At 38.6% G+C, this 72,089-nt stretch overlaps 5 protein-coding genes across 5 annotated transcripts; all 5 read left to right on the forward strand.

Annotated features, from left to right (window-relative positions):
- The first annotated feature begins 6,394 nt into the window (after positions 1 to 6,394).
- LOC144370732 (olfactory receptor 7E178-like) lies at positions 6,395 to 17,281 on the forward strand. The gene is made up of 2 exons (XM_078031746.1): positions 6,395 to 6,516; positions 16,324 to 17,281. The coding sequence occupies exons 1-2, from the start codon at positions 6,395 to 6,397 to the stop codon at positions 17,279 to 17,281; spliced, it is 1,080 nt and encodes a 359-aa protein (XP_077887872.1).
- A 1,412-nt stretch (positions 17,282 to 18,693) lies between these two features.
- LOC144370735 (olfactory receptor 7E178-like) lies at positions 18,694 to 27,985 on the forward strand. The gene is made up of 2 exons (XM_078031755.1): positions 18,694 to 18,755; positions 27,040 to 27,985. The coding sequence occupies exons 1-2, from the start codon at positions 18,694 to 18,696 to the stop codon at positions 27,983 to 27,985; spliced, it is 1,008 nt and encodes a 335-aa protein (XP_077887881.1).
- Positions 27,986 to 35,743: 7,758 nt separating this feature from the next.
- LOC101956543 (olfactory receptor 7E24) lies at positions 35,744 to 36,697 on the forward strand. Its single transcript, XM_013366098.4, has one exon. The coding sequence runs from the start codon at positions 35,810 to 35,812 to the stop codon at positions 36,695 to 36,697; it is 888 nt and encodes a 295-aa protein (XP_013221552.2). The 5' UTR covers positions 35,744 to 35,809.
- Positions 36,698 to 49,040: 12,343 nt separating this feature from the next.
- On the forward strand, positions 49,041 to 53,275 carry LOC101956942 (olfactory receptor 7E178). The gene is made up of 2 exons (XM_013366495.3): positions 49,041 to 49,069; positions 52,333 to 53,275. The coding sequence occupies exons 1-2, from the start codon at positions 49,041 to 49,043 to the stop codon at positions 53,273 to 53,275; spliced, it is 972 nt and encodes a 323-aa protein (XP_013221949.3).
- A 14,581-nt stretch (positions 53,276 to 67,856) lies between these two features.
- On the forward strand, positions 67,857 to 68,804 carry LOC110597442 (olfactory receptor 7E24-like). Its single transcript, XM_040291004.2, has one exon. It carries the CDS (start codon positions 67,917 to 67,919, stop codon positions 68,802 to 68,804), a length of 888 nt encoding a protein of 295 aa, XP_040146938.2. The 5' UTR covers positions 67,857 to 67,916.
- The last annotated feature ends 3,285 nt before the right edge of the window (positions 68,805 to 72,089 follow it).

The following is a 72,089-nucleotide window of genomic DNA, read 5'->3' on the forward strand; positions in this document are numbered from 1 at the left end:
TTTACTGATTTTAGAAGTTTTCAGGTGGACCTTTTTGGGTCTTCTAGGTATAGAATCATATCATCAGCAAATAGTGTCCATTTGAGTTCTTCTTTTACTATGTGTATCCCTTTAATTTTTTTCATCTGTCTAATTGCTCTGGCCAGTTTTTCAAGAACTATGTTAAATAGAAGTGGTGAAAGAGGGCATCTCTATGTTGTTCCAGTTTTTAGAAGGAATGCCTTCAATTTTTCTCCATTTAGAATGATGTTGGCCTGGGGCTTAGCATAGATAGCCTTTATAATATGTTCCTGTTATCCCTAATTTTTCTAGTGTTTTAAAAATGAAGGGGTGGTATCTTTTGTTAAATTTCTGCATCTATTAGGATGATCATGTGATTCTTATCATTAAGTCTATTGATGTGATAAATTACATTTATTGGTTTCAATATGTTGAACCATTCTTGCATCCCTGGGATGAATATCACTTGAATATGGTGCATGATCTTTTATATGTTTTTGTATTCAATTTGCCAGAAATTTATTGAGAATTTTTGCATCTATGTTCATTAAGAATAATGGTCTGAAGTTTTCTTTTTTTGCTGTGTCTTTGCCTGGTTTTGGAATCAGGGTGATATTGCCTCAAATCAAATGCATTTCTGTGACAAATCAAATGCATTTCAGTGACAAATCCTCAGAAAGGGAAAACCATCCCGGTGACAATAGCCTCAAAACAAAAGAAAACTTGGGAATCAACTTAACAAAAGAGATGAAAGGTCTATATAATGAAAATTACAGAACCTTAAAGAAAAAAATAAAAAAATACCTTAGAAGATGGAAAGATCTACCTTGTTCTTGGATAGACACAATTAATATTATCAAAATGACCATACTACAAAAAGTACTATACAGATTTAACAGAATTACAATCAAAATCCTAATGACATTCCTCATAGAAATAGAAAAGCAGACATGAATTTTATCTAGAAGAATAAGAGACCCAGAATAGCTAAAGCAATCATAGCAGTGAAGCAGGTGACATCACTCTACCAGACCTTAAACTATACTACAGAGCAACAGTAACAAAAAAAGCATGGTATTGGCACCAAAACATATTAGTAGTCCAATGGTACAGAACAGAGGACACAGAGACTAACTAACAAAATTACAATTATCTTATATTAGACAAGGTGCCAAAAAAATATGCATTGGAGAAAAAGATAGCCTCTTCAACAAATGGTGCTGGAAAAACTGGAAATCCATATGCAACAAAGTGAAATTTAACCCCTATCTCTCACCATGCACAAAACTTAACTCAAAATGGATCAGAGACCCTGCATCTAATAGAAAAAGTAGGACTAATCTACATCCTGTGGGGTTAGGCCCCAACTTCCTTAATAAGACTCCTTTGGTGCAAGAAAATTAAAATCAAGAATCAATAAATGGGATGGATTCAAACTAAAAAGTTTCTTCTCAGCAAAAGAAACAATCTGTGAGGTGAATAGAGAGCCTACCCTTCACACATCAGATAGAGCACTAATCTGTAGTGTATATAAAGAACTCAAAAGATAAGCACCAAAAAAATAAAAACCTAATCAATAAATGGGCCAAGGCCTGTAGAGACACTTCTCAGAAGATGATATACAATCAATCAACAAATATATTAAAAAAGTTCATCATTGCTAGCAATTAAAGAATTGCAAATCAAAACCACTCTAAGATTTTATCTCTTTCTAGTCAGAATGGCAGCTATTATGAATACAAGCAACAATAACTGTTGGCAAGGATGCAGGAAAAATAGGTACACTCATACACTGCTGATGGGACTGCAGATTGGTGTAGCCAATATGGATAGCAGTATGGAGATTCTTGGAGAATTAGGAATGGAACCACCATTTGACTCATCTATACCCAAATGACTTACAAACAGCATACTCTAGGGACTTAGCCACAACAGTGTTTATAGAAGCTCAGTTCACAATAGCTAAACTGTGGGACCAACCTGGATGCCCTTCAATAGATGAATGGATAAAAAAATTTTATACACACACACACACACACACACACACACAATGAAATAATACTCAGCAATAAATAGAATAAAATCATAGCATTTTCAGGCAAATGGATAGAGTTAGAGAAAATAATGCTAAGTAAAGTTAGCCAATCCCCCCAAACCAAATGCAGAATGTTTTCTCAGACATAAGGAGGCTGATTCATAGTGGGGCAGGGAGGAGGAGCATGGGAGGAATAGACTAACTCTACATAGGGCAGAGGGGTAGGAGGGGAAGGGAGGAGGCAAGGGGTTAGAAATGATGGTGGAATGTGATGAACATTATTATCCAAAGTACAGGTATGGAGACATGAATGGTGTGAATATACTTTGTATACAACCAGAGATACGAAAAATTGTGCTTTATATGTGTAGTAATATGTATTATAATGCATTCTGTTATCATATATAAAAGAAAAAATTAATAAAAATATAAAAATAACTAGAGGTTTTTTTTTCTTTCAGGACTTCTTAGATAAGTGTAGTTTTATAGATGGTGTAGGACTCCAAGAAAAATGGGAAATATTGTACATATGGATGAAAAATGTCTTCATGCTTTCTTGTAAGATGTGAGTAACTTTTTACTCCATGGTATACAAATATAGATGTGCCAATAACTGCTATCATTTTTGTTATGTTTTGAGATATAGATGAATGTTATTCATTTTATGTGCTTAACCTGGTTAAGATATTGTTGTATAAACATAAAAATACACCTATCTGTAAAAAATGCAGTTGTTTGTCAGATATCCAGGGTTAAGGCACACTGGAATCCAAATAATTTATTGGAATTTCTTCCTTCTTGGAATACAGGATAATGATATATCTCCTTAAGGATTCTTGCCATGTTCACACATTTGCTAGAAAATCCTAAGGGACTACAAGCAAAAATCATTAAAAATGAACATGTTGAAAGGCTTACAGTAAAGTACCAAGTTCTGGCCCACACAACTAAAAAATTCAGAAGCTAATATTAAAATTCAGATTTTCTGTCTGCAAAGCCATTTGTTGAATCTCTTAGTATGAGAACAAAAGTTTAAAATTATCAATCTGTTTCAATACACTAAACACACTGTCTTGATCAAGATATTTAACTACATTCTCAAGCATGCTCTTAGTTAAGTATTTGTTCCTCACCCATAGACACTTGAAGAAGTTAAACCGAGTGAGTTTTGTATCATACTCAAAATCACACTATTAATATAAAGATACATTGAAATTCATGGAATGCTCAGTTTTCAAAATGGACTTATAAGCTGATGAGATGAATATCTTTCATTAGGAAACACTTTGCCTGGTCTTCAACAAAATTATCTACATTAAGGGCAAAGGCTTGGTCCATAAGCACTGTGGCATTTAACCTGCTCTTGAGTGTTAGAGAGGAGCTGGAGAAAAGTCTAGAAGATGGAGAAATATGGCAGCCAAGGCTCTCCAGGAATCAGTTCCTCACAGACACCAATTTGAACAGCTACTTACTCACCAAGGTACTGTCACTAAAGATGGGGATATCAGGTGAGGACACAGGACCATTTGGGGCATAGTACCACTCTTAGCTCCCAATGGTATTCAATATTGAGCTGATTTTGGGATGGGTAATGATATTTAATTACTACACTTTTCTATTCCCTGTATTTGCTCATTCAATCATGGATTGCCACAGCATTCTTAGCTTAACTTCCTCACATATTTCCTGTACTCTTTTCCCATCATTAGATTTGTGTTTTCAGCTCTTGAACATTTTAATGTAGATGTTTCCTGGTTGCAATTTTTCTCATGTGTAATGTAAGATTTACGTGAACAGTGATCAGTTGCAATCTTATTTATTCTGTCCATGGAGTTTCCTCAGTGAAAACCCTCTGTGCTATGGAAGTGAGATTTATTTATCCTTTATTTATATGAAGAATTTGTAGTATATACATAATTGGATTGCATATGGAGGAAGAGATATAGTTACCAGGTACCTGCTTACCCATGAGTGGATAAATTATAGAGTTTCTGTGAGAAAGATCAAATGGTAGATACAGAGTACAAACAGGGATGGAAGAATCAGTGTTGAGACATTTGTCATGATTAGGCCATAGCAAAGTGTTTTCCTGTTGATGACATGTCATCATGGGTGGTAGGGTAACATACCAAGGTTACTTCCAATGCAGAAAGAATTTACAGGGTATGGAAAATATTTTGTTTTGATTTCATTCTGCCTCCTAATATGATTATTCTGAAGAAAAAGAGAACTCATAACTACTGGCATTCTTCTTTGAATATTTGATTAAGAAAGTTATGTCTTCATTACCTTATACTTTGTTTTTATATAAAAGATCAACATCTATTTTTCATTCTGTAACTAAAATTTTTTGGGAAATAATTCCCTCAAATTACTTTATAATAAAAATAAAACCTTACACATGTCTTTTCTCAGAAGTTTATAGAGTACAAAGTCAAGCAGTTTGGTGAGGTATGGACATATTAGATATACATTTTAAAAAAATACCTTCAAGATTTTTTGTTAGTTAGTGTAGAATTTAGCAGAATCTTGATGAGCTGCAAGTACCCAGATATTTGGTCACACATTATTCTGGGTATGTGGGTTTGAAAGGGTTTAATGTTTATTAGTTGAGATTAACATTTGAATTGATAGATTGATTAAAGCAGATTGCCCTTTTGTATGTTTTCTGTTGTGGGTTAAGAACTGTAATGCAAAAAAAAAAAGAGTTCATGAATAATGGCATAATTTGGCGTGAACATACTTTATATACAGAGTTATGAAAAATTGTATTGTTTATGGGTAATAATGAGTGTAATGCATGCCACTATTGTCATGTATTTAAAAATTAAAAATAAATAAATAAACAACAAAATACCGAAGGTTGAAAAATTTGTGACAAAAAACATCTATTTGACTTACAATTTGGGAGTCTGAAATTAAAAAAAAAAAAACATGGTGCCAGCTGTAATGAGGGTCTCATGACAAATGGGTTTATTATAGTGTTAATACATGTGAGAGGAAGAAAACACAGGAAAAGGGAGGAAGAGAAGGAAGAATGAATTTTGTATTTTTAAGAAAAGTATGTAATACCATCTCTGAAACCTCACTCACGTGGACACCAGGAAACAAGTACAAACATTTAAAATCAGCTTTATTTCTTTATCACATTTTTTTAAAATCTCAATTTCACAAAATTCACAACAAACCTTTGCCCCTATGTTACAATTTATAATTCAGTGTCCTGTCAAAATACTAACAAATCTAAATATTTTAATGGAGAGAGAGGGAAAAGGGCCTAGTGACATATACTGGATTTTCAAGGTAGTAAAATTAGTGACCATGGTGTAACTAGTGTGACCACGGAACAAGGTGGAAAGTGGAGAAGTGATTCCAAGAGTCCCCAGTCAGCCTGAGATTACAACTACAGAAGGGTGGGACTGGAGGGAGAGTCACTCCCTTAAACCAGTGCATGACAAGCTCCGGGGGTTGATGGGCATGTGTTGAAGAAAGAGATTCCAGGAAAACCACCTTGCCTGGTGCTCCAGTAGGTATATTTCTAACTTACCTTTTGAGCTTGATCCCTTTAGGAGCCAGCCTATGAACCTTCTATGAAGGTTCTTCTGAACATTTAGTGAGAATCCACAGACGTGAGACCTGATCAAAAACATTTTTAACTTCTCAGGTGATTACAATGAAAGCCAAACTGGAAATCCAGTGATCTGGCCCTGAGATGTAACATGCCTCAATACATATCTTAGATGCAATTATACACACACACACACACACACACACACACACACACACACACACACACACACATATATATATATATATTTATATATGGTGTTCATGGGCCTTTTATTCTATTCATTTATTTATATGTGGTACTAAGAATCAAAACCAATGCCTCATAAAACTCACAAATGCCAGGCAAATATTCTACCACTGACCCACAGCCCCAGCCACTTAGGTACAATTTTTAAAGAAAATTCACAAGAACTTTAAAGAACTCCAATTGTAACTGTGTGAAAATAGAGTTTAGCATTTCACCTGGAGTCCAGGGTATTGCTGAGAAGGATCAGGGGTTGCCAATTTTGATGTTAACAATGAAAAGGGATCCAAGGAAAATTGTGAAATTGAATTAAAGACACCCCAATAAAACAGTATTCAGACATGAAATATGAAGTGAGCACCAACTAAGAAAACACAAAAATAGTGATTCCACATTGAAGCATCTGAAGTCCTAGATGACTGAGTTTCTAATCAATTCTAAGAAAAGGATGGAACACATAATAAGATTAGAGAGTCCTGCTTTGCAGCCTCCACAGGGCACTTTTGATGTCCCTGTTCCTCAGGCTGTAGATGAAGGGGTTCAGCATGGGAGTGACCACAGTGTACATCACTGAGGCCACCACCACATCTTTCTTGGGGGAGGATGACACAGCTGAACGAATGTACTCCGCAAGTCCTGTTCTACAAAATAGGCAAACAACTGAGAGGTGAGACCCACAGGTTGAGAAGGCTTTGTACTTCCTACCTGAGGACGGGATCCTCAGGATAGAGGATAAAATTTTGTAGTAAGAGAAAAGGATCCCTGAGACCTCAAAAAATCCAAAGAGGTTATTCTATTAATGCAAGAAAAATTAAATAGTTGAGATGGTTCACAGAAGAAATTAGCAATTTCCACATCCCTGAAGCAGGTGAATTGTAAAGCAATCAAATTGTGCAGCTGGAAGTCCAAAAGACTAACCAGAAAAGGCAGAAAAACTAAGAAGCCACAGAGGCGAGGGTTCATGATGACTGCATATTGCAGGGGGTGACAGATGGCCACATATAGGTCATAGGCCATCACAGTTAGAAGCATGTCATCCATACATCCAAAAATGGTAAATAGAGACATCTGTGTCAGGCAACCCACATAGGAGATGGCTCTGCTGTGAGTCTGGATGTTCATGAGCATCTCTGGGACCGTGGTGGAGATGACACCGATGTCAGCCAAGGACAGGTTGGAGAGGAAGAAGTACATGGGGGTGTGGAGGTGGGGGTCAGAGCTGACAGCCAGGATGATGAGCAGGTTCCCAAGCACTGTGACCAGGTACATGGACAGGAACAGTCCAAACAGGGTGGGCTGCAGGTCTGGATCCTCTGAGAGTCTTATGAGATGAAATTCTGAGACACGTGTTAGATTTTGTTCTTCTATGTTCCTGTACGTCTTTGGGAAAAGAAAAATGATTGAAGAGGAAATAAAGTTACTCAGAATTCTATGTATTTTGAATTTGCCTTTGAAATCCACAATTTGTTAGCAACAGTTGTAATGAAGCCAGTCTTCTTAGAAATCTTTGATTATTGGTTTCTGTGTTGTTCACCTCCTTTGGCCCAGACCTGCTTTAGCAATGCTCAACTGAACAGTTTTCAAAGACAAACAATATTTGAGATAAAATATACATATCTCAGTAAAATAAAACCTACTCTTTTAATAAAAGGGGATAACAAAATTCATCTCCATAAAAATTATTATTTTTTAAAGACAGAGAGAGAGAATTTTTAATATTTATTTTTTAGCTTTCAGTGGAGACAACATCTTTATTTTTACTTTTATGTGGTGCTGTCCCATGCATGCCAGGTGAGCGTGCTACTGTTTGAGCTACATTCCCAGCCCAAAATTATTTTTAATAAAGAAAATTAAGAAGCATTCTGACAGTCCTCAAAAGAAGAAATACAAATGGCCAAAATATATATGAAAACACATTCAATATCCCTACCAATCAGGGAAATGCAAAAAAAAAAAAAGCTATATTGAAATTTCACCTCATTCCATTTAGAATGGCAGTTATCAACAATATATAAAATAATAAATGCTGGCAAGAATGTGAGGGATAATGTTTCCTTATGTATTGTTTGAATTGCAAATTAGTATAACCACAGTGAAAAGTGGTGGAGAGGTTCCTCAAAAGAGTAGGAATGAGGCTGAGGATACAACTTAGTGGTAGATTGCTTGCTAGCATGCACAAAGCCCAGGGTTCAATATCCAGCACCTCAAAAAAAAGTCTAAGAATGGAATCATCATATGACCTGCTCTCCCACTCCTTGGTATTCATCCAAAATATATCACATCAACATACTACAATGATAGGGCCACATCCATGTTTATAGCACTGCTATTCATGGTAGCCAATATATGGAATCGTCTGTCCATCACCAAACGAATGGGTTAAGAACATGTGGTACAGGATGGGCTTGATGGAGCAGATCTGTTAACTCAACATCTTGGGAGACTGAGGCAGGAAGATCAGAAGAGCAAAGCCAGCATCAGCAACTTATTGGGGCCCTAAGCCATGTAGTGTGACCCTGTCTCAAAATAAAAAATAAAACTGGCCCTGATTAAGCACCGTGAGCTCAATCCCTGGTACCATTAGTACCAGAAGGCAATGAAAAGAAAAAACAAGAAAAGAAAATGGGGTATATATATCCAATAAAGTTTTCCTCTGCCATAAAACAGAATGAAGTTATGGCATTTGATGGCAAATGGATGGAAGTAGAGTACATAATGCTAAGTGAAATAAACCAGCCTCAGGAAGTCAAGGGTATATCAAGTGAAAAAACTAGAGCAAAATAAGGGGGTGGGGGAGAGAGATCCCATGAAAACAGTAGGGAGATCAATGAAGTAGAAGAGGGGACTGATAGGGAAGGAGGGGAGGTGGGAAAAGGGAGGAATTGAAGAGTAAATTTGACCAATTATGCTATATATCATGCAAATATACCAAAATGAATTACAGCTTTATGTATATCTAAAAAACAGAATGTATATAAAAAAGTAATTAGCCAAATTGCTCCGTGTTCCTCCAGTCTCTAAGGACTTCCTCATGCTAATGGAGGAAGAAGACAAAGAGAAGATGAGGGCCCACAATTGTTTCCAGTATATTCATCTACTCTGTAGGAAATCTGTGTGGACTGTTCACTTCTTTCATTTCTGTTGGTCTGCAAGTCTTTAAAAGACACTCATTCACATTTTAAAAGCAAATTATGTGAGAAACATAGTAAAACATAACACTTAATAAATCACTTTATACAACAAACTATTTAATAGTAAGACATTTTTTTAAGAGAGAGTGAGAGAGGAGAGAGAGAGAGAGAGAGAGAGAGAGAGAGAGAGAGAGAGAGAGAGAGAGAGTTTTTAATATTTATTTTTTAGTTCTCGACACAACATCTTTGTTGGTATGTGGTGCTAAGGATCGAACCCCGGCCGCACGCATGCCAGGTGAGTGTGCTACCGCTTGAGCCACATCCCCAGCCCCAGTAAGACATTTTTTGCAACCATGAAAACTCAGGTATATTAATTGAAAATTGAAGAGTATAAATGTATATCACTATGATTGATATTTGTGTGCACCCAGCTTTATAACTATGGTGATCTGAAACACCATCGCAGACAACCTAAATCTTTTTTGATCAAAAACCAAACTGGGTTACCACTGCATATCTAGTCATCTAAAAATCAAAGATCTCAAGAAATTTCATCTTCAACAAATAGAGATCATAGTATATATATCACTCTATTTACTAAGTTCTAATATTTTTACATTCATGACACAGTGTTAATGTTATGATAACACACTTTTGTGGAATCAACTTTGCAAAATGGTCCATCCACCATTTATTTTCATTATTTTTATTGGTTATTCTTTCAATGCCTTATCAAGTTTATTTACTCTAAAGTAAATAAAAACAAAGTATAAATTTACCCAATTAAAACTAAGTGCTCCCTCATCTTCTGATTTGGGATGTGTCTAGCCAAAATATGAACAGTTCCAAATCCACTGTGCTCTCGCCAATGGATCTGTCAGACATCTCCCTTCATTGGTAAGGGTAAATTTCAATGGTCTTGTCTTCACTTCTGCTTTCCAATACCTGAAAACTTGCCAAAACTTCAAAAATGGGAGGTTTTATTATTTGTTGAATAATTTGACCAAAGTTTACAACCAACTTTGAATGAAATACAAACACAAATTAGAAACATTTCCACAGCATGACTAACAATAGGAAACAGAGAAAGGGAACACTACTGTCACACTATCACACTGAAGTGGTTTTGGTTTAGCAAACTGAAAGTATCAAAAAATTTTATAGTCCATGTCCTCTTTGATACACAAAAGTACCTATTTGGCCACTGACAGTTTCTACTCTGGTCAGTAGAAAGCACATACACATCACAACTAAATCCAAGTGATTTCTGTTCACAGGCCTCTTGACCTGGTAAAGCATTATTAGCACACCCAGCACTGCCCTTCAATGGGAGTCCACGTGATTCCCGTTATTTCGCTATTATGTGAATAATAGGTTCATGACAAAACACCTACCATTTTAAACACATTAAATACACACTTCAGTGACATTATCTTCACATTGTGGTGAAACTGTCACCATCACCTGCCTTCAGAATTTCTTCTTCCCAAATCATAAGTGTGTACCTATTTTAAAAACCCTCTATGCGCTGCACCCTCAAGTCCTTCCAGCCACCATGCTCCTATGAAAAGTGATGAGGAATTCAAGTCTGAATCACCACAGTAATGTGGCCAAGAGAGAAGGATTTACAGGTAAAGATGTTTGTTTTTGCTGTGTTTCCCAACCAATATTCCAAAATGGATTAATATTCAAATGTATGACTCAAAAACTTATCACCCAAAAGGAAATAACCCAATTAATAAATGGACAAAGGAGTGAAAGAGACATTTCTCAAAAGAAGAAATTCAAATGACCAAGAGATATATGAAAAAAATATTCAATGTCTCTAACAATTAGGAAAACACAAATCAAAATACTCTGGTATTTCATCTCACTCCAGTCAGAATGGCAATTATCAAGAATATGAATACTACTAATAATAAATGCTGGCTAGTAAGGATGTGGGGGAAAGTTATACTTTTTTGGTAAGACTGCAAAATAGTGGACCTATTATGGAAACACTTAGGCAGTTTTGACCTTTAGTATATGATGACAATAATTACCTATATATACTATAGGTAATTACCTATATATTATATATACCTATATATACCTCCATAGCCAAATATACATCTATATGTACTATATACCTATGTATACTATATACAATATATACACTATATACAATATAATGCTATATACTATATACAATATATATACTATATACTATATACAATAGGTTTTTAAGTTTTTAAAATAGTTTAAATTTAATAGAATAGATTATCAATTTATTAATATATTTGTATGTGGATGTTTCAAAATATCCATATAATTTGGTCTCAGGTGAAAAAAATTGAATATATGCAAGTGAAACTCTTGTTGATCTTTTATTAACCAAGGTTGAGAACCACTGCCTCTGATACCTCCAGACATTTAAAATGGTGAACTAATATTATCTATTGTTACAGTTAATAAAACTACCAGTTTGAAAAATAAACAATTAAAACATAAACATTTAATAGCATATGCTTCTTGCATAATATTTTGTCATGATTTGAGTTATCCACAAATTTAAGTCCTTGATATTGCTAACTGCCTCCCCCTCCCCTTACCTCTCCCCTCTACACAGAATACACACACACACACACACACACACACACACACACACACTGATGCAGAATGTCATGAGGGAGAACATTTCCTCCCCCCTTCCTTCTTTCCTTCTCTGCCCTGGTGTTCTGCACAGGACCACCCACCATATACTAAAACATCTCTAACAGTGAGTCAAAATAAATATTCCTTCCTTTGAAACTTTTAAATTGTTCTCTTTAGGTAATTTGTCAGAGGAACACAAAGATCACATACGCAGAGCTAATCATATATGCATACATATATCTATATTCAGAATTTTTCTGTAGCCTGATATCTTTAATTCCTCATCAGGATTCATAGTAGGATGGAGCTACCCAGGATCAGGGAAAGGAGGAATGGGAAGATTTTGAATTAAGTGCAATCTTTCAATTCAGGAGGATGAAAAATTTCTTGTGGGCAGGTGTATGAATGATTGCACCACAATGTGAATGTAAGAACATCATTGAAAATGGTGAAAAGCATGCTTTGGTACATTTTTCCATAACTAGCAATGGAAACGAAATGAAAATGGTTATTTCAAAAAGTAAATCAAGATATAAAAAAATAAACCAGACCCAGCAAGACCTGAACTGCATATTCTCTCTCATATTTAGAAATTGAAAAAATCATCAGCCTGAATGTAGAATAGTGATTACTAGGAAATGGGAAGGGTGCCCAGGCACAAGGAGAACAGAACTCTGGTTGGATGGGGATCAATGTGTGCTGGATACATGGAGGGAAATACCACGCTGAACCCTAATAATGTGTAGGTTAATAGTGTTAATAAAAATGACATGATGGATAAGCAAATTTTGCATACAAGTTTCCAGCTAAGTAGAAGAAGAGAAAATACTCTTTAGAGGACATTCATTTCCTCCACTTGTTATTCCTCTGCTAATGTTGTAAACTCCTTAGAGATTTGAAGAATGCGAGCCAGCCTGGCTAATTATGAGCTCTGTTCACAGAGGCTCCAAGGTCACATAATAGTCAGCCCTGGTCCTTGGCCTCCAGCTCTCCAGCTTGATGGCTCAGCACAGCGGACACATACATGCTTCTCCTCCCTCTGGGACTCTCTGAATTGGGAATTTTCTACCTCACAATATATTCATCTGAATCCTGAGAACGGAGACCGTTCTCAACTAAAGATCGGGCAAAGGGGAAGCGTCAGATCTTCGCCCCTTGGTCATGACCCAGCAGAGCCTCAGTGCTGCCCAGTAAGTGCTGAGGGAGATGATGAATGGAAGTGGGGAAGCATAGATTCCTCATAGGGACAAGCATGCAGTGGGTGTAGCCAGAGGAGAGGACATTAAGGTGACAGTTCAGCTCTGAGGATGTGCAGTCTCTGTTCTTAGCAGTGGTGAGGTCTCAGAGACCTTATTTAATGCTCTCCACAATGGTTCTACTTCCCCTAGACCACTCACTTGCTATAGGAGACAACAGGTCCCTCCCATTCTTCTATAAGCACTCCAAAGGATGAGGAAGGGGATGATAGGAACAAGTAGGAGAAAGACACCCACCATAACATTATGAAGCTTTCCTGAGAGCTTTCTAAACCCCAGGCATTAGTTCTGTGTTCTGTGTGGCTTGTTTATAAGCGATCTGCCTAGCATTTCCTTTGTTATAAGTGCCTATTATGATGATTTTACATAAAAAGAAAGAGATAGCATTTTTAGCAACTTGCATGAGGTTTTTAGGTAGGAAAGAGTGAGGTCTGTTTTCATCAGCCTGTCTGGTGACAGACACAGGACATCTTGCTATGCAAACCCTGGCAGGGTGTCCCCTTGACAACACAAACATCCTTTTGCTAGATCACAGGGCAAAGCTGTGGGTGACACCAGCCAGACACAGTGGGAAGGACAGCCGCAGACCATGGGCAAAGGTGGAAGGAAGAGTAGGGAAGTGATAATCCAGTCTAAACCTGACACTTGGCCTGGTCCACGAGATCCTTTCAGCTGTCCACATCCTTTTGAGAACTTTTCCTCAACCCACTCAACCTCAAAGAGACATAAAGTCAGGACTGGATTCCATTCTTACTCAGAAGGGTAGAAACAGCTAGGGAAAAAAAAAGGCTTCCCATATTTATGTGATTGCAATCTTGATATGTCTGCTTTGATTTTCTGATAGCTGGAAATCAATGAAAAATTCAGTGCATCAGACCTGGAGACTAAAATTTAAAATTTCCCTCATGGACACGCGTGTTTATTTCTGAAACACAGTGCAGGTTGTTACTATCCCAACCTCAGCATTGACACCGATGTGATCTCTGGGGGAGACAACTGAAATGGCCATGGATGACATAGATGCTCCTTCTGTCATCGGTAGAGAGTGAGAACATGAATGAGAGAAATTCAGATCTTATTTTCACTAACAATGATAAGGTTGATATTTATACCAATGAATTAAAATATCATTTGATCAGAAGTAACTTTTCTCCTATTACAATAACAGGACTTTTTATTTTTCTCCCACTATAAATACATATTGTGTATTTGAAGAGGATGACTAATTCATTTCTAATTGCCCAGTGTTTATATCTTGGAGGCCCAGAAGAGGCATCAGAAGCAAATATCTCTTTAAATATTGAAGATAAATTTTGGGTCCACAAATCCTGGCCACAATCAGTGTGGCTTCATTACACTTGTTTTCCTGTTTGTAATTTGAGCCCTTTCAGGAATATCTCATAGAGCTACAGTCAAGGTGGCATAACTCTTGTTTGCATTTATGTCATAGACATATGGGCCCTCTAATCCTCTAAGCACATCTATATAAACAGTTATTCAAAATAACTTAAAAGACACGGGAAAGGCAGCAGGTGAATCTTATAGTTTGGAATGAGACAAATTATAGAGTTTCATGTTGTTCCAGACTTTAGTGGTCTTTAGCAAATATTCGTATTGCTCAACAACTCACTGTTCCATAACATCGAATTCTGTACTTTTTAAAAAAGTAACTGCAATGATTTTTAAAAAGTAACTCCAATTATTTTATTCTGCATCAAACTTCACTCATAAGGTAAAAAGAAGTCTTTCTAGTAAAACCTTTGTTAGGTAGATAATTTTTACCCCCATTTTACAGAGGAGGCATTTTTACCGTATTTTCTGAACTTTTCTCCTTTGTATTTTCCACCATGGAATCACAGTGTGAGCTGACAGTAATAATGTACCCAGGTTATCTTCATGCAGCTGAAGTTAAAGAGCTGGAGTCCATTTCAGCAAGATTAACATGAAACCTATTAACTAGGCACAGGGAGGTTCAACTTGCAATTTACATTTACCTCGTAGGGCTCTAGGCTTGATGCTGAAGTCTTCAAATGAAAATTAAAGGATTTTGGCCAGTCACAAGAATGGGATCCTAATTGGAATAAGTTATACTCCATGTATATATTTCAAAATACACTCTACTGCCGGGCACAGTGGCCCATGCCTGTAATCCCAGCAGCTTGAGGGGCTGAGACAGGAGGACTGTGAGTTCAAAGCCAGCCTCAGCAATTTAGCAAGAACTCAAGCAACTCAGTGAGACCCTGTCTACAAATAAAATACAAACTAGGGTTGGGGATGTGGCTTAGTGGTCAAGTACCCCTGAGTTCATTCCCCTGTACCCAACCCCCTCAAAAAATACCCACTACTGTCATGTATATCTAAAAAGAACAAATAAACAAAAGAATTATGATTAGAACAACAACCAAGCAGAACTAGCAGGCCAGAGTACGGACTTGAAGGGGAAAAAAGAACTCATGGAGATGGCTTCCAACAAAATATGTTACTGAGATAGCATGTCATTGGACAAAAAAATCTGCTAAATAATTTTAAACATTTTTAAAGAATTTCCTAATATCACTTTGGATGACAGATGTAGTGTGCACTAGCACCACAATTGTTGTTAGTGATGTCATATATTTTGCATATTTAATAAAACCATACGCTTCAAAATTTGAAGTTCTTCAGAAGGCTAGCAGTTACATAATAATAGTTTTTGTGTGTGGAACGGTGTATGCATCCCACGGACTCATGCATGTGAGAAAGGAGATCAGCCATTGAGCTACATTCCCAGATTTTTAAAAATTTTATTTTAAAACAGGAGTTTATTAAGTTTACCCAGATTGTCCTCAACCTTGAAATCCGACTGACTCAGCTTCCTGAGTACCTGGGATTACAGGTGTGACCAAATGCTCCTGCTTGTTAGATAATTTTTAAAAGACAAACAAAGTTGAGTGGGGTCTATATTCACAAAGGGATAAAATCATGAAACTCGAGAACTGTGAAAAACTTCATTTTAATGTGTTACATAGGATTTTTTTTTACTATAAACTGTCAAATTTAATTTAGTGTTCAAATAAGGTCTAGCACAGTGCTTATAAATATTCTAAAGAAGGAAGGCTATGCCGTTGTCTTAGAATAAAATTAGGTATATTTGACAGCTTCTTAATTTCCTCTAATGCATTGAATTTTTTTAAATGGGAAGGATGTTCCTTAATCTCTCCTGTCCTTGAAGAGAGTGCAGTTGTCTGCGGTGATCATGGACTTGGTAGGTGTAAAGTTCTTGTTCTAAGATTGCTCATTTAAGTGTCACCAAAGGATGGTTTTTTTGAAGACAATTATGCAAGAATTCTGGTATTGGTTTTGTCACACTGAGAAAAAGTGCTGAAGGTATATTGAATTTGGGTGTGAACATCTTACTTGTGCTGAGTACCTGGTTTTTATTTATCTTATTCTAAGCCTTCTATTCCCAAAAAGGTGTGTAAACACTATTGCACTACAGAATCAAACACGTGTCTCTGAATTCCATCTCATGGGCCTCTCAGAGGATCCAGACCTGCAGCCCATCCTCTTTGGACTGTTCCTGTGCATGTACCTGGTCACAGTGCTTGGGAACCTGCTCATCATCCTGGCCGTCAGCTCTGACCCCCACCTCCACACCCCCATGTACTTCTTCCTCTCCAACCTGTCCTTGGCTGACATCGGTTTCTCCTCCACCACCATCCCAAAGATGCTCATGAACATCCAGACTCACAGAAGAGCCATCTCCTATGCGGGCTGCCTGACTCAGATGTCTCTTTTTGCCCTTTTTGTCTGTATGGATGACATGCTTCTGACCGTGATGGCCTATGACCGGTTTGTGGCCATCTGTCACCCCCTGCAGTATTCAGTCATCATGAGCCCTCGCCTCTGTGGCTTCCTAGTTTTGGTGTCTTTTTTATGCAGCATTTTGGACTCCCAGATGCACAACTCGATTGTGTTACAAATTACCAACTTTAAGGCTGTGGAAATTTTGAATTTCTTCTGTCACCCTTCTCAATTTATTAATCTTGCCTGTTCTGATACCTTCACCAATATCATAGTTATTTATATTTTTGGTGCCATCTTTGGTATTCTTCCCATCTCAGGGATTCTTTTCTCTTACTCTAAGATTGTTTCCTCCATTCTGAGGATCCCATCCTCGGGGGGGAAGCACAAAGCCTTTTCCACCTGTGGGTCTCACCTGGCAGTGGTCTGTCTGTTCTATGGAACAGGCCTTGGAGTGTACTTTGGTTCAGCTGTGTCACATTCTCCCAGAAGCAGTGCAGTGGCTTCAGTGATGTTCACTGTGGTCAGCCCCATGCTGAACCCCTTCATCTACAGCCTGAGGAACAGGGACATGAGAAGAGCCCTGAGGAGGCTGTACAGCAGAACTGCCTATTCCCAGGAACTGTAGCATCCACTTGAAATGCACAGTGGAGAAGTCCGCCAAACGAAAGTGTCAGAGCTGCCATCCACCCTGTTATTTTGCAGTTTCTGTACTTTAATTCTTCATCATGGAAGAGTGGAATTGGAAACGGATTAGATGGAGAAATAAAGACATTTTTGAATGTGCACAAAATTTTAGTCTCAGAAGAGGGGAAGGTAGGGAAATGCATGATGATAATGATTCCAAAGCAAAACAAATATATAGTGTCACAGCGTGGTGCACTAAAAAATGGTTAAAGGGGTAATTTTCTTCATTCATTTTTTTTACCATGATAAGGAATGAAAATAAAATGCAAATGGTATTTTAAAAATTAAAGACATGAAGTAAGTAAGTATTTGTAACACAATTCAGAATATATATATATATATATATACACACACATGCATATATATATGTACACTCATGATGGGGTTTCATTCACTCATATAGAATAATGAAATTATGCGATTTGCAGGAAAATAGGTGGAACTAGACAGTAACATTTTAAACAAAATAATTCAGACACGGAAAGATGCATATTGTAGGTTCTCTTTCATATGTGAAAACAATAGGGCAAAAGATTAGGAAAGAATTTCATGAATGTAGAAGGAAAAGCATTAGCATAGATGAACGGAAGCAGGAAGAGCAAATAATCAAGGATAAAGGGAGATGCTGAGAACAGCATGGACCAATATGTTGTTGGCATTAAGATATGAAACTATGTAATTAATATGAACCAGTAAACAAAGGAAGAATGAAACAAAAGAGCACACTTGATTCTTGCTTAGTACTAGAAGAGCCAAACTCTCTGTGGACATTTATTTCCCTTCTTTCTCCTCCACTATTATTAGGATGTTTCTAGAGACTGAGATCACAGGGAACTTGGTGGCTTATTATGAGCTCTGTGCATGGAGCTTCCAAGGGCTGATAATGGCCAATCCTCAGCCTGGTGGTTCAGGTCCACTGGACCGTGCATCTGTCTCCTTCTCCCATGATTGGCTGCACTAGGAGTCTCCTAACACTCACTGTATTCACCTGTCTTAAGGACAGAGCCTGAGCTGACTTTAGGCACTGGGAGAAGGGATTGGTGTTTATTCTTAGTCCTTGGCCATGATTTGGCAGAGGCTCAGTGGGATTCAGAAAGTGCTGAGGGAGAGCATGCATTGGAGATGGACTATCCAAACTTTTGTTTCCCTTCATCAGGAGAAAATATCATTTGGCAGATTTAAACCATGTGGAATGTGAACATTTTGCAATTTGTTGTGGAAATGTGATTGAGAAGTTTGTTTCCCTCTCACACTGGATCTGCTGCCCTCAAATCTCATCCATAATAGGGGAATTTTTTTCCTTCTACCTTGTTCTGTGAGCACTTCAAAAGGTTTGTGCTGGTGATGATAAGGATGAGGAAGGCGGACATCAACCATGACATCGTGATGCCTTATTCATGGCTTCTCAATGCCAGGTGTGGTGTTGCTGGTGCTGTATTTGCCTAGTTACAATGATTGTACATAAAAAAGAGGGGAGGGGTAAATTAAGTAAGCTAGACAGGAAGAAAAGACTGAAAACATGCTTGAAATGTGGTTCTTGAATGCAGACTCCTGGTACGTCCTCCCCATGAAAACCCAGACAGCCATCTCTTCCCTGCCCCACCCCCACAAGGGACCCCTTGCTCACTGAGGTTTTGAGGATCCTGAGAGGTCACAGGACAGAGTGCTGGCTAGTATTTGTGGCCTCTGCTGTGGGAAGGATGCCTACTGATGACATGCAAAGATGACTTAAGGGGTAGAGGCACAATAATCCAATACACATCTTTCCTCTTGCCCCAATCCAAGAAAGTTGTGTGTTCTCTTCACCCATCTCTATTCTTGTAAGTGGAGCATTGAAACTGTAAAGGAGATGCAAGTCACATGAGGATTCCATTCCTGCTCAGGATCTGCATATGGTCAAATCCTGTGCCTGAGACCTCCCTGTGTCTGAGATCTCAGGACCTCTTCTCAAATCCATCTAAAGGATGACAAGCAAAATATATTGGATGCATTGAATCCAGAGAATGACAATTTAATATGAGCCCTGCTGGCTGCACTTATTCCTCTAAGACACATGGAAAGCTCTTAGTATCTCTAAGATTCAGCGCTATCGTGTGTTTGATTTGTAACTGACACAGCTGCATTGTGAACACATGGAACAGATAGTAGGTATACATGTATATTGTGTTAGGAATATAAAAATAAGGGCACAATAACAAATATTACTAGTTATGATAGGACTAATGAGTATATTATTGGACTTAAATATCCTGTGACCTCAAGTTATGGCTCCCCTAGTTCCCTAGTACCACATTTCATTTTGGCCCTTATGAAGTAAATACTAAATATTTAGAAAGGAATGAGGAGCCTGTCGTTTCAGACTGCCCAGAGCTTATATTTTGTTAGAAGAGACATCCAAGATGAAAATCTATGAAAATGCTGTGAGACTCTTCCATGGTTCAAGGAAACAGAGCATGAGGTACAGGTACCCCATCCATCACCATCCATGCCTGTGTCTTCTTCCTTTCCATCTGAAAGGACCAGAAACAAGGTAAAACAGTACTTTCTTGCATCTCTATCATGTTTAGAAGGAACCTATTATTTTTCAAAATTACATATAACATTCAGTTATATGTAATTACAGAAGAAATTTCATAAGTATGAAAGAAAAGATGAGGCAGGTACTTGGGTCCTGAAACACTGAATTTAGAGTTGAGTGTATCACAAGGAATTCCCCTTTCCCATCTAACTATAATGCAGCAATTACAAAAAGGCAAATAATAAGAAGGAACAGCAGGCTGGGGCTGTAGCTCAGAGGTAGAGCACTTGCCTCGCATGCGTGATGCCCTGGGTTCGTTCCTCAGCACCACATAAAAAAATAAACAAAATAAAAATAAAGATGTTGTGTCCATCTACAACTAAAAAAAAGTTAGAAAAAAATAAAAAAGGAAGACCATTAATGGAGAGGAAGAGGGAGTGGGAGAAGTAAGAGGTAGGAGAATGGAATTATTGAGGATTGAAATGTAGCAAATTATGACGTATAGATATTTATGAATATATCAAAATGAACTCAACTGTTATGTAGGACCACAGCACACTAACAAGAATATTAAAAAGGAAAGTCAAGATCCAAGTATTCTCCTTCACATGCCATAGCTAGAAAGAAATGCAGAACAAAACGGGGATTTCATGGAGCTTACAAGGAGAAGAGTGCTGTAGAGAAAGGAGATTAAAAGGGATGGAGAAAGGATGGAAAGGAAAATTACTGGGGACTGACTGAAGTGGGGCAAATTATAATATATGATAAACCTGCTATAGCTTGTTATGTACTTAAAACTGCATGAAATATTTCAAAGGCATACTTCACATTCTAGTAGTTATACTCACTCACTGATGTAGTGTATTAATAATGCCAACTATGTGGTTGACAATGTCATATATCAGGTGCATTTAAATCATTTTGTTTTCAAACAGTGATGTCTACAAATGCCAGGAAAAGGACTTACTTATTAAATGATGCTTAAGAGGCACAAACAAAATGTGAATGATCACTTACAGCCACAAACAAGGTAATTAGAAAACTCAATAATATAAAAAACATATAAAAGAAACAAAAAATTCTCACTTCAGATTTGTGGCAACAACAATGATTTCTGATCATGAACTATCAATAGATTGCATGTTTAGGTAACGCAGTCCTCATCCTTATAGGTTCCTGATGAATATTCCAACCAGGGAAAATGAACTGTTTTCTTAGTAAAATGAGGGTATTTTGCTGCTTTAGTTGCCTTTAAAAGGGTAATGAAATTATTTTATGTGTTCTCTTATTTTCAAAAGGCTGCTTTTCCATAGGATCATGGAATAGTTGCTTCTAATACTTTTAGCTTTCTAACATTGTTTAGATGATGTCTCTAGACTAGAAATTATTCAAGAAAGAATGCTAAGAACTTTGTGTTTATCACAATGAGAAACAATACTGAAGGTGTTTTGCAGGTTGGAAGAGACATCCACAGTAAACCTGTAGACAGAAAAACCATGACTCCTTGCTCATATTATTTTTAAAAAATTTTCTTAATTTGTTTTAATTAGTTATACATGACTGTAGAATGCATTTATGCACTATGATATATCATACATAGATGAGATATAATTTCTCACTTTACTGAGTTTACATGTTGCAGAATAATATTGGTCATGAAGCCACATATATTCATACAGTAATAATGTCTGTTTCATTCTACTATCTTTCCTATCCCCACATCCCCTCTCCTTCCCTCCCATCACTTCCCTCTACCTAATCAAAAGTGACGCTATTTTCCCTAGTGCACCAGCCCTATTGTGAATTAGCATCCACATATTAGAGGAAACATTTGGCCTTTGGTTTTGTTGGATTGGCTTATTGTGCTTAGCATGATATTCTTCAACTCCAACTGTTTACTGGCAAATGTCATAGTTGTACTCTTCTTTAAAGCTGAGTAATATTCCAGGCTTTAGTTGCTCCTAATGTTTCAGATTCAAACAGTCATCTCCATGACATGCAGGGTTTAGGAATGTGGGGTGATCAAATAGATAGAAGTCTCAAATTGGAAATTCAAATACTTCTGGAAATGCTATTGGCCATAGCTTCAGAGCAAGGTGAATGTAATCCATACCTATTGATAGTGCACTTAAAATAGTAAAAAATGGTAATTAATGTTGGACAGATCTCATGATAATAAATACAAATATAATAAATGAAAAAAAAAGAGAGAGATAAGTGTCACAGAAGAATGGGTAGAGAATAGTGATGGGAGGGGAGGAGAGGGGATGGTGGATAGGGAGGGCAGCAGAATACAACTGACACTAGGATTGCTGTATGTGTACACATGGATGTATAACCAATGTGATCCTGCAATTTGTACACGTGGAAAAATGAGAATTTATACCCTATTTGAATCAAATGTATGATATGTCAAGATGATTGTATTGTCTTGAGCAACTAATAAAAAAAATTAAAAAAATAAATGAAAATATAATTGAATCTTAGAAAAGGAACAAACCCAGTGCAAAGTAGACAGAGAATCCTCCAGAGTAAAGAAGGAGCCCAAAACTTTGCTGGGCCTTCACTTTCTCTTCTTTTTTCCTCTGTTAATATTAAAAAGTCCCTAGAGGTTTGGATGACCTACACCAATTAGGTTAATTGGGACTTGTGCGTGTTGAACCTCCAAGGTCACATATTAAATAATGAGCCTGTTCCTGGAGCCTTCAGCTTGAGGTCTTCTGCCCAGTGGGCCCCAGGCCTCTGTGTCCTCCTCCCTTGGATGTCTGCATGGGGACGCTCATATCCGACACTGTGTTTACACCCAGGCTGAGGACAGAGCCAGAGCTTTCAGTGGGCAGGAGGCAGAGGAGCTGCCCTGGATGGGCACACCTTGGTCATGACCCAGCAGAGGAGCAGCTTGAACCAGTAAGTGTGGAGGGAGAGGGCGGTGGAGCAAGGCCTCTCAGAAACACTGTCTCCTCCCTGTCAGGACCGACATGAGGAAGTGGGTAGCAAAGTGGGGGACACTGATATGTAGAAATTCAGCTCCGATGTGTGTGAAGTTTGTGTCCTGGTTTGTCCTCAGAGGCCCAGGCAACTCAGCCAAAGTTTCATTTTGCAATTGAAGCTAATATCATTTTGAGTCTGTTGTTCCAACTTATCCTGTCCTGGGATCAGGAAAGTTAATATTCTGCCACATACATTGTCTTCTGGTGTGTGTGTGTGTGTGTGTGTGTGTGTGTGTGTGTGTGTGTGTATTTACCACTAAGTAATAAACAGAACAGGGCACTCTCATTCTGATTAGTGTGTGATGAGGGTATAAAATAATGATGAAATGCACTTAGGATTAGTAATGATAAAGTTAAACTTATATTTATCCATAACCATTTAGCTAAAATATCCTTTTATTTTAAGTTGCTGTTTTCCTATTTCTGTAACATAACTTGTTATTTTGACCTTATATAAGATCAAGGCACTGGGGATAATGCTCAGTTGGTCCAGTGTTTGGCTTGTATGCACAAGGCCCTGGGTTCAATTCCCAGCACCACACACACACACAAATGATCAAGCTGTGTGTTTAGAGAGGAATGCTTAATCTCCTTTCATTCCGGAATCCCCAGAGTTTAAACCTTGTTTGGCACAAAGGAGGCTTCAAATTTTTAAAATATTTCTGTTATTCATTGGATGGACTCCTTTTGGGGCACAGAGCTTGTCTATAATCAGTGTGCCCTGAACACACATGGTACCTCCTCTCTGCACTTGTTTCCCTTTCAGGAATGTCAAAACAAACAGTACCCAAGAGATGACAGCTCTTGCTTGTGTTTGTTTGTTTGAATATCCACATTATTCAGTTATTCAGAAACAATGACAGAGATACCCAAAAAGAAAGAGGAATAAAGAAAAGTGGGAAAGTAACCGTTTTTTTTTCACATATTACAGACTCAGCTTATTTGTACTAAATAATACACCCACAATTTCTATAGTTTTACATAGCAAGCTAATAGATTAAGAAACTTGAACATAAAATGTTGTAAGCAGCACCAAAGATCAATCTGAAATTAAGATAAAACCATTCCCAACAGTCTCATAAGACAAAGAGGAACTAGGTTCTGTATTGACATGATTTTTGTTTTAGATTATCTGTTTCCCACCTCAAACTGAAGCCCGCAAATCTTTCATGGATCATGAAAATGTAGTAGAGTATCATAGACTGCAAACAGAATTCCTTTTAATTGATTTTAAACGTATATGTTCAACATTAAAATTATACATATTAGTGGGATAACATGATGCTTTGAAACGTGTACACACTGCATAATTTTTAAATCAGGTTAAACATCTCTCTGCTGAAAAATATTTCTTTTTTTAAATTTTTAAATTTTTATTTTTTTAAAGAGAGAGGGAAAGGGAGAGAGAGAAAAAAATTTTAATATTTATTTTTTAGTTTTTGGCAGACACAACATCTTTGTTTGTATGTGGTGCTGAGGATGGAAACCGGGCCGCATGCATGCCAGGCGAGAGTGCTACCGCTTGAGCCACATCCCCAGCCCTCATTTCTTCATAGTAACAATTTTTCAAATTATCTTTTAAAAATGTTTAGTACAATATTGTCACCTCTAATCACCTTACTACTGCATTCATTTAAAATAATGAAATAGAATAGGAACTATTAGGGCAGAGTACACAGTGCATGTATATAAGTGCATACATCTGCACAAAATGTGTTTAGAATGTGTTTCTTACATTTTACCAGGGACCAAGAAAATAGTGTTGTAAGGCCATGGGGCCACTGTACATTAACAATTTTCCCTTACAATAGTAGGAAAAGAATTCAAATAATAAAAATTTGTTTTTTTCTCCATTATTTGGATATCAATCTCTTCATCTGCAAGATTAAATCTAAGAAGGAACTATTAAGACATAAACTGCAAATTATAGTCATACTATCTCAGACTCAAGAATCCACTGAATCAAACAGAATCTATAAATAGCTATTCAAATAATTTATTCTTACTTCATTCTTTTGTTAAATACTGACTGAGCACCAAGCCCTGCCCTAGGTGCCTGGGACACAGGAGTAAAACAGCCCAAGATCTCTGCCCTAGTGAAGCTTGGACTAAAAGAGACAGAAGAGAAGTCCAATATTGTGTGTGTGGGGGGCACTCTGAATGACCACGCCTTCCAGTCCTGAAGCAGGAGGCTCTGACCAATCACTGCATTTTATGGTGACTTGGGCATTGTCCCAGCTGGGATAGCAAGGCCTGTTCAGGTGTAGGTGTCACCTGCAGGAGTTGGGCTGCACTCCCCTGTTCCTTTGACATCCTACCCCTTACCTCCTCATTTGAATGGCTTCTTCCCAATAAAAGTGTTCAGCCCCTGCTCCTTTCTCTCTGACCACGGACCACTAAGGTCAGAGGAGCCGTCACAGCACCCAAAGTAAAAGGTGTGTCTGTGTGGTCATTTCAATATTATTCCCTATTCGAGATGATGATTCCTAAGTCAATAATCACATCAGGATTAGAACCAAATACATGTCATCTGTATATCTTTTACTTTACATGTTCATAGTCATTGACTGTATTTGATGATAGTTGACTTTTATTGAGACACCAAACATAGCTAATCCTAAAATGAAGCATGCATCAATTATTGGAATTAAAGTACCTCAATGCACGTATTACATGGAAGTTTTCATTTCTGTGATATGGAAAGAAAAAGGATTCCAAAATTTTTTTTTCACAGTAAACACTATTTAAATGCTGTTCCTCCCTGAACATATGATATGCATCATCTAAATAATTTGATGTAGCTTCATGGACTTCACAGAGATACTTCAATCCACAGGACTATGTGAATTAGTCCATTTCAGGAGCATAGGACTTCTATTGTGTAATATTTAGATAATTTTAGGGACTTTTTAGGTAAGTCTTAAAGAAAACTTCTTAAGGATATACACATCAGTACTGACATGAACATATCAAATAATAAATATACCTGCATTGGGCTGGGAGTCTAGCTCAGTGGGAGACACTTGCTAAGCATGTCCAAGGCTATGGCTTCTACCACTAGTGGTAAAAAAATAAGTAAACACAATTTTAAAATGCATCTACTCAATCATAAGAGCTATTCTTTTGGGGGATAATGTGAGTCTTAGAATGGATTCCTACAGAGAAATTAAGAAATAAAATATCATAGGTAAAAATTCATATTTCTCTCAATTATCAGGTCTGAAATGCATATTGCTAAATGTTGCTTTTAAATATGATTAAATTGGCTGCCATCCAATGACAGGGTGTCTTGATATTTTAAAATATTTACAGCTAAACATGTTGATAGAGGAGATTGCAATATAATAAAGATTAACACTGTAAGTTAAGAAGCTAAGAAATTATTGTCTCCACTTTAGACATGAGTAAATGGCCAAAGAGTATTTCCATTAATTCTCTCTTTGAATTTTTTTCTGAATCATATCAGGGTGTTTCCTCCAAAATAATAACCCAGAAAGGCTTTCAAATAGCTGAGGTAAGAGAATTGCATTCTAGTACAGAGACTATTGATCTGAAAGTCTTTTAAATGGTGTAAAAAGGGAGGGACTCACACAGGTTTGGGATTTTCCCTGGTTCTATAGTCCTCAGCCATACATGGGAGTGTTTAAGTTCAGAAAAAAAGGCATTGTTATTTGCAAGATAAGAGGAAATTGAGGTTTTTTTTTAAAGGCAAAGAACTGTTTTCTTCACTAGATATTTTATGAGAATTGCAAGGGACTGATACCAATAATGTGCATAAACCATAGAACTCCAAAGCAGATCCCAGCATTTCATTTCTGTTTCACCAGTGACATGTGAAGGGGACACAAAGGACACGTTTGTGTTCTCTGAAGACAGTGCTTATGTGTGTGGTGTTGAACACACTTAACCAAACTGTGGGAGCCACCAATGCTAAGGGTAACAATTCTATATTAAATTTTAAGTGGGGATGTCAATCTCAAGGAAGGGAGAATCTGAAAATTCAAGAAGCTGAAAAATCTCCTGGGCAGTAACGTTTTCTGATATAAACAAACAGCTTTAAGTAAGTTTTCAGCAAATACAATCCTAGCTCGTACACAGTGTTTAAAATAATTGAAATCAAAGGAATTGGTCTCATTGCTTGAGTATTTGATATCTACTTGATCACTTTTCCAACCTTATTTTCTTTTTCAGTAGTTGCCCAAGCAGAATAGAAGCACAAAACCTATCACGGGTCTCAGAATTCTATCTCATGGGACTGTCAGAGGACCCAGACCTGCAGCCCATCATCTTTGGACTGCTCCTGTCCATGTACCTGGTCGCAGTACTTGGGAACCTGCTCATCATCCTGGCTGTCAGCTCTGACTCCCACCTCCACACCCCCATGTACTTCTTCCTCTCCAACCTGTCCTTGGCTGACATTGGCTTCATCTCCACCACGGTCCCAAAGATGCTCGTGAACATCCAAACTCACAGCAGAGCTATCTCCTATGTGGGCTGCCTGACACAGATGTCTCTTTTTCTCATTTTTGGATGTGTGGATGCTATGCTTCTAACCGTGATGGCCTATGACAGGTTTGTGGCCATCTGTAAGCCCCTGCATTACCATGTCATCATGAACCCTCGTCTGTGTGGCCTGTTAGTTTTGGTATCTTTCTTCTTTGGCCTTTTGGAATCCCAACTGCACGATTTGGTTGTATTACAATTTCCCTACTCCAAGAGTGTAGAAATTGCTGATTTCTTCTGTGACCCCTCTCACATTTTTAGTCTTTCCTGTTCTGATCCCCTTACCAAAAACATAATCATGTGCTTGGTTGGTGCCATCTATGGTGTTCTTACTCTCTCAGGGATCTTTTTCTCTTATTATAAAGTTGTTTCCTCCATCCTGAGGATCCCGTCCTCAGGTGGGAGGTACAAAGCCTTCTCCACCTGTGGTTCTCACCTGGCAGTTGTTGGCTTGTTTTATGGAACAGGCAGTGGAGTGTACTTTTCTTCAGAAGAGTCATCTGTCACCAGGAAGGGTGCAGTGGCCTCTGTGATGTACACTGTGGTCACCCCCATGCTGAACCCCTTCATCTACAGCCTGAATAACAGGGACATTAGAGGTGCCCTGAGGAGGCTGCGCAGGAGAACTGTGTGATCGTAGATCCTGTGGCATCTGTTTGGAATGTATTCTGGAAATCAGCAAAACTGTACATCTAGACATTAGATCCTGCCTCCTTGATCACACTGTTTTGTAGATTAATGATGTCTTTGTGATGGTGCTTCACAGTGAAATGGGAGAGGACAGAAGGCACAGTGTTTTGTTTGCTTTGTTTTGTTTTAGGCGGGTACACACTTTAGTTAGGAAGATGGAAATTCTGAGAGAATGTAATCAGTGCCTGTGAATAGTGCATTGAACCATGTGAAAAGTGGTTACGTGCTGTAATTGTCTGACCACTATATTTTGAACATAAAAAGTGGATGTATCTCGAGGGGAAAAAATAAATTAAAATAAAAACAGTTAACAGTATATAAAAGATTTCTGCTGAGTACGGACAGACTCCAAATATATTGCAGACATTCATTTTCTCTTCTTCTTCCTCCACTATTGTAAGAAGTCCTTTGAGACTGGGATATTGTTGACCTAATTCTGATTTCTACACTTTGAGCCTCATGGTCCCCTGATGGTTAATAGAGAGCCTTCCCTCCAGTCCTGGGTCTTAAATCTCCATCCCAGGGTGCCCACATCTGTGCCATTTCACCCCTGGCTTTCTCTGTCAGCAAGCTCGAGTCTGTCCCTGACTAATGTCATTGATAGGCTGGAGTCTTCCCTGGGCACCAGTCATAGGATGGATTTCAAAACCATACTCTGTGTTCATGAACCAGCAGAGAAGCAGCACAACTCACTGAGAGAAAGGACGTCTCACTCCTGCTTCTCATCATGGAGACTGACAGGACCCTTTGGGCATTGATTCGGGAAAAGACCCACCTGCAGGTTTCAGCTGAGTTCTGTGAACCCTGATGGGTCCTGGGAATCCCATTCATGTTTCCCTCTCCTCTCACACCGATTCTCCCCACCCCTCAGACAGTTACCCATGAAACCAGGGTGTGGCTTCCAACAAACTGTTCCCCACGCAGAGCAAAGAATTATTATGAAAGTGATTCTGAGGACAAAGAGGAGAGTGTCTGTACCCATGAAGTCACGAGCTGATCTCGAGGGATTCCTAAATGCCAGTGTCTGAGATGTGTGTTCTGTGGTCACTCACGTCATTTCATCCACATAAACTGCCCCCTATTTAAGCCCCTATTTTGCTATTATTTTCCAGAAAAGAAAAGAATATAGCATTTTGTGTTCATAATATCAGGTTGCTTGGTAGAAACGAAGCCGGAGCTGTTTGCATGATCCTTCTGACGATCGATGTAGGCCTCTTCACCTTGACAGGAGTACCCTGGACAGTTCCCTGCTTCACCAGACACCAGCAATGTCACTACATATCTCCACAGAGAAAGCCCTTTCCTGCTGATATTCTTTTGGGATAACTGGTACAACATAGGGAGAGAAGTGTTTGGCACCTTCTGGATCAACACCAGGAAGGATTCAGAGAGATGCCAGGCTAGACTCACAGAAGGAGAAAATACACACTCATCAGCCCGAGTCTCTCTCTCCCCTGCTCCAGGACATCCTCCCAGCCATCCTTGACCTCTTGTTATAGCCAGGTGTCTCCATCTCCAAAGAAAACCTTATGATCACAATTTTATACCATTGCTGTTCAAAGTTGGCGGGAATTGAGAAATGTTCTTTGGACATCCCTGTGATTTAGAACATTGGACCTTGGCTTCTACTTTTCAATGATAGAAAGCAATGAAAAATTTAGCATATGAAATTGATGGCCTGCTTTGTTTTGAATGACCTTCTGTAATATGAGCAGGTGGTTAGCATATGTGAGTTGCGACTTTTTAATCTGAATTGATTTTTTCCTTGGTATAGCTGCATGGGTAGAAATTAAACATAAATGGGTACCCTCTATATGATTAATAAGTGATACATGTGTAAAATTAGCACAAAATTCGGTTGAACTATAACATTAAACTTCATTCTGTTCAACTAAACTATCCTGTGATTTGAAGTTATTCATTCCCTACCTCTGTAAAGGCATAAAGCCCTCTGTCCTTACATATAAATATGCTGTGTGTTTGCACAGGAAAAACTCAATCTACTTCATTTCCTCTTCCCCACACTCTAATCCAGTCACTATTTCCTATATCCTATACCTTGCTTGGCACACAAGAGGACCCCTAAATCTAACCTACTTTATAGACATGGAATAGACACTTGGAAACATTAGTTCGAAAGAATTGGCACAACTAATGTGGCCTCCAACACTTGGTGTTTTCCTAAAAGTAATGTGGAACAAAAGGGGATCTCATGTACCTAACAAGAAGAATATGGAGTCAAGAAAGGAGATTCAAGGGGATGGAGGTGGAGGGAAAGGGAAGTTCCTGGGGATTGAAGTGGAGCACATTATATTTGTAAACCTGCTGTAACTTGTTGTAGGCATAAACCTGCATAAAATATTTCAAAAAATTCTTCACATTCCAATATTTATTCTCACTGATGCAGTGTATTAATAATGCCACTTTTGTGATTGACAATATCCTATATCAGGAGCATTTAAATTACATATTTTCAGATATTGAAATCCACAAATGCCAGGGACAGAACTGACATATTAAATGATGCTTAAGAAATACTAACAAAATGTGAGTGACCACTTATAGCCACAAAGGAGAGAAATCAGAAAACTCATTAATATAGAAAAAAACTCAGAGTAGGTTCGTGGCATATTACAATGATTTCTTATTATAAATGTCAGCTTAGGTTAGGTTGCCTGTTTAGGTAAGGGAAACCTCACCTTTGTAGGGTTTTTATGAATATCCCAAGCCAGGGGAAATTGAACTGTTGTCTTACAGTAAAATGAGTGTATTCAGCTGCTATAAATGCCTTTAAATTGAATGAAGTTTTTCTTAACTGGGTAATAGAATTTATTTTATATGTTCTTATTTTTCTTAATAAACATTTATTTGTTTCAATTAGTTATATGAGAAAGTAGAATGCATTTATGCACTTTAATATCATACTTAGCTGGGGTATAATTTTTCACTTTTCTGTTTGTACATATTGTAGAATCACATTGGTCTTTAATCATGTATATATACATAAAATGATAATATGTGTTTCATTCTATTATCATTCCTATCCCCATATACTTTGATATTTTCTATTTTATTATAGTATATTTTTTAAAATAGTTTCTAATGATACCTGTATTTCAGACATGTCTGTTGTATATTTCCTTCTTCGTCATGAATTTTAGTAATTCAAATTTTCTTCTTTTTTCATTACAGTGGTTAAGGGTTCATCAATTTTATTTATTTTTCCAAACAACCAGGTTTTTATTTTGTCAATCTTTTCAATTGTTTCTCTTGAAGTCTCAGCTTTGGAAGACAGATTTTTCTGAAAATGGGTGCTGGTAATAGCTATAGAGCAAGGTGAATGTAATTCATACGCAACGATAGTGCACTTAACATGGTATACAAATATTAATTGTTGTTGGATAGTTCTCATGCTATTAAATGGAAATATAAGTGAATATTTAAAAAGAAAAGAAAAGACAGAACATCCTTCTGAATAGAGAATGAGTCCCAAACGTTGATGGGCTTTCATTTCCTCTTCTTTTTACTAATGATAATATTAAAACATCCTTAGAGGATTGGATGACCTGTGTCAACTTGGTTAATTGTGACCTGTGTGTGTTGAACCTCCAAGGTCACATAGTGAATAATGAGCCTGTGCCTGCAACCTGCAGCTTGAAGCCTTCAGCCCAGTGGGCCCCAGGCCTCTGTCTCCTCCCCCCATGGATGTCTGCATGGGCAAGCTCATATCTGACACTGTGTTTATACCCAGGCTGTGGACAGAGCTGGAGTCTTCAGTGAGCATGAGACAGGCTGCTGCACCTGACTTTGTCAACCGTGGTCATGATCCAGCAGAGGAGCAGCTTAAAGCAGTAAGTGTGGAGGGAGAGGATAGGTGGAGCAAGGCCTCTCAGAAACACTGTCTCCTCCCTGTCAGGACTGATGTGAGGAATTCGGTAGCAACAAGGGGCCAGTGATAGACAAATATTTAGCTATGATGTGTGTGCATTGTTTTGTTTTATGAGTTCCAGGCAACACATTCAAATTTTGCTTTTCTCCAAAACTTGTTGTACTTGCTGGAGACACCTCAACCATGAAGGCGTTGGGTCCCACCACTCTGTTTTTTTGGCATTGCAAATTTATTATGTAGAGGATGATGGCAAAGAGGAGGACTCTGGTCACCATGGCATGTTCACCGACAATCCAGGGTTTCCCGTGTGCCAGGCTCTGGGCTACAGTGCTAGTAAAGCTTGTTTCATTTCATGTATCTGCAGAGGTTTCCCCAAGACACTAGTGCATATTTTTTTCCAGAAAAGGAAGGAGAACAGCATTTTTTTTTTTACAACTATTATGAGGTAGACTGGTAAAGAAGAGCGAGGAGACTTTTAATGGGTCTGACTAAATACAGACAGAGGGCAGTTTCCAGGAGAATTCTGGCAAATGATTCCCTAAAGAACCTCAGGAGACATTTCACATCCCTGTCCCTCCAGGTCAATGACCCAGGACTACAGAGTCCATTTCCTGACTCCCCTATCAGGGTACCACGTCCTCTCCTGGTACCCTGGCCCAGGGTGCTCTCCCATTGTGAGTCCTGGCAGAACAGAGTGGACAGCAGTGTCTGGTATCTGCCACACCAACTACAGCAAGGACAGCTCAGAGTCACAGGCAGGGATCACAGAGGAGCAGGCACAGGATAATCCAGCAGAGATTCCCTCCTGACCCTCCAGAGTTTAAACATGTACCTCGGGTGTCCCTGTGGCTTGAACCTTTGGTTTACCTACAGAAATTTATGATCTGTGGGAAGTGATGAAAAATGTCAGTGCAATTGGAGCGAATCTGTGCTCCAACTTGTGCTGTCTGTGGCTCAGGGAAAGTTAGTACTCTGCCACTCAACATTGTCTTCTGGAATTTTTTTTTTCTTACAACTGCATTGAGTAAGCAATAGAGAGAAAAGAGCACTCCCAATGTGGTTAATGTGTGACGATTGTATAAAATAAGGGTGAAATACATTTAGGACATTATTACCAGTAGTAATGATATATTCAAGCTTATGTGCATCCATACCATTGAGCTAAAATATCCTTTTATTTAAAGTTACTGTTTCCTAATTCTGTAACCGGGCATGTTATTTTGTCCTTCTATAAGATCATGCTGTGTTTGGAGAGGAATGCCTAATCCCCTTTCACTTCTGATTCCTCAGAGTTTAACCCTTGTTTGGCACAGAGGAGACTTAAAAATTTTTAAATGTCTTTGTCAAACATTAAATGGACTCCTCCTTGTTTACAGAGCTTGTCCATAGTCAGTGTGGCTTCATCACACTTGGTACCCTCCTCTCTACACTTTTATCCCTTTCAGGAATGTCAAAATGAACAGGACACAAGAAATAACAGCTCTTTCTTGTGTTTATATGGTGTGCACATGAGCTTCTACATTGTACAGTTATTGAGAATGATGAAAGAGACATCTATGGGTAACCAAAATATGAAAGAGGACTAAAGAAAGTGGCAAGTAATCTCTACTTGATGAGTTATAACTTGGAGTTACCTCATTTCAGTATTTGCTAGCATTTTGAAAATGTTTTTTTTTAATCAATAAACTCACTTCCATAAGGATTGAATTCTTTGCATGTTAAAACAATAGATGGCTAAATGTTTATTAGGTCCAGTAGTGTCATACATGCTTTGTATGTGGAAGATAAGGGTGCTTTCATCCCCATTTGCATTAAGCAGTATGCACCCAGGGAGGTGGAGAGATGTACACACACTCCACATATATTGGCAGGTCAGTGAGCTAAGACTGAAATGTGGATGTGTTGACCCCCGTCTTAGGATGCTGTGTCCTTTACTGAAATAAAAAGTAAAAATATTATTCTGTATGGAAGATGACATTTCTTGGTCAATAATCACTCAGGATTATTACCAAATATACATTAGCAGTATTATTTTATTTATACATAATTCACTTTATAAACTAAAAGTTAAATGATTTATTTGACCAGAACTGATTTGAATTAAGACACCAAACATAAAAAATAGTAACATGGAGCATGTATCAACTTCTGGAATTAAAATAACTCTATGCCCATATTACTAGGAAATTTTCATTTCTGTGATAGGGAGACAGACATAAGAACTTCTATTTTTTTTTGCAACAATAAACACTAGTTAAATGTTGTTCCTTCTCAGGATATAATGTGTATCATGTAAATCATTTGAAATAGCTACATGCACTTCACAGAAACACTTCAATTCACATGCCTACAGGAATTAGTCCATTTCAGGGACATAGGATTTTGACTGCATGATAGGTAGATAATTTTAGAGTTTTTAGGAAGGTCTTAAAGAAAACTGCTGATGTATATACAAATTAGTACTGACATGTATATATCAAATAAAAAATACAACCACATTGAGTTGGGGGTGTAGCTCAGTGGGAGAGCACTTGCAAAGCATGCCTAAAGCTCCTGCTTAGGCCCCCAGTGCTAAAAGTAAATAATAAAAATTTAACATGTATCTATTGACTGGTAAGAGATATTTCTTTGGGGGAGTAAGTGTGTATGAGAATGTGTTCCTGAAAAGAAAAAAAGGAGTGAAATTTTATAGATGGCAGTCAAGTCTCTCTAAATCACCAGGTCCGAAATGCATTTTGCTAAACGTTTGTTTTTTAATATGTGAAGTGGGTCTTTCGACAGCACAAGTACATAGTATTATATATAGTATATATAGTACATAGTATAATTTCTACATACTGGCAAGAATTCTAAGGCACTGATTCTCAACCCTGGTGTAGGAAAACAACAACAATATTTTAAAATATTCACAGCTATATATAGTGATAAAGGAGATTACAATATAAAGAAGAATTGTAATACCAGTTTTATATTAATACTAGATGCTGTGAATATATTGTCTCCATTTTTATATGAGTAAATGCCCAAAGAGTATTTATCATATTTCTGTTAATTTCTTCTTTTAATTTTTTTGCTGAATTATCACAGTGTTCCCTCCAAAATAATAACCCAAATGGCCTTCAAGTAGCTGAGGTAAAAAAAAAAATGCCTCCAAGGATAGAAAGTATTGATGTGAAAGTCTATTAAATGGTGTAAGAAGGAGGGACAAACTCACACAGGTTTGGGGGATTTCCCTGGTTCTACAGTCCTCAACCATTCATCAAAGAGTTTAAAACCACAATGAGGTGTTAACCACAGGACACTGGACATTAATTAAAAAAAAAAAGAACTGTCTGCCTCTGTAGAAATTTTATGGGGATTGCAAGGGTCTGAAACAAATAATGTGCATAAAATATAGAATTCCAAATTATGTTCCAGCATTTCATTTCTGTTTCAATACTGACATGTGCAGGGCACACAAATGCTGTATCTGTGTTCTGTGATGCTAGTGCTTGTGCATGTAGTTAAAACACTTATTAAATTGTGAGGGCCACTTAAGCTAAGGGTACAAGTTCTATATTAAATAATTTTTTAAAATACAAAGAAATTTGAGCAGGGATGTCAACTCCAAGAAAGGGCTAATCCCAAAACCCAACAAGCTGAAAGTCTCATGGGCAGTAACATGTTTTCTGATGTGAACTAACAACTTTAGTAAATACTCACTGAATACAATCCTAGCTCTTAGATGGTGTTTAAAATAATTGAAATCAAAGGAATTGGTATCATTGTTTGAGTATTTGACATTTACTTGTTCCCTTTTTCAACCTTATTTTGTTTTTCAATAGTTGCCCAAGCAGAATAGAAGCTCAAAACCTATCACGCGTCTCAGAATTCTATCTCATGGAACTGTCAGAGGACCCAGACCTGCAGCCCATCATCTTTGGACTGTTCCTGTCTGTGTACCTGGTCACAGTGCTGGGGAACCTGCTTATCATCCTGGCCGTCAGCTCTGACTCCCACCTCCACACCCCCATGTACTTCTTCCTCTCCAACCTGTCCTTGGCTGACATTGGCTTCGTCTCCACCACGGTCCCCAAGATGCTGGTGAACACCCAGACTCACAGCAGAGCCATCTCCTACATGGGCTGCCTGACACAGATGTCTCTTTTTCTCATTTTTGGATCTATGGATGCTCTGCTTCTGACTGTGATGGCCTATGACCGATATGTGGCCATCTGTCACCCTCTGCATTACTTAGTCATCATGAATCCTCAACTCTGTGGCTTCTTAGTTCTTGTGTCTTTTTTGGTTAGTCTTTTTGACTCCCAACTTCACAATTTAATCATCTTACAATTTACTAACTTAAAAAGTGTAGAAATTTCTAATTTCTTCTGTGACCCTTCTCAACTTCTTAACCTTGCCTGTCCTGACACCTTCTCTAATAACATCCTCAAGTATTTTCTTGGTGCCATATATGGCATTTTCCCCATCTCAGGGATCCTTTTCTCATACTATAAAATAATTTCCTCCATTCTGAGGATCCCTTCCTCACAGGGGAGGTACAAAGCCTTCTCCACCTGTGGCTCTCACCTGGCCGTTGTTTGCTTGTTTTTTGGGACAGGCTTTGGAGCATACCTTGGATCAGCTGTGTCACATTCTCCCAGAAAAGTTGTGGTGGCTTCAGTGATGTACACTGAGGTCACCCCCATGTTGAATCCCTTCATCTACAGCCTGAGGAATAGGGACATTAAAAGTGCTCTGAGGAGGCTGCACAGCAGGACTGTCTAAACCCAGGACATTTGGTGTCCAGCAGCAGGGTATTTTGGAAAATGTAGTGAAGTCAGACATCTAGTCCTTTCAATCTCATCTCCTTCAAAATATTAATGACTTTAATTTGTCATCACAATTCATATAAGAATGGTTGTAACCAGGATTGGGAAAGGAGGTCTGGGGAGTTTTCAAAATGGGAACAAAATATCACTTTGAGTTGGTGAAACATTTCTGGAGATGGATGATGATGATAGTTTGACAACAATGTCAATGTAATTAAGGCTGTTGTGCTGTGTACTTGAAAATGGTAAAAACTGTAATGGTTTTGAGATTTAAATTTACCACAGTTTATTTTTCTTGCCTAATTTCTCTAACAAATGTTTCAAGGATGGTATTGAATAGAGGTGATGGCAGTGTGCATTTTTGCCTTGTTCCTGAATTTGGGAAGGAAGAATAAAGAAACATAAATCATGTGGAAGAAGTCTAATTGTCTATTTGCTGATGATATAATCCTATTCTTGAAGATCCTAAAAAATGCACAAATGGTTTCTTTTTCTTTTTCTTTTTTCTTTTTTTTTGGGTTTGCTTTAGTATATTGAATATCTTTGTAAAATAAACTATGAGAAAGCCATTCTAATTCAATGGGAGAGATGCTGAAAGATTCAAGTTTATCACCCATTATTAGCAATGTAAAACAGAGGGAAAGATCCGTGAATTATGCCTGTAGAATTCTGCCGCCATGGGAGAAGGGTCAAGCCGAAAGCCATCAATGGGAAAGATGAAGAAAGATGGGCTCTCAGAGCAGGGGTTTCTGGCTAAAAGCTGTTCCTTGCTCACTGTGTCAATTTTTTTCCCAGCCCCCTCAGGCTGATTCTTTAGGCTAAGATGGTGGAGATGGTGTTTGCTGTAGTAGAGAAAGAAAGTGGCGGGCTGAACCCAGGGGTAGTGCTAAATAGCTTCCCGAGTCACGCTTGGCTCAGGCTTCTCCAGGGAAGATGGACAGAGGAGCTAGAAGTCCAGGTGGCAGGACATGCCTGGACAGCAAAGAGAGAGAGTCTGCAATGCCCATACAAGGGACAGCAGTCCAAACCCTAACTTGCATAAGCAGATGGAGTCTGACAAAGACTTGCCCTAAACTGTCTCCCCTGTGGGACTGACCTAGCCTGAGTAAGCCCTTGGTGGGCAGCCTGGGAGAGCGGGGTCAGGGTAGCCCAGTGTTGGACAGGACACCATGGGAGACAGACCCCCATGTGTTTTCTGGCTCATCTCCATCTCTCAAAGCTTTTAGACATGCACACAGCTGGAGGAGATCTCCCTGGAGGAGAACTTTGGAAAGCTCCCTCTAGTGAGACTGGGCAGGGGTGGCAGGGTTGGGGTGGGGACTGCCTTGAGAAAGCAGCTGAGGAAAGGTTTCTTGAGCTTGTAAACATATTGAGCAATTCTGTAGTATACAACATCAGCACACAAAACCAGGTGCTTTCTTACATGTCAATAATGAATATGTGGAGAAAGAAATCAGCAAAACAGTTCCATTCACACTAGCCTCAAAAGATCTTCAGAATTAATTTAACCAAAGAGATGAAAGACCTCCAAGAAAAGTATGGAAGGCTGGAAAAAGTAAGAGAGAAGACACCAGAAAATGGAAAGCCCTCCCATGTTCAGAGTTAGGAAAAATTAATATTGTTAAAATGGCCACGTTACCAAGCAATCTACAGGAGTCAATGCAATACTCATCAAAATATAGTTCTGAGAAGAACTGGAAATAACAGTTCTAAAATCTGTGTGGAAGAACAAGAGACTCAGAATAGCCAATGCAGCTCAGATGCAGAATAACCAAAGCAGAGTAGAGCTGGGGGCATCACAATACTCAATATTGAAATACTGAAATCCTTCGGGATTTAGATAACACGGATCAATTTGTCTAATTATGGGCTTTTTGCATTGAACCTCCAAGGTCATATGAATGTCAATTATCAGCCTGTAGCCCTTAAGCTTGATCTTTTTGATCCACTGGCCTCCATGATCATGTTTCTTCCTTCCACGGTTCTGCATCAGGAAGCTCCTATTTGAGACTGAATTTGATAGCAATCTTAGGGACTGAGCATGCACTCAATGGGCATCAAGCAGGAGAGGGGCGTTCGATCTGTTTTCTTTGGTTATAACCCAGCAGAGATGCACCATACACTAGTGAATCCTGAGGTAGACATTGGATGGAGGAAGGTCCATTAGAGAACACCAACATGCTAAATTTCATAATCCATTCTCCAAATGCCACAGAAAAAATGCCACAATTAAAATCACATGACTGAAGACTTGTGTTTCAAAACAAGATCCTCATAATGCCATCCAATCCAAACAACAGAGGTCATTCCTTGGGCTTCTACTATTTAATGTGTGGTTTGTGGATGACTTGCTTAAGAGAACTGAAAGGCAGGAAAGAAGCAGGGAGGCCCATGTTGGGGTTGAGGGAAAGAAAAATGGGCTTCTAGAAACAACAATGATTTCAGATTGGAGAATATTGCTCCAGAAAATAGAAAGGACTAATGAAAAAATAGAAAAAATGAGATTAGAGAGGATATAGGAGTATAAAAGACAGGGTGCTGTCCATGCTTTGGATGCTTTGGACACAGGCATCGGGCATTCTCTTCCTCTTAATTAAGAAATGTAGGTGTGTGTAAGGAGGTGAACGATACATCAAATAATAATGAAATAATCCCAAGATCATTGGGTTGCTTTCAACTATGAAATATTACTGAGGGTGTATGGACCTCAGCCTGAATACTTTAATCATAAATATTTTGATTAAAAATATACACAGAGATCTGGGGTTGTAGCTCAGTGGCAGAGCACTTGCCTAGCTTGTGTGAGGCACTGGGCTCCATCCTTGGCACCACATAAAAATAAACAAACAAAATAAAGACAAGCTGTCCATCAGCCAATACAAAAAAAAATAAAAATTAAAAAAATAAAATACAGTGTTTGGGCCTGCATGTTTCCTTCTTCTTGTCCTCTTTTCTATTTAGAAGGTATATAAGCAATATAGAAGCATAGGATCTAACATGTGTCTCAAAGTTACATCTCCCGGGACTCTCAAAGGATCCAGAACTACAGCCCACCCTCTCTGGGCTGTTCCTGTCTATATTCCTGGTTGGGTTGTTTGGGAACCTGCTCATCCTCCTGGCCATCAAATCTGATTCCCCCTGCCCTCCTTCATATATTTATTCCTCTCCAAAGTGTCATTAGCATGCACTTTTAAATCTCCACCATCCAAAATAAGACTCATCGCCTATGTGCACTTCTTGACACAGGTCTCTTTTTATCATTATTGGGTACATAGTTGATTGTCGGAGACCAGCTCCAACAGGGGGTCTCAGGAGACGAACGGATGGTGAGGAGTCGGCGAAAGAGGGGGTGGAGAAACAACACAGACACCAAAGTGAAGGTGTTGATCCCAATCTTTACTTGTGAAGTTGATCATATATACTTTTCATTTTGGCAGGCTTTCAGTATTTTGTGGTTACAAAACAGGAATCATTATTCAAACAAAACAAAATATTACGTAGCTACAATTAGAATAGAAGAATGTATCTTGGCTTATGCATAAGCAAGCATTTGTACTTTCAGTTCGCGTTTTGCTTTGAGCAGTTTCTGCTTAGTTAACTTTTAATAATAGTTACAAATGTCCCAAATTATTGGCCTATACCTTGACTATTCTTTCTTGACTTACTGACTGGAACCGGTGCCATGGTTACGGCAAGGGGTTGACTTGTTATTACTTTTAATCAAACAAGAGTAAGAGCACAAACCATTGTGCACAGGAACAAGAACAAGTTGCCCAGTACTAAGCACTAATCTATCTTCTTAACATTAATTTTTCTTCTCTAGATTTTAATTTAATTTCTCAAAAACTTCCTTGACAGGAATACAGGGAGTTTTTCTTTAGACATTAACAATTTACACTCCACAGCTGAATCATTGCATTTAGAGCAAACAGATCTATGCTTTAGAAGTAGTTGCATTATTGGTAAAGTCATGATTTTTCCTTTATACTTAATGGTCATATGAGAAGTTGCAACTATACTTATTAAAGGAATGCAAAAACAAATCAGCCCATTCCCAGAAACATACTGCGCTCCTCCAGAGGATGGACGCCTTGCGCCATCCACCTCAGTAGGGCCTTGCCATTGCCTGAGTCAGGGGAGGGGCGCAGCAGTTGATCTGCTTCTGTGTTGGCCTATGACAGCTTTTTGGCTTTCTGTCATCCTGCATTACCCAGTCATCATGAGCTTTGGCCTCTGTTGCTTATTAATTTTTATGTCTTTTTGGTTAGCCTTTTGGATTATTAGCTGAAAATTTGGTTGTCTTACAATTTACTGACTTCAAGGGTGTGACATTTTCTAGTTTCAGCTGCTTTATCTTACCTGTTCTGACACCTATTCTAATAATATTGTAAAGTATCTTATTGTTTATATTTATGGCTCCCCCCATCTCAGGATCCTGTTTCTTAATGTAAAATTATTTCCGCTATTCTGAGAATCCACCTGTGGGTAGACAAAGCCTTGTCTGCCGGTGGATCTCATCTGTCAGTTGTCTGCTTATTTTTCAAAACATGCATAGAAGTGAACCTCAGACCAGCTATATCATTTTCTTCTTGAAAGTTTGTGATTACTTCAATGATGTACTCCTCTGCTGAATCCCTTCATCTGTGGTATAAGGATCAGGGACATTAAAAGTGTCCTAGGGAGCTCCACAGGACCTGTGGCATCCAACTGGAATATATATTGTAAAATGTTGCAAAGCTAAATGCCTAGTCCTCTCCCTTTAGCCTCCTTGGTGACATTATTTTTGTAGTTCCATGGCTTTAATTTCTTGTCAGGAATCATAGGACACTGGAGTAGCCACTGCTGAGGAGGGTGTTTTGGGGAGTTTTTAAAATGGAAACAAAGCCTCCATTTGCAAACGTGAAAATTTTCTGGAGATGGATGGTGATGATAGTTTACTGCAATGTCAGTGTAATTATTGCCTATAAATGTGCACTTGGCAGGGAAGAAATTGCATTTTCCCCCAAATATTGATTTTACTGTAATAAAATGTAAATAAAAGCAAAATTCACTCCTAAACAGAAATTAAAGAAATTAATTATACCCAGGAGATTGTTTTTCAGTAGTGGAAGGACTACAAACACTTTTTGACATTTTCTCCTCCTCTTCCTCCACCATTAATATGAGGAAGTCCTTAGAGTGGGCCAATTTAAGTAATTATGAGCTTTGAGCATTGAGTCTCCAAGGTCATATAAAAGTGAATGTCAGCCTGTGTCTCTAGTCCCTCAGCTCAATGGCTCCAGTCTAATGTATGCTGTACCTATGTCTCTTCCTTCCATGGTTTGGATCAGGAGGCTGTGCTGATATCAATCCTGAAGCCTGAGCAGGTCATTTACTACCAAGCAGGGAGGAGTGTTGGAACCACAGTCCTTCATCATGACCCACCAGAGACACAGGGAAAATCAGTAAGTGTAGGAACTGAAGGATGGAGGAGGGACTACCCAAAGCATTGTTTTCTCTTCATCAGGAAAGTGAAAATATCTAGGCAGTTGTATTGGAGAAGAATAATGTGCAAAATTTTACTTATGAGTACTCTGAGTTTGCATATGTGATTTTCGCAAGAGAAATCTTTCCTCCCACACTCTGCTTTCCATAGCCTGTTATCCACCATAGCAAAAAAAAAATATGCACCCTTTTCAACTGTGTCCTAAGCACTGAGATAGTATCCATAGCCTCGTGAATCTTTATTGGAGAATTTTGAGTGCCAAGTGCTGAGCTATGTGATCCATGTAGATTGTTTGAATTTATCTGCAAAGTTCTTCCCAAGTTATAAGTACTACATTATTTTTACAAAGACCAAAGGAGCACAGCTGTTTATGTAAATTTGTGCTAGGTGTTTAGGTTGGGTAGAATATTTACTTATATATGGTGCTGAGGATCTAACTCAGTAGCTCACACATGCTAGGCAAGCACTCTACTACTGAGCCACAACCCCAGCCTCTGATGTTAATACTTATATGATAATACTTATATGATAATCAAAAAAGGTTAGAACTGAAACTGGGTTTGGGGGGCATATAACTGGTGTAATGAGAGTGATTATGATGAGAAAAATAGTGCTGGATGGGAGCATGTTATCATAGATTATTCTATGAAAAACCAAAGAGGAAATTAAATTCTGTGCATGCATGATGATGTCATAGTGAACTTAATTGCCAGGCATGGTAGAACATGCCTGTAATCCAGAGGCTTGGGAGGCCAAGGCAGGAGTATTGTGAGTTCAAAGCCAGCCTCAGCAAGGGCTAGGTGCTAGGCAACTCAGTGAGACCCTGTCTCTAGATTAAATACAAAACAGGGCTGTGGGTATGGCTCAGTGGTTGAGTGCCCCTGAGTTCAATCCCCAGTTTAAAAAAAGATAAAACAAACTCAGCTGTTATGTATAACTATTAGACATTAATAAAATCATTAAAAAATCCTGCAAGGGATGGATAGATATGGGGCTAATATAAATAAACTTGTATAAAATTTTTAAAAAAGTCAAAACTGTTTTCTAGTATTTCATTATTTTTAAATCACCGACAGGCGCCATGTGCACTAATGCTATGATTTTGGTCTGTGACATCAATGATTATGTACAGATATCAAACCATATTTCTTAATATTTGAGTCTATCTAGACCAAGGATAAGAGGAATATATTGATTGCTTTTCAAAAGATAAACAGTGTATGACCAAGGTCATAAATCCATGGAGGCAAATAAGAAAACCTAGAAGTGATAAAATCCCGGAAGAAAACTGGTCCCTAGGAATGTGTTCTGATTATGAATTTTCATCTTTAATTTAATGTTCAGATCATGCAGTTCTAGCTCTCATGGGGTGTTTATAAATATTCTTCATAAAAGGAATTTGTACCATTGTCTTAGTATATGGTAATGTATAATAGACTGCCTCTTAATTGCCTTTAATAAAGTGTGTTTTTTTTCTCAAAGAGGAAGCAATGTTTCTTATTATATATATATATATATATATATATATATATATATATATATATTTTTTGTTTGTTTGTTTGTTTTTTTTGTTTTTGTTTGTTTGTTTGTTTTCTGGAGAGTAGACTGCATTTTACTGTGGTCATTATCTTGCTATGTGGAGTGTTCTTGGTTTTCTAACATTGTTCATCTGAGTGTCTCTAAATCAGGCATGTAGGTTGGGTGTAGAGATTCATGACTGTAAGTCTAAGGGATTTGTCCCAAGTTCTTAGTACAAAACAAGGTGTAGTGGACTGTTTTTAATTTCCTCTTATTAAAATTACTTTTCTTTATAAGGAAAGCTGTTTTTCCCCATTTTTTTCTTAAAGCGTAGGCTGCATTGTGCAGTGATCATGAATGTATTCTCTCCACGGTCCTGGACTTCCATCTCTCTAAAGTGAGTGTAAAGTGAGTGTAGGAAAGAGTGAATAACACAGAGAACAATAATGAAAGAATGTATGAAGATTGGGCTTTGGCTACTAAGAAATGTTGTTGAAAATGTCTGGGAATCAGGTGTAAACACTTTCCTTAGGAATACTTGAATTCAAATGTGGACAGAGTGCTTGGGGCCTTCTGTATTTCTTTCTCTCATCCCATTTTCTTTTGCAAAAGCTGTCCAATCAATTCAGAACCACAGATCTCACAAGTGTCTCTGAATCCCATCTCCTGGGACTCTCAGAGGACCCAGACCTGCAGCCCCTCTTCTTTGGACTGTTCCTGTTCATGTACCTGGTCACAGTGCTTGGGAACCTGCTCATCGTCCTGGCCGTCAGCTCTGACTCCCACCTCCACACCCCCATGTACTTCTTCCTCTCCAACCTGTCCTTGGCTGACATTGGTTTCATCTCCACCACGGTCCCAAAGATGCTCAAGAATATTCAAACTCACAGCAGAGCCATCTCCTATGTGGGCTGTCTGACTCAGATGTCTCTTTTTATCATATTTGTATGTATGATAATCTGTATGATGATCTGCTTCTGACCGTGATGGCCATCTGTTACTCCCTGCATTATCCAGTCATTATGAACTCTTGCCTCTGTGACTTATAAGTTTTGGTGACTTTTTTTGTAGCTTTTTGGAATCCCAGCTGCACAATTTGATTGCATTACAGGTTACCACCTTCAAGGATGTGGAAATTTACAATTTCTTTTTTGTTCTTTCTGAAGTACTCAGACTTTCCTGTTCTGACCCCTTGACCAATAACATAGTTGTGTACTTTGGCAGTGCCATCTTTGGCCTTTTCCCATCTTAGGGATCTTTTGCTATAAAATAATTTCCTCCATTCTGATAATACCATCCTCAGGTGGGACGTGCAAAGCCTTCTCCACCTGGGGGTCTCACCTGTAAGTTGTTTGCTTATTTTATGGAACAAGCATTGGAGTGTACCTTGGTCCAGCTGTGTCACATTCATCTAGAAAGGTTTCAAAGGCCTCAGTGTTGTACACAGGTGTCACCCCCATGCTGAACCCCTTCACTACAGCCTGAGGAACAGAGAAATTTAAAACACTGTGAGGAGGCTTCTTTGTAGAATTGTCTGTTCTTAAAATCTGGGACATCAACTTAATGTTTAGTTTGGAATAACAATAAAATTTGACATCAATACCTATAAATCGTGCCTCTTTGGTCACCTTATTTTTTGGAGTTTATTAACTTTAATTTCTAACATTCATGGTAAGATTGCTGTTGTCAGCACTGGAGAGAGGCAGTAATGAGGTATGAAGGTTCAATTAGGAAAGATCAAAATTTATTAGAAATTTGTGTTGGTTATAGTTTTCTAACCACATGAATATAATTAATGCCAATGAACTGTGAAGTTAACAAGGCTTAAAATGGTACATTTAAATTGCACACGATAGAAAATATAAATAAATATGTGGTTCTCAAATGTGCAAAATGGTGACTTATAGAAAATAAAACTAGAAAATGTAGCACAAATAGATGGGGCTAGGCAAAACTTGTGATTTTATTTGAGGCACATTTTAGAAATCACATCACTCCAGGATGAAGTGTCATTTGAAAACTGTTCATCATTAAACTCACATTTTACATAGTGATGGGATTCTTTATTTGAATAATTCACTGGAGAACAAAATTATGTGATTTCTATGTATGAGTATACTCCAATGAAACCCATTTTTATGTGTTTATAATTTGGTAATTGGAAAAAAATAGAAAGGAGACCAGTACAATAGAGGAAGGGGATAAGGTGGAAGAGGAGGGTAAGGAAAGAGAAGGTACTGGGGAATGAGGTGGAGCAAGTTTTACTCTGTGGTGATAGTTTTCCAACAGTCATGTCACAATAAATCTGATTATTATGTACAATTATAATGTACCATTAAGATCACAAAATTAACAAAATTTCTTTTTTCTTTTTCTTTTTGGTACCAGGGATTGAACTCAGGGGTACTTGACCACTGAGCCACATCCCCAGGCCTATTGTGTATTTCATTTAGAGACAGGGTCTCACTTTTTGTTGAGGCGGGCTTTGAATTTGTGATCCTGTTGCCTCAGCCCCCTGAGCCTCTGGGATTACAGGCATATGCCACTGTGCCCCGCAATAAAATTTCTTAAAACAATCATATAATGTAAATAATTGTTAGACCCATTTTACACATGAGGAAATTGCCCAGGTCTGTTCATAGTATTTCCTGTAATTTTCTCTTTTTTATCTGTTTTCTATCAAATCAGAGTGGCCTGACAAAATAATAAACTGGGTTTGTCTTCAGGGAGCTGAGGCAAGAGAGTTCTAGTCCATGTATCAGGAAAAACTGACAAAAAATCTATTAAGTAGGTATACAGTTGGCACCAAAACTTGGGGTTTGGCATGTTCCCTGTTGCCAAAACCTTCAACCATAAAAAAGAGGCTTTATGACCAGAAAAAAATAAAAGTATTGCCAGGCTACTACAAAAGGGAGAACCAAAATGGAGAAAAATACTAGAAGACATCTTATAAACAAATATTTTACTGATATTTAATGAGTTGATCAAAAGGAAGGCTGTATTAAATAAAAATTTTCAAAAATATTCTTCAAATTTCATGATGACTTAATTATTGACAGGCAAAGTGTACGATAATTCCACATTTATGGTCAGTGATGTCTGCTTATGTGGGTTGACCAAATTATATTATCACAATTTTACGTCTACTGTGACCAACAATTCTAATCATATATTAAGTGATTTTTAAGATAAATCTTATTTTTCTGAGCACTTGCATCCAGAAAGGAGGGAAATTAGAGAACCTGAGATTAATAAAAATATCTCTTGGTTTAACACAATGCTTTCTGGTCGTAATTATGAGTCTTAGGATTTAGATAAGGCAGTCCTAAATAAAGAGGGTTTGTATCACTAGCACAGAATGAAATGAATTATATTGGGCAGCTTCTTAATTTCCCTTTATAAAATGATTTTTCTTGAAAGGGAAAGCATATCTATTATTTTCTATGTTTTTCTTCAAAGAGAACATGACCATTATCTCTAATGCTCTTGGCCTTCTATGCATGCTCAGCTGAGTGTCTCTAAAGTAGGGGTTTATGGAAGATAACACAGATTATAATAATGCAAGAGTTTTAAAAAGATTTGTTTAGTCACAACTGAGAAGTATTGTGAGGTGTATGTACCACGGTATGTGAATTCTTTCCTTTGAATACCTGAATTCAAAATGAATACTGAGTGGTGAGTGTTTGTTTATTTGTTCTTTTATCCAACACTCTCTATTTTCCCAAAATATGGTCAAACAATGCATTAACGGAGAATCTTACACATGTCAGAAAATTCTTACTCCTGGGCACCTGTGGTGGTTGAGATGTTCAGTCATCTCTTCTTGGATTGTCCATGTTCCTGCCCCTTATCCTGCCAACACCTCTGCAACCTGTCCTGGGTCTTAAAGATGACAGTGAATATCACAATCCACAATAGAATAATCTCTTTTGTGGGTTGTATTATACAGATGGCTTTTTTTCTTGTTTTTTAAAGCATATGCGATATGCTTCTGAGTAACATGGCCTATGGACTGTAGCCATCTGTCTCCCCTGCATTTCCCAGTCATCATGAACCCTCACTTCTGTGATTTCATAGTTTGGTGTCTTACATGGTAAACCTTTTGGCTTCCCAGATGCACAGTTTGATTATAATTTCCCTACTTTATGGATGTGGAAATTTCCAGGTTTTTTAGTGATCCTTCTCAACTCCTTAATCACACCTGACCTGATACCTTCTCTAATAACATTGTCAGGTATTCTTTTTTTGTACCATGTTTTTTTTTGCTTCTTAGGAAGTCTTTTGTCTTCTAAAAAATTTTTTCCTTGATTCTGAGACTCTCATATCAGCTGATAAACATACATGCTTCTGTCCTGTAAGACTCATGATTTCATGAGTTGTTGGCTTATAATGTGGAACCATCATTGGAGTGTTCCTTGGTTCAGTTTTGTCAAAATCTCTGAGATATTGCCTTAGTCATTTACATTTTGCTCATCCATGTCCTGAATCCCTTCATCTTCTGCCTGAGGAGCAAGTACATAAAAAGTGTCTCAAGGAGGCTCCACAGCAGAACTGTCTGGACCTGAGCAATCAGTTTAAATGTAGGGTGGAAAAGGCAACAAAACTACAAAAATAAACCTGGAAATCTAGCCTGCCTTTCAGTCACATTATTGCATAATGACTTCAATTTGTCATCCCTTTTGATGGGAGAATGTTGGGAGCCAATTTTGTGGCTGAGAGGACTTGCAAGTTTTTTACATCATGTAGAAATTTTCAGTTTGGCTACGGATGCTGGTGATGGATGCACCACAGTGTGAGTGTGATTAATGCTGCTGATCTCTGCCCTTGGCAATGGGGAAAATTGCCATTTTTAGAGGGAATGAAATTTCACCATCATAAAAATGGAACAAGGCAAAGGAAAAAATTAATGAAAGAAATGACAATACCCAGGAGCTTCCTCTGGTGTAGAGGAAGAGCCCAAGAGCTTTTGTGGACGCTGATTTTTCTCTTCCTCAGCTGGCATTGATATGAGGAGACTTTTAGAGTTTGTGGTAACCTGGACCAATTGGGCTAATTAGGAGCTCTGTGCATTGGGCTTCCAAGGTCATATAACAGTCAACAACCAGTCTGTGCCTGCAGCCCTTCAGTTTGATGGCTCCAAGTCCAGTGGGCTCCATCCCTGTGCCTCCTCCTTCCACGGTTGGTCTGCGTCAGGAAGCTCCTATCTGAGACTGCATGGATAGAAATCCTGGGGCAGAGCCTGAGGCTTCATTGAGTACCAGGCATCAGATGAGCTCTGGATCTTCACTCCTTGGCCATGACCCACCAGAGTCCCAGTGCAAACCAGTAAGTGCTGAGGGAGGTGAATGACGGAGGCGAATGAAATGCATGAAGCATTGTTTCCTCATCACCAGGACAGACATGCATTTTGGGAGGGCAGATGGGGGAAAAAGAATGGGTCAAATTTCAGTTACCAGGATTGTGAAGTTTATGATCTTGGTTGTTGTGGGGTCCTAGAAATCTCATTCAGAGCCTTGCTTTCCTCCCACCCTGGTTCTACTTCCCATGGACAGCTCTCAGACCATAACCGAAAGTAGGTCCCACTGAACTCTTTCCTAAGCTCTCCAAGACATTTATGAAGGCGATGATGAGGATGAGGATAGTGTCCATCACATCATGAGCCAATATTAATCGACCTTTACAGATTTTTAGCTTAATTAAATTTACTACTGAAATTCACCTTTTTTTGTGTTTAATAATAATTAAGCACTGTTGTGTGCCAGTCATGGGTGTGGGCATTTTATACATGCTGAGTGTTTTTAAATGATAAAATCTTCTTAACTAATTAACACCTCTGGCAGAATTGGAAAAAAAAATAATATCCAGGATTCAAATACATGCCTATCTGATCAAAATTTATTCTTTTAAATATTTTTACTGGATATATTAATGACACAGAATAGTGGGTTTCATTGTGGCATATTCATATATGCATATAGCATGATTTGATCAATGTCAATCCTCCCTTCCTCCATTCAGTCCCCCCTCCTCCCTTCTCCTGACTCCTGCCTGTACTCTGTCTCTCTTATTATTGGTATATTTCTGAGCTCCAGACTCTGTCTTTGCATTCTATATAAATTGTATCAATTTATGATGGAGTATGAACTGTATGAAGCATTGTTTCCCATAGTTTTCCCAATGTCAAAAATGCCACATTACTTTTATTTTTCAGGAAAGAAAGAAGCACAATACTTTTATGTAATTTGTAGTAGGATTTTAGGTTGATAATCTGAAGTCCTGTTTGAATTGAGGTTTGATTAGAGACAGAGCATTTGAGCAGATTAGGCAGGATGGCCTTGTCAGGCCTTGTCTTGCCAGGTGGCCTTGTCCCCTGTGAACATTCCCCTTCCCTGTCACTCCAGGATGAGACCCTCCTTCACTGTGCACTTCAGTTTGGAGGTTTTGGGTGGAGCACAAGACAGATCAGTGGGCGGCATCTGGTGCTACAATTATAGGAAGAATGTCTGAAATCACAGGGTGAATTCAGAGAAAAAGAAGACAGACACTCATTCAATATAGATCCCCTCTCTCGCCACCCCAGGATATCCCTGCAGCTGTACACACGTTCCTCATTCTTGACATCAACCTGATCTCAAAAGCAGTCTCAAGTTCAGGTCTTGATTTCATTACTACTCAGTAGTCTAGAAAGAATTTTAAAGTGCACCTGGGGTGGAATTGTAGCTAAGACCTCTGTACCTCTGCTCTCTTTTGGATTGTTGGGAACAATGAGCGGAAGGGGTGCATGTCACCCAGAGGTGGAGAATTCAGTTTTGAGTTCTGAGGGCTAAATTTCCATTGCTGTGATAAAGAACAGGGTACGGATTCTCTTAGCCTAGGCCTTGTCTTCTGAGTTGAGTTGTAATTGAGGCAACTGCATCAAGAAAGGTTTAAACAGATAAAGGATGCCCTGTATGTTGTTAATATTTGGTGAATATAATAAAAAATTCAGAGATTAAAAGCCACCGCTTACATGGCAGACAAGTTATCTACAATTGAGTGACACTCCTAGACCCAGGGATTTAAAATGGTTTGTTAAAAAGATTATAAAGTATATAAAATGGGAAAATATTGTCACCATGTTATAAATGAGAAAATTGTCAGATGTGCTTACATTGTTTTGGGCATTTTTCTCCTTTGCTTAGTTTCCAAACTATATCCTAGTGAAAGGTGATGAAATAACGAACCTGAGTTTCCTTCAGGTTGTTGAAGTAAATGATCTGCAATCCATGTTTCAGGAAGAATTGTCATGAATATGTCTATCTGATCAAAACACAGGGAATTAAGTTTGATAATGAAATCTAGAGTTTGGAGCTTTGCCTGGGGTCAAAGTCCTCCCTGAAAAGAATTCACTTTGTGATCAGAGAAACAGTGAAAGAGCATTGCCAGCTCACTAAAGAACAGAGAATCTAGAAAGAAAAGTCCCCCGTCTCTGTCCTTACCACAGAGTGGTGCTGCATTGATAGAGGGTGCAGGTGAATCAGTGTTGAGGAAAATGTTCAAAAAGATTCTCAACATTTCATTATGCTTTGACCAGTGACCAGTGCAGTGTGCACGAATTCTGTATTTGCTGTCAGGGATGTTACACATTTGTGTATTTTCTAAAAATGTTTATAAAAATTTGAAGTTCATCAAATCCAAGAATAGGAATTACAAATAAGTATTCATAGAATGCAAACTACATTTGAGTGGATATTTACTTGCAAAAAAAGGAGGGAAATCAGAAATCCAAGATTACTGAGAAGTCGCTGGGAGGAAATTGGCCCATAACACAGTTTTGATTATGAGCTATCAACTTTAATTTAGTATCAGTATCTACAGTCTTAAGCCTTGTAAATGTTTTCTAAATATTCTATGCATAGGAGTATCATGCCGTGGTTTTAGATAAAAATAGATACATTTGAGTGCTTTTTAAATTACTTTTTAATGATTATTTCTTCTGAAAATGAAAAGGCTATTGCTTACTGTTTATTTCTTTCTTAAAAGAAACAGAGAATAAATGATATTATTCTTTATCCAGGTTGTCTTTTACTGTGATTGGGAGCTTGTGTGTAATGTTATGGGTCTTTTGTGAGTGAGTGAGTGAGTGTGTGTGTGTGTGTGTGTGTGTGTGTGTGTGGTACTGGAGATTGAAACCAGGGCGCTTGCCCACTGTGTCACATCAGTAGCCATTTTTATTTTTATTTTTAAATTTTAAGACAAGGTCTCACAAAGTTGCTTAAAGCCTTGCCAAATTGCTGAGGCTGCCCTTGAATTTATCTCGGCCTCCTGAGTCACTGGAATTACAGGTCTGCACCACAACATCTGGCTTATGTTATTGGTCTTATAACATTGTTGAGTGTCTGTAATGCAGGTGTATGTAGAAGGAGCAGGAAAACAGAGAAACCAATAGTATGAGAGTTCCAAGATAGTTGGGTTTATCAATGAGAAATACTGCTGAAGGGTATAATGCACAAGTGTGAATAGTTAATATGTGAATATATGAGTTCAAAATACATACAGAACTGTGGGTGCCTGTTTACATGTTTCTTTTTCCCCATTTATTTCAAAAGGTGTACAACTAATATAGAAGAAAAAAATTTAACAATCATATCAGAATTTCATCTTCGTGGTTTCTCAGAGGACCCAGACCTGCAGCCCACCCTCTTTGGACTGTTCCTGTCCATGTACCTGGTCACAGTGCTTGGGAACCTGCTTGTCATCCTGGCTGTCATCTCTGACCCCCACCTCCACACCCCCATGTACTTCTTCCTCTCCAACCTGTCCTTGGCTGACATCTGCTTCATCTCCACCACGATCCCAAAGATGCTCACAAACATTCAGACTCACAGCAGAGTCATCTCCTATGTGGGCTGCCTGACACAGATGTCTCTTTTTGTCATATTTGCATGTATGGATGATCTGCTTCTGACTGTAATGGCCTATGACCGCTTCATGGCCATCTGTCACCCCCTGCATTATCCAGTTATTATGAACCTTCATCTGTGTGGATTCTTAGTTTTGGTGTCTTTGTTGTTTTCACTTTTTGAATCCCAGCTTCATATTCTGATTGCATTAGAGTTTACCCGCTTCACAGAGGTGGAAATTTCTAATTTCTTCTGTGACCCTATTCAAGTTCTTAGTCTTTCCTGTTACAACAACTTCTCTGGTAACATGATCAAGTATTTTCTTGGTGCCATCTATGGTTTTCTCCCAGTCTTAGGAATCCTTTTATCTTACTATGAAATTGTTTCCTCCATTTTGAAGATCCCATCTTTGAGTGGGAAGTACAAAGCCTTCTCTGCCTGTGGGTCTCACCTGTCAGTTGTTTGCTTATTTTATGGAACAGGCATTGGAGCATACCTTGGTTCAGCTGTGTCATCCTCACCCAAGAAAGATGTGGTATCTTCAGTGATATACAGTGTGGTCACCCCCATGCTGAACCCCTTTATCTACAGCCTGAGGAACAAGGACATTAAAAATGCCCTGAGGAGGCTCCTCAGTAGAACAGTCTAATCTCAAGAATTTTGACCTCCACTTGATAAGTAGTTAGGAAAATGCAATAAAATGAAGCAAATAAATCTGTAAATACTGCATTATTAATAATATTTTTGTAATTTATTGGATTTTATGTATCAAGATATTTAATAGCAGATTGATGGCTGTCATTTTTGGGAGAGATAAATGGGCACTTTTAATTGGAATTTTCAACATTGTAGTTGTGTGAACATTGAATGTGAATATCTGTTTGGAAAATGGTACAGTTTGAATCTGTTCTGTCTCTAAAAGACTCGTGTGTTGAAGGCTTGGTCCAAAGCATGGCTGTGTTCAGATGCTGGGTGAGAAATGGGTGGTTCATGAGAGCTCTGACCTCATCTGTGGATTAGTCCACAGATGAACTCAGAGCTCAGTGGATTTCAGAGAGGTGTGAGAAACTGTAGGAGGGGCCACATATCTGGAGGGAGGGGGTTCTTGTGGGAGGGCCTTTGGGGTATGCAACTTTTTCTTAGCCAATTTCTGTTCCTTCCTTCCTCCCTCGCTCCCTCCCTCCCTTCCTTTCTTCCTTCCCTCTGTCCCTCCTTTCCTTTCATTCTCTCTCTCTCTTTCTCTCTCTCTCTCTCTCTCTCTCTCTCTCTCTCTCTCTCTCTCTCTCTCTCTCTCTCTCTCCCTCCCTCCCTCCCCCCTTCCTCTGTCTCTTCTTCCTGGCTGATATGAGGTGAGCGGCTTTCCCCTGCCATTCCCTTCTTCTATGATGCTCTGCCTCACCTCCAGCTCTAAGCAATGGAGCCAGCTGACAATGGACTGAAATCTCTGAAGGTATGAGACAAAATAAGCTTTTCCTCCTTTATGTGATTTTTTCTTTGGCATTTTGTCACAGTAACAGAAAGGTGATTAACACAGAGGTCATACAATTCTTGTGTATCCACATATTATATGAAATCTCACTTATATGCTATGAATCAGTGCACAAGGATTTTGCAATGTTTATTGTAATAATGAACTAAAAAAACTAGTAATGTTTGTCTCTCAGTTAATGTTGCATAGCAGTTTAAAGTCTTCAAAGTAGATATATGTACCTTTTTAGGGAAAATTTAAACTACATGTTGAAACAAATCAGCACATTGCAGGGCAATACGTATTTTGTTGTATATTCCCTAGGTGAGATTTAGGTACTCTTTAGGCATGTGCTTAAGAAAACTATTTATGTATACATAAATAAATGCAGACATGGAGATAACGGCAGGAAAATCCACCCTTAAAATTTCTGAGAGTAGTTGCTTTTAGGGCAGAGATGTGCAGGAGAATAGTGTCAGGCAGAGATGCCAAGAACTGAAATTTTATATGAAGTCATTAAAATTTCTACAAGATTTAGTTGTCAAGAACAGTGATTATAATTTTTTGATTATGAAGTGGATTTCTGTAGTTTTTTCTCTTACATTTTTATTGGTGCATTTTAATTGTGTGCAGTGTTGGCATCTATTGTTACATTTTTGTACATGCACACAATATAACAACAGAATTTGGTGATGTCACTCCCCAGCACTCCCCCAATCTTCTCCCCTCTTCCACCCCTTGGTTCATTTCCTCTGCTCTACTGACCTCCCTTTGCTTTTCATGCATTAATGCCCCACTTTTATTTTTCCTCTCTATCTTCCACAAATGAAAGTAAGTATGTGACCCTTGACCTTTTGAATTTGACTTACTTTGCTTAACATAATATTCTCACATTCCATTTATTTTCTGCAAATGATTATTTACATCAAGAACCTGCTATCCAAAACTGCATCGACGTTCATCCTGAATGGGGCCATGGTACTCCTGCGAGGGAGGTGTGTTGGGGCTGCTCTCCTGGGTAATGACCTACCAGATACACAGGGCAAACCAGTAAGTTCTGTGGGAGATGAAGATTGGAAGAGGGAATGTCCTAAGCATTACCTCCTCCTCACAGTGATGAACACGATGTTTGAGTAGCCACATGGGAGACTGGTTGTGGTGATGGTAACCAAAATCTCATGCAAAATGTTTCTTTTCCTGCCTCGATGATTCTATTTCCCATAGAGTTTCCTCCACAAAGCGAGTAAATACACTGCATTTATACTTCTCCTAACCATTATACAGGTGTATGAAGGTGATGAGGATGAGGAGATCAACCATAAAAAACATCATGAATTTCTAGTAAGAGATTCCTGAGTGCAAGGTGTTGAACAGTGTTCCATGCAGATTATCTCAATTCATCTGCAAGGTTTTCCCTAAGGTCTACATGGCACTTTATTTTATTTTACAAAAATGGGACACAGTTTTTTTGTGTAACTCATGCTACGTTTTTAGGTTGAATTACTGCAGCCACATTTGAATTGCACTGTGGAGTTGAGAAACCGGGCACATGGGTGAATGGCTCAAAGAGGAAAGAATCAGTGAAAAAGTAGGTGAGAATAGCTGGGCACAGACCTCCCCCACAGGGTATCCCTGGAGCTGCCCACATCCTCTGCATTCTTACAATGAGCCCACTCAACATGAACAGAAGACCCAGAGTCACACTTGGATTTTATTATGATTCAAGAAACTGACGAGTGGTCAGAGTGTACCTGAGATGTGTCTGCAGTTGAGGCCTCTGGAGCTCTGCTTAGAATGTTCCTAATATTAGGAAAACATTAAAAAATTCATGCATCAGACCCAGAGATTCACAATTTAGCACCAGTGCTGCTAGATCTACCTATCATTTCTTGAACACAGGGCAAGTTGTTAGTGTCACTGAGAACCAGCAACTGAGGTGGATTCTACTCATACAGTTGCATTGAATACAAATTAAACAGAAAATGTTTGTTCCCCATTACTGTGACTTGGAAGTATAAAATAGGGCAAATTAAAGCACCTTTGGAGTGTAGAAAAGGTGTGCTGGTCTCCATGGTTGTACAGTAGGCACCTGTATGCAGAATACTTCGGTTAAGCCAGAGGAACAGAGTCATTACTCCACCATTGAGGAGGCTGCTAGCATTCTCGGGATCTGAGGCACCCGATGGTAACGCAGGCTGGAAAATACAACATAATTAAATCCAGTCGTGGAAATGCCCCTTCCCTGAGCATTTGCTTTTAGTTTGAGTGACTCTCATCCTGCTTCACAGAAGAGTGGTGGTCAATGGCTTGGGGTGGGAGGAATGGTGAGTTTTTTCACCTGGGTACACAGCTAAATTTTAGAAGATGGAAAATTTCTGGATTTAAAAAATGATAGTGATCATGGCACAGCAATGCGAATGCAATTAATGTCACCAAAATATGTACTTAATGTGGTTCAAATGGTAATTTTTTTGTATTTATATTGTACCCCAATAAAATGGACATTAATCACAGATATATCTTAAAAAGCAAAGAAATAAAAGAAAATAGAATATATAAACTTTTTCCTAATTAGAGTTAGGGCCAGAAACTTATATGAGCATTCATTTTCCTTTGTCTTCCTCATTAATGATCGGAAACCCCTGGAGATGGGGATTTCATAGACTAATTAATTTAATTATAATTTCTGAGTATTCATCTTCCAAGGTCATATAATAGTCCTCACTCAGCCAGTGCTTATAGTCCTTCAGTTGATGGCATCATCCAGTGACCTGTGTAGCCGTCTCTCCTCCTGGGGTGTCTGCATCAGGAAGCTCCTGAGCACACGATCTGTTCTGTGGACACAGTTGCTGCTTCCCTGGGCTCCACACTTGGTAGGGTCTCAGGATCAGCACTTCTTGGTCATGACCCTGCAGGGAAGCAGCATGACCCAGTAAGTGCAGAGGGGGCCTTGGATGTGGGAAGGACTGGGGAAGCAGTGTTACCTCAGCACAGGGACAAACACCACAGAGTCGCCAGGTGGGAGGACACCAGCGTGCAGCTTCAACCTTGGACACTGTAGGGTTCAAGCTTTTGTTTCAGGTGGGGAGATCAGAAATTCAAACTGTGCTCTCCACCCACACTGGTTCTAATTCACACAGAAATCTCACCCACAACAGTACAAAATGGGTCCTTCAAGAGTGTTTTCTGAGGTTTAGAAAAGGACTAAAGTTGGTGATGTAAGGATGATGATGAGAATGACAGAAGCCAGAGCACCAAGAACTGAGGTGCAGGGCATCCCAGGCTCAGGAGCTGAGCAAGGTGCTCTGTGTCATTTCATGTGCACCTTCTCACCTTTGTTATATATGTCCACGTTATTACTATATTATACAAAATGAAAAAGTGCATTACAATTATGTAACTTGTACTCATTTGTTAGATAGGAGTGAAGCCTTGTTTGCATTGGGCTGTCTGACCATGGACACAGGGTATCACAGAATCCTGGAAGGCTGTCCCATCAGCAAGCCACCCAGCCATTCCTCTTCTCTGTCACTGCAGAAAGAGCCATTCCCACTGTGCTCTTTCTCGTAGGATTCCAGTGATCACAGGGCAGATCAGTGGTGGCGCCTGTTGCATGCACTATGGAGGAACAGCCACAGGTCACAGGAGAGGTCACAGTAGGGGAGGCTGATGATCATTCAGCACAGATCATGCTCTTGGGCCCCCTCCAGAACCTCCTCCATGCTTGAAAACAGCCTTCTCAATCTCAAAGCAGACATAAGGCAGTTTTGTAAAGGAAAACCGTATGGTAGATGATTATGACATGAAAACACCAACAGAAAATTATAGCTCACCACTTCAAGACAGTAGGTGTGTCTGGGAGACAGGTTTTTGAGATAATGGAAAAAGGCAGAGATTCTAAGACTCAAATTTCTAAGATAATGATTCAGACGTCTCTCCAATGTTAGTTCTCCCACAAGTATTATCAGACTCAAGTTTCAATACAGGTAATGGGTATTATGGAATGTAACAGTAGGTAATATTCATGGAGCATGTCCACATGCCAGGATATTGTTAGACATTGGATTTCAGGTGTGGTATAAGAAAATAACTTTACGTGTGGATATGCTGCTAAAATTGGTGTTGGTCTGACATCACTGAGTATGGATATTCTAAAATATGTACAAGTAGACTAAATAATGGGAGAGAAGTACAAGTTATGCAATGCGAAAGGTTTGTTAAAAAAAAATCCTGATGATAACCATACAAGGTAGGTAATTATTACCTCATTTTACAAATGATAAAATTTCCAAGAAGTTGTTACATTATTTATTATTATGCTGTATTTTGTACTATATGCAGTTCAATCACAGAGAGTAATGATAAATAATGACAGAAGTGCAATTGTTATATAAATAATATAATTGAAATGAATGTGTTACCAATGACTGACCAGAAAATCCATGAAGAAGAAAAAGTATGGAAATTAAACCAGAGCTTCAGGGCTTTCCTTGTTGCTTAGATCATCACAAAATGAACTTGATGGGTTGAGATCACAAAACCATGAAGCAGTTTTATCAGGCCAGATGGCATTCACAATCAAGAAAAAAGAAAGAGTTAAGGGCTATTTCCTATAACAGACATTTAGCTTTTATTATATGAGTTGTTACAATAAACCTGCATATAATAAAGTGATTCAAAGGAGATTTTTAAAGTCTATGATTTAAAAATCATTGACAGGTACATTATACACTAATGCCACATTTGTGGTCAATGCTATGATTGATTGTGTGCACTGACTCAATCATACTTATCAAAATTTGAAGTTCACCAAAACAAGGATTTTATTTTATGTTACATAATTTTTAAAGAGAAAACTTAAATCCATACAAGTGGCAAATGAAAAGATCAAAGAATGATGAGAACCCTTACAGAAAATGGGCACATATAGCTTTCTGGTTTTGATCCATCATCATTGATCTAGTTGTCTGGACATGCTGTTCTTACACAGTCTTAAATATCTTGTCAACAGTCTTTGACTAAAGTCCTGAGAGAAAAATGAGGTGTATCAAACCGCCTCTTAATTTCCTTTATAGAAAGGTCATTATTTATTCCCTAATTTTTCTTTAAAGAGTAAGCTGTATTTTATAGTGATCGTGAACTCCTTCTCTCCTATTCTCCTGGACCTCTAACATTGCTCAGTTTAATGTCTCGAAAGTGTGTATGGAAAGATGGGTGAATGATGGAGAAAGTAATAATGAAAGTGTATGTAGAGACCAGGTGATTCACTATTGAGAATTATTGTTGAAGGTATGTGGACCTCATGTGTGAGCATCTTCCTTGTGCATAGTTGGATTCAAATGTTTCCAGATGAGGGGTGTCTGTTTAATGTATTTCTTTTTCTTTTTTAACACCCTCTTTGCTTTTCAAAAGGTGTCCAAGAAACACACAAGCACAAAATACAACCCGTGTCTCTGAATTCCTTCTCATGAGCTTCTCAGAGGATCCAGACCTGCAACCTATCCTCTTTGGACTGTTCCTGTCCATGTACTGGTCACAGTGCTTGGAAACCTGCTCATCATCCTGGCTGTCAGCTCTGACCCCCACCTCCACACCCCCATGTACTTCTTCCTCTCCAACCTGTCCTTGGCTGACATTGGTTTCATCTCCACCATGGTCCCAAACATGATTGTAAATATTCAGACTCTCAATGATGTCATCTCCTATGCAGGCTGTCTGACACAGATGTCCTTTTTTGATATTTTTGTCTGTATGGATTATATGCTTCTGACTGTGATGGCCTATGACCAGTTTGTGGCCATCTGTTACCCCCTGCATTATCCAGTCATTATGAATCCTCGTCTCTGTGGCTTCTTAGTTTTGGTGTCATTTTTGCTGAGTCTTTTGGACTTTCAGTGGCACAATTTGATGATCTTAAAAATTACCAGCTTCAAGAATGTGGAAATTTCTAGTTTCTTTTGTGATCCTTCTCAACTTCTGAATCTTTCCTGTTCGGACATCTACTCTAATATCATTGTCAAATACATTCTTATTGTCATCTGAGACCTTTTCCCCATTGCAGGGATCTTTTTCTCTTACTACAAAATTATTTCCTCCATTCTGAGGATCCCATCCTCAGGTGGGAAGTACAAAGCCTTCTCCACCTGTGGGTCTCACCTGGCAGTTGTTTGCTTATTTTTAGGAACAGCCTTTGGAGTGTACTTTGGATCAGCTGTATCATATTCTCCTAGAAAGGGTGCAGTGGCCTCTCTGATGTACACTGTGGTCACTCCCATGCTGAACCCCTTCATCTACATCCTGAGGAACAGGGATATTAAGAGTGCCCTGAGGAGACTGCACAGCAAATCTCAGCACCCATGGTGACTGGTTGCAACGCATGTTTGAAAATGCAGCAAAGCTAAATACCTGGTCCTGTCAATATGCCCCTTATGCTAATTTCCCACCACGTTTTATAGTACAGTGGTTGGAACTCATGTTGAGAAGGGATGTTTGGTTCTTTTCACATTGGGGACATGGTTTCACTTTGGTTAGATAAAGAATGTTGGAGTACATGATAGTGATTGTTGAACAACTATGTCTATATTTAATGCCATTAAGCTATACAAATGATGATGGTAATAGTGTCATTTTTTGTAATTTAAATTTACTATTATGAAAGTGGACTTAAGAAAGTATTATTTAAAAAAACCAATTAAAAATCAATAGTACAGATAAACTTTGTTTTTGCTAAAAGTTGGTGCAAAACCTTAATTAATGTTAATTTTCTAACATTTTCTTCCACCATTAATATTAGCAAGTTTGTAGAGTCTGTAATAGGCTCACCTATTGGCCAGTCAGGACTTCTATGCATTGAGCTTCCAAGGTCACACCTTAGTCAATGTGCAGCCTGTGCCTCCAGCCTTTCAGCTTGATGGCTCCAGTCAGGTGGGCTGCATCCTGTGTTTCTTCTTACCTGGTTGTGTCTTAGGAAGCCCCTACCTGAGCATGCACAGATGTCAGCCCTAAAGATGAGGTGGGAGGCCCCTGGGTACCAGCCATGTGGAATCCACTCTCCTTAGTCACGACCACCTGAGCCAGTGTAAATAGGTAACTGTTGAGGGAGGTGAGGATGGAGGAAGGACCAACATGCAGTGTGGCTGCCCAGAGGGGAGAGCACTGCACAGTGTCAGTCATGGGGACTGAGAGTTGAGGCATGTGTGTGACATCCACAGTGGTGGTGGGCATGGTGGCAATGTCACTATAGTTTTCCTTTCCTCCCACACTGGTCCTTCTTACCACACACTGTCATTCACATGGAGGGAATGTGCTCTTCACATTGTCCTTAGCACTGAGAGATGTCTATGTAGGTGAGGAGGAGGAGGTGGACCTGGATGAGGACAGCACACAAACATATGATCCTTTATTGAGAGAGTGCTGGGTGGCAGGTGCTGAAGTGTGTGGTATGTGTAGGGTGTTTACATTTGTCTGCCTAATTTTTATCAAGGTATAATTGCCACATTATTATATTTGACATATTGGAAAGATCACAGATTTTAGTAACTTGTTCTGGGTGTTCAGGTCAAATAGCTGAAGCCATGTTTGAAGTACACTGTGGCTTTGAGGCATATGGCATCTTGGCAGGACAGTGCTGACAGGTTGTCCCCTCCACAAGCAACCCTGTTTCACCTTGCTATCTGTGTAGGATGCAATCCCTTTCCTGTGCACTTCCCTTTGGGATTTCTGGTAGATCCCAGGACAGAGTAGTCGGTGGCATCAGTTGCACTGATGTAGGACAGATCAGGCTGGACACCCAAGGTATTTTTAGGAAGCAGGTTTGTTTAAGTTGCAGTGGTCCCAAGAGTCTAATGACTAAAAGTCTCTGGACTCTGGATCTGAAAATTACTTGTGATTTATACACAGTTGGGGACAAAGTTTCATAATAGTGGTTGGTTACATGGCAGGTATTCTTTGTCCCATAGTCTTAGGCTTGACAGGTTTCACAAGTTTTACCAAGGAAAACAAAATATTACCTTTTATACAAATGTCTGTTGAGACAGAGTCTATTACAGCCTTTGTCAGCAAACCTTGCATTTAGAAAGAGGAAGCTTCAAACCAGAATATGCTCTCTGCAGATCTCCTGTGAAATCCTGTTGACACTCTTTACAAAATCTTGCTTTCAAAAAGCTTAATTATGATGTTGGCCCTGAAGAAGCTTATATGTACAATTATGGTGAAGGATCACTTTGTGGCTGTATCAGCACCAATTCAGGAAGAATGGCTGAGATGAGCACAAACATCTAAGATCAAATGGGCACAAATAATCCAGCCAAGATCTCCCTGTGTCCCCCACTCCAGGATATCCTTGCAGCTGCCACATCCTCCTGCATTCTGCTAATAAGCCATCTCCATCAGATGAAGAGCAAAGCAGGTGTAGACGGCATTACTACTCAGGAATTTGAAAAGGGTTAAGAATGTACCAGATATGTACCTCAAGCTAAGACCCCTGGATCCCAGGTAAAATATTCTGACTTTGGAAAAAAGTCAAAAAGTTTAATGCAATACAACCACAGATTTAAAATTTAATTTTTGCTGCTGTTGTCTAGATTCATTCTTTCTGCAACAATGGGCGGGTTGATAGCATCTCTGAGACCCAATAATGTCATCCAAGGTGATTTCTTATTGATACAATGACAATGAATCCAGATTAAACAGAAAATCTGTGCTGCCTATGTGGTTAATATGTGATGGCAGAATAAAATATGGGCAAAAATAAATTAGAGTTACCCCCAAACAATGGCAGAGATGTCCATTAGCTTTTGAAAAGCAAAGTAGGAACAAAGGGAAGTGACAGTAGACACTTAGAGCCTGGCCTGAGACAAGGTTTTGAATTTCACAACATTTTAATGCTGTAGAGTCCTTTGACCATCATTTTAAGAAGTAGATACACTATTTCTTTAATTACTGAATGCTTAGTTAAAAATAACTTAAGACCAAATGAATGTCACTGAGGTATATATTTATTATGATTCATGTAGTAATTTTTTTTGTTATATATATATATATATATATATATATATTATCCTAATAAGAATGGGCCTTAAAAGCTGATGTATCTTTGAAAAAACACAGAAGTGAAAGAAGAAAATTAAGTATGCATTTTTCCTCCAAATTACAGCTAGGGCCCAAATCTTAAGTGATCTTCATTTTCTGTTCTTCGTCTTCTTGCATTAATATTGGGAAGTCCTTAGAGATAGGCATTGAGTGGACCAATTAGTCTAATTGTGAGCTTTGTGTATTGAGCTTCCAAGGTCCTATATTAGTCCACAGTCAGCCTGTGTCTGCAGCCCTTCAGTGGATGGTTCCTGACCAGTGAGCTGTGTGGCTGTGTCTCCTGCAGTGGTTCTGCATCAGGAAGCTCCCAGCTGACAGCATATTCCTGGGAATGCTGGGCACAGAGTCTGAGCCTTTGTTGGGCACCAGGTATGGGTGGGTCTTGGCATGTGCACTTCTTAGTCTTGATCCAGGAGAGAATCATTGTAATCCTTTAAGTACAGAGTGAGCTTTTGGATGTGCTAATGAATACAGGGAGTAACATTTCCTCATCTTGAGGACAAATTTCACTGTTTGAGTAGCCAGAGGGAAGAACACCAACATGCAGTTTTTGTATGGGTTGGTGAAGTTTTGTTTTTTGTTTAAGGTGAGGGTATTGGATATCATTTAAAAAATTTTATCCCTACCAGACTGGTTTCTGTTTTCCATAGAAATCTCACCCAAAACTGCACAAAATGGGTTGGTCCTTTAAAAGTGTTTTCTTACCTCTATGAAAGGACTATGGAGGTGAAAGGATGAGGAAGAGGATGACTGAAGCCAGAGCATAATAAGCTGATATGCAGGGCTCCCCAGGGTTAGTGCTGAGCAACGTGGTCTATGTCTTTTTTCATTTCATGTATAACACCATGCTGTAGTTATGCACGCCCAATTTATTATACTTTACAATAAACAAAGAAGAACATTATAATTATGGAACTTGTTCTTGTTTGTTAGACCAGAAAAATTGCAGTTTTGTTTGCACTGGGCTGTCTGACCATGGACACAGGGCATCACAGGAGAAACCTGGCAGGCTGTCCCATCGGCAGGCCCACCAGCCATTTCTCTTGCTTACTCTGTTCTTCCTCTTTTGATTCCTGGTGTTCACAGGCGGAACAGTGAGGTCGCCTGTTGCATGCACCATGGAAGAACAGCCACAGTTCACAGGAGAGGTCACAGTAGGGGAGGCTGATGATCATTCAGCACAGATCACACCCTTGGGCCTCCTCCAGAACCTCCTTGAGCTCACCACATGGTCCTCCATGCTGGAAAACAGACCTGTCAATCTCAAGGCAAACATAATGTTAGGTTTTGATTTCATTCCCATTCATAAAACTGTAAAGATGCTAAAAATGCCAGAGATTTACCAGTGGTTAAGATCTTTGGACCTATACTGAAAATGTCAAGTGGGAAAGAATAAAAATAAAAGTAATCCATCTATTTCAAAATCTCTCAGTCCCAATCCCTATCTCTGTAAAGCAGTTCACTAGTTTCACTGGTGTCTAGATTCAGCCTTGATATCTGGGTTGATTTCCCATTGATGCAACTGCAGAGTAAGGATAAATACTTTGTTCTCCTATTTGAATAATATGGGATGTATGAATAAAATCTAGGCAAAATAAAATCTGAATATTGTTGTTACTGTTGGTTCTTACTAGGTTAATCTTTGTGCCACTCAATTAATATGTCCAGTGACACAAAATGACCATTTTCCTATCTCTGGATGGGCATTTTAATTTTGACCTTACAGATATGTGTGCTGGGTATTTGGGAAAAACGTCTCCTTTTTTTTTTCTATTTCTGACTCCCTGAGGCCTATGCCCTGCTTGGCACAGGGAGGCATCCAGAATAAGTCTGTTCAGCATTGAACCCCCAGCACCATTTCTTTTCTAAATTGACCAAAATGAATTTGGATTAGCAAATTGTGGCCTCCTGTCTGTACTTTCTTTCCTTTCAGCAGTGTCCATGGGTATAGACCCAAGTTAAAACTGTCTCTCTGTGTCCATGTTTTGGACGTAGGGACTCTTTATTTTTATTTAATATCATCCACAGCAGAAAAAGTTTCAGAAATCATGGCAGAGATTTTCATGGGTTTGAAGAAAGGCAAGGAGGCAGAAGCTGAAGGGCACTTTACACTGCAGCCTTCCATGAGGCACAGGTCAGAATTTCACTTCATTCCAGCCTCCAGTGCCCTTGACTATGGCTTTTCTCCATAATATGGATAGTTACCAAATCATGGAATTTTTTTATTAAATCACAATGACCAAATATTTGGTGAGTTTCCAATATTCCTTTGGAGATGGTGTTATTTTCTGTGTTTCCCTTAAGCAGTGAGCAGGGAGAAGAGGAGAGATTCGCATACTGTGCACACACTGGCAGGTGGGATGTGGGTCTGAAATGCTACCTTCCTGACTCCAGCATGATCTCTTCTGCTGGATCCAAGGGAAAGAGTATTTCCTGAATTTGACACATTTTCTTAAGGATTCATCAAGGAGAGATCATTACTACTTGGAGTGACGCTTCATTTTCCTGATACATATTAGGATTGAGAAGATATGGGTAACACTAGCTGTCCTTGAAGGGCATAAATGTAGGTTATTAATAGCAAGTTTGAACATGCATTTTTCTATTGGAAATCAATCACCTAGCCACAACCAACATATTTATTGGAGCTGGATATTCTTATTTGAGTGACATGGAGATTGGCAGAGGATTTTGAAATGATTATCAAATTAATAAACTATCCAATTAAAAGATTGTGTACTTTCAACAGTTAACACTTTGCATCAGATAAAGACTTTGCAGAAGGTGAATGTACTCCACAGAGTACCTTCTCAGGTTAATGTAAACTTGCATATTTCATGGGCAATAGGTATTGTTTTGCAGAATACTTAAATTAAGTATTTTAAGTACTTTTAAGGCAACATTACAAAGGAAAACTGCATGGTAGATGATTCTGACATGAAAACACCAAGAGAAAATTATACGTCCCCACTTCAAGACAATATCTGTGTCTGGGAGATAGGTTTACAGGAGAATGGAAAAAGGCAGAGATACTAAGACTCAAATTTCCTATGTAATAATTCAGATCTCTAGCCAATGTTTGTCCTAGAAGAAGTATTTTCAGATTCATATGTTTTAATATAGGTGATGATGTTATGGATAATAAGAATAAGCAATATTCACGGAGCATGTTCTACACACTAGGATATTGTTAGATAGTCGATTTCAGCTGTGGTATAAAAAAAAAAGACCACTCAGAATTTCACATATGGATATGCTGATACAATTAGTGTTGTAATGACACCACTATGTTAGATATCCTAAAATATGCACAGGAAGAACTACAAGTTATGCTACTTGAAAGATTTGTTAAAAAATTTTTCTGATGACAGCCATACCAAGTGGGTAATTACTACCCCCCTTTTGATGAATGAGGAGGTTTCCAAGAAGTTGTTACATTATTTCTTATTGTACTATTTTATACTGTATTTAATTCAGTCACAGTGAGAAATGATAAATAATGAACCTAAGTGTACTTCATGTAGCCTAAATAGGAGAATTGAATCAATGTGTCAGGAATGACTGACAAGAAAATCTATGAAGAAGAAATAAGTAGATTGGAAATAAAACTTGGAGTTTTGAGTCTTTACTTAGTGTTTAGATCATCAACAATGTACTTAAGGGTTTGAGATCAAAAAACTATGATCCAGTTTTATCAAGCCAGATAGAGTACAGAATCAAGAAAATGAAAAAAAAAATCAAGGGGCATTTTATATAACAGATATTTTGCTGATATTATATGGGTTGATAAAATAAACCTGCATAAAATAAAACTATTCAAAGGAGATTCTTACAGTCTATGATTTTAAAATCATTGACAGATACAGTGCACACTAATGCCACATTGTGGTCAGCAATTTTATTCATGTAATCATGTTTATCAAAATTTGAAGTTCACCAAGGATAGGATTTTTATTTATATTACTTAATTTTTAATTAGAAAACTTTTTATCTTTTTTATTGTTGGTTGTTCAAAACATTACATAGTTCTTGATATATCATATTTCACATTTTGATTCAAGTGGGTTATGAACTCCCATTTTACCCCGTATACAGCTTGCAGAATCACATCGGTTACACTTCCATTGATTTACATATTGATATTGATAGTAGAGGACAGGAAAGGCAGCAGAATACAACAGACATGAGTATATTAATTAGAAAACTTTAATGAACAAAGGAGGCAAATGAGAATGATGAGACCCCTTTGCAGAAAATGGTTCCATACTGCTTTCTTGTTATAATCCATCAACCTTGATCTAGTTGTCAGGAAAAGCAGTCCCTATGCAGTCTCAAATATCTTGTCAAAGGACTTTGTTGAAAGGCCTTAGAACCAAAGGAGGTATATCAAACTGCTTCTTAATTTCCTTTTTTCTTAAAGATATGCAATATTTCATTGTGATTATAAAATTATTCCCTCCTTTTATTCCCTTCTGGACTTCTAACATTGCTCAGTTCAAGTGAGTATGGAAAGAAGGGTGGATGATGGAGATGGTTTTTTTCACTATTGAGAATTATTGTTGAAGGTGTGTGGACCTAAAACTTGAGCACCTTCCTGTGCAAACTTGATTTCAATGTTTCCAGAATGATGGGTGCCTGTTTTATGTATTTTTAAACACTTTCTTTGTTTTTCAAAAGGTGTCCAAGAAACACACAAGCACAAAATATAACCCGTGTCTCTGAATTCCTGCTCATGAGCTTCTCAGAGGATCCAGACCTGCAGCCCATCCTCTTTGTGGTATTCCTGTGCATGTACCTGATCACCATCCTGGGAAACCTGCTCATCATCCTGGCTGTCTGCTCTGACTCCCACCTCCACACTCCCATGTACTTCTTCCTCTCCAACCTGTCCTTGGCTGACATTGGTTTCATCTCCACCACGGTTCCAAACATGATTGTAAACATTCAAACTCACAATGATATCATATCCTATGAGGGATGCCTGACACAGATGTCTCTTTTTACCACTCTTGTCTGTATGGATTATATGCTTCTGACTGTGATGGCCTATGACCGGTTTGTGGCCATCTGTCACCCCCTGCATTATACAGTCATTATGAACCCTCGTCTCTGTGGCTTCTTAATTTTGGGGTCATTTTTACTGAGTCTTTTGGACTCCCAGTTGCACAATTTGGTGATCTTAAAAGTTACCAGCTTCAAGGATGTGGAAATTTCCAATTTCTACTGTGACCCTTCTGAACTTCTGAATCTTTCCTGTTCGTACACCTACTCTAATATCATTGTCAAATACGTTCTTATTGTCATCTATGGCCTTTTCCCCATCTCAGGGATCCTTTTCTCTTATTATAAAATTATTTCCTCCATTCTGAGGATCCCCTCCTCAGGTGGGAAGTACAAAGCCTTCTCTACCTGTGGCTCTCACCTGTCAGTGTTTTGCTTATTTTTAGGAACAGGCATTGCAGTATATTTTGGATCAGCTGTCTCACATTCTCCCAGGAAGGGTGCAGTGGCCTCTGTGATGTACACTGTGGTCACCCCCATGCTGAACCCCTTCATCTACAGCCTGAGGAACAGGGACATTAAAAGTGCCCTGAGGAGGCTGCAGATTAGGACAGTCTAATCCCAGCTCCTGTGGGGTATGGTTGCCATGCATTTTTGAAAATGCAACAAAGACAAATACCTAGTCCTGTCCATGTGCCCCACATGCTAATTTCTCACCAAGTTTTATCGTAGAATGGTTGGAACTCATCCTGGGAAAAATTAAGGAATAGTTCTGTAGGTGTCTGGACCTTGAATGTGAATAGCTGTTAGAAATTAGTCTGTTTGAATCTGGAATGCCCCTCAAAGACTTGCATGTTAAAGTCTTTGTCCTAAGAACAGCAGTGTTCAAATGCTATGTGAAAAGTGGATGTTCCATGAGACCTCTAACCTTATCTGTGGATTGATTCCCCCCTCCTCTTTTCCCTCTTTCCCTTTTGTCTTCCTTCTTTTCTTTTTTCTTTCTTATTTCCAATACAAGTTTTCCCTCCTTTAAGTGATTTTACTCAGGTATTTTTTCACAGTAACAGAAAGGTGACTAACACAGAAACCAAACAACTCGGGTGCATCCACATATTATATTAAGGCTCACTTATATGGTATGGAGAAGCACAGGAATTTTGAAAGTTTCATTGTAATCAGAAACTAAAAAAACAAATGATGTTTGTCTCTGGGGTAATGCCACATAGCATTTTAAAGCTTTCAAAATAAATGTATGTACTAGTTAGAGAAACTTTAAACTACATGTTGAAACAAATCAGCCCATTGCAGGGCAATAGGTGTTTTGTTGCATACTACCAAGGTGAGATTATGTACTCTTTAGGCATGTGCTTAAGAAAACTGTTTATGTATACAAAAATAAATGCAGATATGAAACCAGTGCCAGGAAAATCTACCCTCAAAATTTCTGACAGTAATTGCCTCTGGGGCAGAAATATGCAAGAGGATAGCATCATACAGAGATGCCAAAACCTGAAATTTTATAGGAATTCATTAAAACTCCTACAAGATTTAGTTGTCAAGAACAGTGTTTATAATTTTTTTGATGATGAAGTGGATTTCTGCAGTTTTTCCTTGACATTTTTATCAGTGCATTTTAGTTGTGTGCAGTGTTGGGATCTATTGTTACATATTTGTACATGCACACAATATAACAACAGAATTCGGTCAGTATAGATCCCCAGCACTCCCCCTTCATCCCATCTTCTACTCCTCTCCCCGTTCATTTCCTCTACTCTCCTGACCTCCCTTTGTCATGCAATAACCTCTGCCTTTCTTTCCCTTTCTCCACTCTAGCTTCCACAAATGAAAGAAAACATGTGATCCTTGACCTTCCGAGTTTGACTTACTCCACTTAATGTAATGTTCTCATGTTCCACCCATTTTTCTGCAAATGACATAATATCATTTTCCTTATGGCTCAATAAAACTCCATTCTGTATATTCACCACCTTTCTTTATCCATTTATTCAATGATGGGCATCTATTTTCCCTTCATGTTACATTTTAAAAAATTCAATGAAGAATATTAATCCTACAGGATAGTGGTCTTACTGTAGTGTATGGATACATGCAGGTGACATACTTGGTCAGTGATACTCCTAAGCCCTTTCCTGTCTGTCACCTCTTCCCTTCCTGTGCACACTTCTTTCAACCATAACCCTCTGCCCCCTACTTCACGACAAGTAATCCTTTCATCTCACTATGAAGTCATTTCCTGCATTGGAACAATCCCATCCACAGGTGAGAAGGGTGAAGCATTTTTGTTTGAGACTCTCCTGTCATTTATTTGTTAGTTTTATGGCTCTATAATGGAAGTGTCTTGTGTTGTAACTGTGTCACATTCTTCCAGTGACGTGGCCTTTCTGGTGGACTAAGTGATGTATCCCATGGGCACCTCTATGCTGCATCCCTCCTGTGCAGCCTGAGGAACTCAACATTAATGTCCCCTCTGAAAGCTCTGCAGCAAAACTACCTAATTTCAGGACCTGAGGCATCCAGCTGGGATGTAATGTCAGAAAATGCAGCAAGATTAACATATTTCCTATAAATCCAGCTTCCTAGAGCAAGTTATTTTTGTATGTCGACGGGTTTAATTCCTTATATTTCATAAGCAAATGGTGATCACCAAGGTTGTTAAAATGGATTCCCAAGTTTGGTTTGAGTGGATGATAAATTTCTGGAGATGTTTGATGGTAATAGTTGCACAACAATGTGAATGTAACTAAGGCCACCCAAGCACGGACTTGACATGGGTAACATGGTACTTTTTTGTTGTTTATATTTTCTTCTAATAAAATAAACATAAAATCAGATGAATCTCTGCAAAATTTGTAAGTGGAAGAAGTGAAGCATGTGTATGAGATTCCTTCTAAGCAGAGGGAGAGTCCACATGTTTTGTGGACATTCATTTCTCCCTCTGCTGCCCCTCCCCATCTCCTCTTCTTCCTCGTTCTCCTCTTCTCATCCATTTACATTAGGAGGTTCTTTGAGACTGGGATAATGTGAACCAATTTGGCTAACTGGGAGCTCTGCATTAAGCCTCCAAGACAATACAATAGTCAGTAATCAGGCTGTGCCAGCCGTCCTTCTGTGAGTGGTTCATGTCCAGTGATCTCTGTAGCTTAATCTCCCTGTGACACTCTTCACCAGGAGGCAGCTATATAATAATGCAGTACTCCGATGAATCCTGAAGTCACAGTCTGAGCTTTCACTGGGCATCAGGCATGGGGAGGTCTTTACTTCTGCACTTGTTCATGAACAGAGACACATCAACCAGTAAGTGCAAAGGGATCCCATGCATTAGGGGAGGATTCATGGAAGTATTCTTTCCTTATCATGAGAACAAACATGTTAGTTTAGGTAACCTGACCCATGTGCATCCTAACATGCAAAGTTTCAACTATGAGAATTGAGACCATTTATGTTCTTGTTTATGGTGCAGATACCAGAAACCTTATTCAAAATTTGCTTTTTACCCCACACTGTATCTACCTTTCATAAAAGTCTCACCCATAATAGCAAAAAGTGGGTCTTTCTAAACAGTTCTAAAAAGATTAGGAAGGTGATGGGAGGATGAGACAGAGGCCAAGAGTAACCCTCACATCATGGACTGATAGAGAGGGCTTCCTGCCTGCCTGCACTGAGTGCTCTGAGTCACTCGTTAATTTTTATGCATATCATCTTATTTCATATATATACACATTAGTATTATTTTACAGAAAATGAAAGGTCACATTATATTTATGTAAATAAAATTGTACTAGTTATTAGGAAAAAATGAAGCCATGTTTGAATTGGTCTCTCTGGTTATGGACACATGGCTTCATACCAGGGGAATACTGGCAGATTGTCCCCTAGGCAACCC

Source organism: Ictidomys tridecemlineatus, chromosome 2 (assembly GCF_052094955.1).
Source record: "Ictidomys tridecemlineatus isolate mIctTri1 chromosome 2, mIctTri1.hap1, whole genome shotgun sequence".
Classification (NCBI taxonomy): Eukaryota; Metazoa; Chordata; class Mammalia; order Rodentia; family Sciuridae; genus Ictidomys; species Ictidomys tridecemlineatus.

What these genes read in the sequence shown, in the direction of transcription:
- LOC144370732 (XM_078031746.1), top strand. Translation starts at nt 6,395, where the DNA reads ATGGGAGTGACCACAGTGTACATCACTGAGGCCACCACCACATCTTTC. An exon ending in AATAGGCAAACAACTGAGAG is followed by an intron (nt 6,517 to 16,323) that starts GTGAGACCCACA and finishes ATTCCCAAAAAG; the next exon opens with GTGTGTAAACACTATTGCAC.
- LOC144370735 (XM_078031755.1), top strand. Translation starts at nt 18,694, where the DNA reads ATGAGGAAGGCGGACATCAACCATGACATCGTGATGCCTTATTCATGG. An exon ending in TCATGGCTTCTCAATGCCAG is followed by an intron (nt 18,756 to 27,039) that starts GTGTGGTGTTGC and finishes TTTCTTTTTCAG; the next exon opens with TAGTTGCCCAAGCAGAATAG.
- LOC101956543 (XM_013366098.4), top strand. Translation starts at nt 35,810, where the DNA reads ATGGAACTGTCAGAGGACCCAGACCTGCAGCCCATCATCTTTGGACTG.
- LOC101956942 (XM_013366495.3), top strand. Translation starts at nt 49,041, where the DNA reads ATGACCCACCAGAGTCCCAGTGCAAACCA. An exon ending in CAGAGTCCCAGTGCAAACCA is followed by an intron (nt 49,070 to 52,332) that starts GTAAGTGCTGAG and finishes TTATTTCAAAAG; the next exon opens with GTGTACAACTAATATAGAAG.
- LOC110597442 (XM_040291004.2), top strand. Translation starts at nt 67,917, where the DNA reads ATGAGCTTCTCAGAGGATCCAGACCTGCAGCCCATCCTCTTTGTGGTA.